Genomic DNA, 72,089 nt, shown 5'->3' with positions numbered 1-72,089 from the left:
CTCACTATCCACTACTCCACCAATCTTCGTATCATCTGCAAATTTACTGACCCACCCTTCAACTCCCTCATCCAAGTCGTTAATGAAAATCACAAACAGCAGAGGACCCAGAACTGATCCCTGCGGTACGCCACTGATAACGGCTCCAGGCTGAATATTTGCCATCCACCACCACTCTGTCTTCTATTGGTTAGCCAGTTTGTTATCCAACTGGGCAAATTTCCCACTATCCCATGCCTCCTTACTTTCTGCACAAGCCTACAATGGGGAACCTTAGCAAATGCCTTACTAAAATCCATGAACACTACATCCACTGCTTTACCTCCATCCACATGCTTGGTCACCTCCTCAAAGAAGTCAATAAGACTTGTAAGGCAAGACCTACCCCTCACAAATCCGTGCTGACTATCCCTAATCAAGCAGTGCCTTTCCAGATGCTCAGAAATCCTATTCCTCAGTACCCTTTCCATTACTTAGCAAATGTTGTCCCCTTGTTCAAGAAGGGGAGTAGAGACAACCCTGGTAATTATAGACCTGTGAGCCTTACTTCGGTTGCGGGTAAAATGTTGGAAAAGGTTATAAGAGATAGGGTTTATAATCATCTTGAAAAGGACAAGTTGATTAGCGATACTCAACACGGTTTTGTGAAGGGTAGGTCATGCCTCACAAACCTTATTGAGTTTTTTGAGAAGGTGACCAAACAGGTGGATGAGGGTAAAGCGGTTGATGTGGTGTATATGGATTTCAGTAAGGCGTTTGATAAGGTTCCCCACGGTAGGCTATTGCAGAAAATACGGAAGTATGGGATTAAAGGTGATTTAGCGGTTTGGATCAGTAATTGGCTAGCTGAAAGAAGACAGAGGGTGGTGGTTGATGGCAAATGTTCATCCTGGAGTTCAGTTACTAGTGGTGTACCGCAAGGATCTGTTTTGGGGCCACTGTTGTTTGCCAATTTTATAAATGACCTGGAAGAGGGTATAGAAGGATGGGTTAGTAAATTTGCAGATGACACGAAGGTCGGTGGAGTTGTGGATAGTGCTGAAGGATGTTACAAGATACAGAGGGACATAGATAAGCTGCAGGGCTGGGCTGAGAGGTGGCTGATGGAGTTTAATGTGGAAAAGTGTGAGGTGGTTCACTTTGGAAGGAGTAAGAGGAATGCAGAGTACTGGGCTAATGGCAAGATTCTTGGTAGTGTAGATGAACAGAGAGATCTCGGCATCCAGGTACATAAATCCCTGAAAGTTTCCACCCAGGTTAATAGGGCTGTTAGGAAGGCATATGGTGTGCTAGCCTTTATCAGTAGGGGGATTGAGTTTCGGAGCCACAAGGTCATGCTGCAGCTGTACAGAACTCTGGTGCGGCCGCTCCTGGAGTACTGCGTGCAGTTCTGGTCACCACATTATAGGAAGGACGTGGAAGCTTTGGAATAGGTTCAGAGGAGATTTACTAGGATGTTGCTTGGTATGGAGGGAAGGTCTTACGAGGAAAGGCTCAGGGAATTGAGGTTGTTTTCGTTAGAGAGGAGAAGGCTGAGAGGTGACTTAATAGAGACATATAAGATAGTCAGAGGGTTAGATAGGGTGGACAGTGAGAGTCTTTTTCCTCGGATGGTGATGACCAACACGAGGGGACATAGCTTTAAATTGAGGGGTGGTAGATATAGGACAGATGTCAGAGGCAGTTGCTTTACTCAGAGAGTAGTAGGGGTGTGGAACGCCCTGCCTGCAACAGTAGTAGTCTCGCCAACTTTAAGGGCATTTAAGTGGTCACTGGATAGTCATATGGATTAAAATGGAATAGTGTAGGTCAGATAGGCTTCAGATGGTTTCACAGGCCGGCGCAAAATCGAGGGCCGAAGGGCCTGTACTGCGCTGTAATGTTCTATGTACTTTGCCTACCACCGAAGTAAGACTAACTGGCCTGTAATTCCCAGGGTTATCCCTATTCCCTTTTTTGAACAGGGGCACAACATTCGCCACTCTCCAATCCTCTGGTACCACCCCTGTTGACAGCGAGGACGAAAAGATCATTGCCAACGGCTCTGCAATTTCATTTCTTGCTTCCCATAGAATCCTTGGATATATCCCGTCAGGCCAGGGGGACTTGTCTATCCTCAAGTTTTTCAAAACGCGCAACACATCTTCCTTCCTGACAGGTATCTCCTCGAGCTTATCAGTCTGTTTCACACTGTCCTCTCCAACAATATGGCCACTCTCGTTTGTAAATACTGAAGAAAAATACTTCTTCAAGACCTCTCCTATCTCTTCAGACTCAATACACAATCTCCTGCTACTTCCTTGATCGGACCTACCCTCGCTCTAGTCATTCTCATATTTCTCACATATGTGTAAAAGGCCTTGGGGTTTTCCTTGATCCTACCTGCCAAAGATTTTTCATGCCCTCTCTTAGCTCTCCTAATCCCTTTCTTCAGTTCCCTCCTGGCTATCTTGTATCCCTCCAGCGCCCTGTCTGAACCTTGTTTCTTCAGCCTTACATAAGTCTCCTTCTTCCTCTTAACAAGACATTCAACCTCCCTTATCAACCATGGTTCCCTCACTCGACCATCTCTTCCCTGCCTGACAGGGGCATACATATCAAAGACGCGCAGTACCTGTTCCTTCAACAAGTTCCACATTTCACTTGTGTCCTTCCCTGACAGCCTATGTTCCCAACTTCTGCACTTCTTGTCTGACAGCATTGTATTTACCCTTCCCCCAATTATAAACCTTGCCCTGTTGCACGCACCTACCCCTCTCCATAACTAAAGTGAAAGTCACAGAATTGTGGTCACTACCTCCAAAATGCTCCCCCACTAACAAATCTATCACCTGCCCTGGTTCATTACCAAGTACTAAATCCAATATGGCCTCCACTCTGGTCGGACAATTTACATACTGTGTTAGAAAAGCTTCCTGGACACACTGCACAAACACTACCCCATCCAAACTATTTGATCTAAAGAGTTCCCACTCAATGTTTGGGAAGTTGAAGTCACCCATGACGACTACCCTGTGACTTCTGCACCTTTCCAAAATCTGTTTCCCAATCTGTTCCTTCACATCTCTGCTGCTATTGGGGGGCCTATGGAAAACTCCCAACAAGGTGACTGCTCCTTTCCTATTTCTGGCTCAACCCATATTACCTCAGTAGGCAGATCCCCCTCGAACTGCCTTTCTGCAGCTGTTATACTATCTTTAATTAACAATGCCACCCCACCTCTTTTACCATCCTTCCCAATCTTGTTGAAACATCTATAACCAGGGACCTCCAACAACCATTTCTGCCCCTCTTCTATCCAAGTTTCCGTGATGGCCACCACATCATAGTCCCAAGTACCGATCCATGCCTTAAGTTCACCCACCTTATTCCTGATGCTTCTTGCATTAAAGCATACACACTTCAACCAATCTCCTTGCCTGCAAGTACTCTCCTTTGTCAGTGTTACCTTCCCCACTGCGTCACTACATGCTTTGGCGTTCTGAATATCGGCTTACTTAGTTGCTGGACTACAGATCCGGTTCCCATTCCCTTCCAAATTAGTTTAAACCCTCCCGAAGAGTACTAGAAAACCCCACCCCCCAGGATATTGGTGCCCCTCTGGTTCAGATGCAACCCGTCCTGCTTGTACAGGTCCCACCTTCCCCAGAATGCGCTCCAATTATCCAAATACCTGAAGCCCTCCCTCCTACACCATTCCTGCAGCCACGTGTTCAACTGCACTCTCTCCCTATTCCTAGCCTCGCTATCACGTGGCACCGGCAACAAACGAGAGATGACAACTCTGTCTGTCCTGGCCTTTAACTTCCAGCCTAACTCCCTTAACTTGTTTATTACCTCCACACCCTTTTTCCTACCTATGTCGTTGGTACCAATGTGCACCACGACTTCTGGCTGCTCACCCTCCCCCTTCAGGATCCTGAAGACACGATCCGAGACATCCCTTGCTCTGGCACCTGGGAGGCAACATACCTTTCGGGAGTCTCGCTCGCGACCACAGAATCTTCTATCTATTCCCCTAACCATTGAATCTCCTATTACTATTGCTTTTATATGCTTCCCCTTCCCTTCTGAGCCCCAGAGCCAGATTCAGTGCCAGAGACCTGGCCGCTGGGACCTTCCCCCGGTAGGTCATCCCCCCCCAACAGCATCCAAAACGGTATACTTGTTTTGAAGGGGAACGGCCACGAGGGATCCTTGCAGTCTGCCTGTTAGTTTTCTTTCCCCTGACTGTAACCCAGCTACTCTTGTCCAGTACCTTTGGTGTGGCTACCTCCCTGTAACTCTTCTCGATAACCCCCTCTGCCTCCCGGATGATCCGAAGTTCATCCAGCTCCAGCTCCAGTTCCTTAACACGGTCTCTGTGGAGCTGGAGTTGGGTGCACTTCCCGCAGGTAAAGTCAGCGGGGACACCAGTGGTATCCATCACCACCCACATCCTACAGGAGGAGCATGCAACTGCCCTAGCTTCCATCCCCTCTTACTTTACAGAATTAGCTGCCCCGTGGACCAACTGGACCTCCGCCCTCCGACTCTGCTTCCAGTCAGCTGTACTCTAAACTCCTGGCTCCCTTCACGCTCTTTGATAAATATAGGAAATGAAATGTAAGGAGCACCTTACTCCCTCCTCACTTAACTCCCTCAGTCACCAAACTCTCATTGTAGCACTCAAATGCCACAAGCTCAGCACTCCAGTGCAAAAACTGGATATAGCATATCACCCCCAGTCCAAAGGCATTGTCGAGAGAATTAAACACACTTCAAAAGCGACCATTTGGAAGATGGTGCAACAGGACAATACCACATGGGACACAGTCCTCCTTTTTGCTCTCATGTTCATTTGGAACACCGTTTCCAGTTCCACAGGTTTCACCCCCACACTCTCATGACCGGACAGCCCATGAAGGGTATTGAATATTTATTAGGCCTCGATCTGGCAAGCCCTACAGTAATCGCCCTCACCCACGAAAAAGCAGTCCAACAGCCCACGCGGCCAAGGCACAGAAACGGCAGACACGAGTCTGGCAACCGGGAGATGGTGATGATTCAGATACTGACTCTCATTTCGGTAATGCTTTTACAACACTGTTTGGTACAGAACCCTGAGGTGTCCGGATGATGAGAAAGAGATACTGCCTAAGTATTAAGGTGTCCAAAGTTCTGATGGAGCCTGCCCTCCCTTTTTCTTCTATTTTCTACTGTCTGGTTTTAATTCATGTCGCCCGACACAGAATTACTCTTCTGATTCGAGGGTACGATACCCAATGTCAGTTAAAAGCGCAAGTTCGTGAGAAACAGATCACTGTCCTCCCAGTCTTTATGACAAGTTTCCACATGCGTACAAACTCTTACTGTCCACCCAGGTCACCCAGGTAGGAAGTAACGGCACTAATCCTCGCCCTACCTGAGGTCCCCAAATGCATCCGGTCAGTTAAGGTCGGGTAGTGGAGTGACGGCACTGATCACCGCCCTACCCAGGGATTCCATCCATTCTTATCCCACAGCGGACCACATGCACCTCATGTTCGCGTCACTTCATACGCTCTGAAATGGTTCTCTGCATTCTGCGTTGCCTTTGGCTGCCTTAGTTTCAACTCCTCTACTCTCCCTTTGGTTGTGGTATAAAGAATGCATTTTGCCACGTTCCATACGCTCATCCCATCTTTTCTTTATCTCCCGCCACCCCCTGGTCGCTCCCCACCTGCTATTTACACATATGACACAATTGGTTGCTATACACGCTGCTGCACGCGAACTTCCTTTGAACCCTGGGATGAATCTCTATAAAACTGGCTACCCTGAAATTCGGCTGGTTAAGAGAAGCCTCAACCACCACTGGTTGCAAGTAAAGAAAGACCGGTTGAAGAAATTGTCCGACCAATCCCACATCGACCACAAGCTGTGAGAGTCTCTGTACTTTAAAAATTAGCATTTCGTGTCTCTCCAAAATGGTATTTCAAAAAAAAAAAATGAGGGAGTCACACATGGTGACAATCATAACGGGTAATTCGAGTAAGGAGAAAAAGACTAATAAAACTAGATTTTAACCAAATATAATAACAGATACTCTGCTTGCACCCCCAGGATTACCCGGAAAACAGCAAATACAGGATGAAGCAAGGACTGCTGGCATGCGTTTGGATCATCGCTAAACTTCTGCAACTGCGCGTGCAACGGACTGATTTGACAGACCCCACACCAGCCCCGAAAACTACCACACAACATACCACCACCAGCCCGGGCACTACACCACACATAAAGACAGACCTCGAATGTGCAAAAACATTGCCAAATGGAGCCCCCTTTCATACATAAAAGGGGCTTTTCTAGTAATTGCAATAATCTGCAATGCCATTCAGACACGCTGACTCCGTAAATGGCGAGCAGAAGCCTCCCCCGCTCCCCGGAATATACAGTACGATCCCACTTCTTTGGAATTCAACAAAATTGAACTCATGTAACAATCGCTGATAAAAATAAACCATGTACCTCTTTAACTTTATTAGGATTAAGAAGAAATGTGATGCTGCTGTTTTAAATTTTGTACTGTATATACGTTCTTTCGATATTCACCAGCAGCATGAGAGTAGCTTAGATAGCGTTAGCTAGAGGTCAACTGTGGGGATAAATTAAATGTAATAGTGACCTGGATTATAGTAACCATTAGAGATGAATTAATGTATGAATGTATTCATGAAATATTAGGTAAATGCCCCAATCCATAAGATAGAGTAGAGTAGAATCTTGCCTTGACCAAGGGTGACCTGTTCACCAAGGATGAACAGGGATCAATAGTGTGATCCACCACGCTTCGCGTTCAGGGTCAAAAGGACGGAATGTAGCCATCAAAGATGGCCACCTGCAAAGGACCATGGGAATTATGGCCAACCCAGGACTCAGACAGATATAGAGCCTATGTGTATCTGAAAGACAGGTAACCAGACCTGATCAAAACCCCCGCTCATTTGCATTTTAATGGCCCATTTTCCCAGGACAATAGAACTCCAATCAAGCAACCGATACAGCCACAGACTGATTGGCGCCACTCCCCTTACTCATAAAGCCCAACTGCCAAGGTCATTGACCGCTAAGGACCCGCCCAGCTACCAAGGCACCCGCCCCTTTATTGGCCAAAATGGAAGACAGTGATCAGAGCCCTGTTGAACTATTGCATCCAAGGTTAAGGACTGCCCCAAAGAGCGCGAAATCCCAGAGGGATGAAAGAGGACACAGCCATGTGTTCTGTCTCTTTTGTATCCGGCCTGTGCCAGCCCAATTGCAGCAGCATCCGCCAGCCAAGTTCAAGACTAATGATCGCTACCTGATGGATGAGCCCAGCAGAGACAGAGCCACTTTCTTCGAACCAGCCAAGTGATCCAGATAAAGGCCTTATCCATTTGCACAGTGCCGGTCGCCCTGAAGTTAAGTATAGGTTATTGTAGCTGATAGGTGCAGTTTAACTCGTAGTAGATATTGTGTTTGCATGTTGAGATAATTCCTGTGCATGTAAATAAACCATCTTTTGAACTGGTTATGTGGTCATTTGATCGATATAAAGGAAGGCTTGTGGTTCAACAACATTATTATAGAGCAACACACTTTTACCATGATACTCTCCCAGATACTCAACCATTAAGTTTCTTCCCAACTTTCTTTCAAAACCTGAATTATTGGACACAGAAATAATCTTTAATTGAGGAAGCGTGCAACAGCGTCAGAAAAGGCGACTACTATCAGTCTACATCCTTTGATGTCACCTTGACCCTGACTTTGGATCCCTGATTCCCATTTTATGAGGATGACCCTTGCAGCCACAATCAAGTTCAAGGCTCGAGAGTGTTAGGTGACCAATCGTCACCCCCAATCATTTGACCAAAATGATTCAACAAGTCTTGTAACGATACCTGATGTCGGAGGCGAATGTATTCTGTGATCAATACAGTACATTTTCTGGGGAGACCAAGCCATCCCACCAACTGAACAGCACACTGTGTTTTCCAGCTGGGTGCACTTGCTGAAAAGCACAGTTGTTATGCCAAGTTCGTAATACGTAGTGGATTGGAGAGTTTGAATCAGACTAATATAGCACAAAGGATTGAGAATAGTTGCTGGAATCCACAATAAATTAATCAAGTGAGGGCTAAGGTGGAATTTTGAAGCAGATGGACCACAAGCACCCATCTCACTCACCTGCATGCCCCACCGAATGTTTAAAAGCTAGAGGACACGGTCGACGGCCACTATCGCTCACGGTCAACAAGGAAAATTGCACAGGGAAGACAGAATCAGAGGTTCGCCAGATGGCTGAATAAATGTATATAAATTGATTACCTTCAGCGTGACTGTAAGTAGAATGGACTTTCAGCTAATGGAAGCTATCAATCCTGCAACTGCAGACTAATATTTGAGCAATAAATTGAATTTAGTAGAACAGCACGGTGGCACAGTGGATAGCACTGCTGCCTCATGTCGCCAAGGTCCCAGGTTCGATCCCGGCTCTGGGTCACTGTCTGTGTGGAGGCAACCCACACAGACATGGGTAGAATGTGCAAACTCCGCACAGACAGTGACCCAAGCGGGCATTGAACCGGGGACCCTGCCGCTGTGAAGCAACAGTGCTAACCATTTGGCGCCCGTGTCGGTGGTCCATAGAACATAGAACAGTACAGCACAGCACAGAACAGGCCCTTCGGCCCTCGATGTTGTGCCGAGCAATGATCACCCTACTCAAACCCACGTATCCACCCTATAACCGTAACCCAACAACCCCCCCCCCCCCTTAACCTTACTTTTTAGGACACTACGGGCAATTTAGCATGGCCAATCCACCTAACCCGCACATCTTTGGACTGTGGGAGGAAACCGGAGCACCCGGAGGAAACCCACGCACACACGGGGAGGACATGCAGACTCCGCACAGACAGTGACCCAGCCGGGAACTGAACCTGGGACCCTGGAGCTGTGAAGCATTTATGCTAACCACCATGCTACCGTGCTGCCTTAAGTTGAGGGCAGCCATTGAGTTTTTCTTTTTGTTGACTTTGTCGTGGTTTTCATTCAACTGAGTGGCTTGCTACGCCATTGTGGAGAGGAATTAAGAGCTGTGGAGCTGAAGTCACATGTCTACCAGACCAGGTACGAATGGCAGAAACATCAGAAGTGAACCTGCTGTGCTTTTTACGACTGCGGACAATGGAATCATGACTATCATTCAACATTTAATTCCAAATATTTATGGAATTCAATTTCCACCACTTTCCGTGATGGGATTCAAACTTGTCTCCTCAGACTATTGCCCGATGTTTGGATCACCAGGTCAGTGACAATACCATTGATTGTTAGCGTAAGGCACAGAGGAAAAGGACCAAGGTGGTAACCTGGGCAACCATGCACAATTAGTGTTAGTCAACTCTGACTCCTCCCGTCACCTTCGACGATCTTACACATGCCAATTGAAGGAAAACATTTTCAATAATTTATTCAAACTTAATGTTAAAGCAAAGTGATGTTCGCAGAGATATTTTATAGAATTTACAGTGCAGAAGGAGGCCATTCGGCCCATCGAGTCTGCACCGGCTCTTGGAAAGAGCACCCTACCCAAGGTTAACACCTCCACCCTATCCCCATAACCCAGTAACCCCATCCAATTCTAAGAACAATTTTGGACACTAAGGGCAATTTATCATGTCCAATCCACCTAACTTGCACATCTTTGGACTGTGGGAGGAAACCGGAGCACCCGGAGGAAACCCACACACACAGGGAGGATGTGCAGTCTCCGCACAGACAGTGACCCAAGCCGGAATCGAACCTGGGACCCTGGAGATCTAATAATAAAACAAACAATTTGAGGAAGAAGCTAAAAGTATGGCAATAATTTACATTAATTTAAAATTCTGTCAGTTTTTGTGCCGAGCAAAGATTTGTTTTTAAAACATAGTTTAAAATGTCACTTTCACCTGTCAAAGGTCTCTACAGCAAATTCCAAAAATGGAAACATACACGTGAAATCCAATTCGAATTTTACAAATAATTTGTACCAGAGATTAAGTGGAGCTGCTAAGGTTCAAATTATTAACAAATACATATCTTTCGAGAATGGAATTTTAAAGTTTGTTTAAAGGAGTAAAACCACAAACAAAAGAGCGAAGCTGACGTCCATCTTTAAATGCTGTCATCTTACAACCCTGAAAATTCTTGTGAGAAACATCTTACATAATACTGAGAGGATCAGCAACAAATGGAATTTAAAATGTCGGCAAAGTTGAATAAACGAGATCAAAATAATTTCTCAAATCAAGAATGTAAATGCAGTTATTTTGCGATAAATAAGTAAAGTGACGCAGTGAGTGCATTTGGGAATAGTTTGCTCCATTCTTTGGAAAAGCATCTTCAAAAGTTAACCCTTTGGTTCAGCGCTTTTCCCGCCATCGCTCACTGCTACCGGCTCCTTCACGCGACGCCGCTGACGTCACAGTTGGGCACAGCTTACAACTCCCTCCCATTGGCCGCTCCTCCCGCTGTCGCGACACTGCTCGCCACTCCTTTCGCCGCATTAATCGCCGCTCTGCTCACCGCTTCGACCCTCTATACTTGCTCCTTCCGCGGCACCGCTCAGTACTCCGCTCCAACATTCAATGTGATATCCGAACATTGGAGATAAATATAGAAAGAATATAGATTTTACACTGTGTTACTGTGTTGTTTCAATTTATTAATTAACTGAACAGGGCAGCACGGTGGCACTGTGGTAGATCTGCTGCCTCACGACGCCGAGGTCGATTTTGGCTCTGGGTCACTGTCCATGTGGACATGGTGCAGTGGTTAGCACTGCAGTCTCACGGCGCCGAGGTCCCAGGTTCGCTTTCGGCTCTGGGTCACTGTCCATGTGGACGTGGTGCAGTGGTTAGCACTGCAGTCTCACGGCGCCGGGGTCCCAGGTTCGATTTTGGCTCTGGGTCCCTGTCCATGTGGACGTGGTGCAGTGGTTAGCACTGCAGTCTCACGGCGCCGAGGTCCCAGGTTCGATTTCGGGTCTGGGTCACTGTCCGTGTCAAGTTTGCACATTTTCCTTGTTTCTGCGTGGGTTTCACCCGTACAACCCAGAGATGTGCAAAGTAGGTGGATTGAACACGCTAAATTGCCCCTTAATTAGAAAAACTGAATTGGATACTCTAAATTTCTAAAAAAAAAGTTTAACGAACATAGAACATTCTTCTTCGCATATTTTCAGCTGGTATAAAATGCATTTCAATACAGCGTTGATCCCTACGAAGTTTGTGCAAGAAAGTTGTCAAAACTAGCCTTGTGAATCAGTTCATAGGATATATTCAGGACACTTTCTTACTGCAGTGAGCTCTGTGAGCACTATGGAGGCGCAAGTTTTAGTGCGGCTAACATATAATGGAAAGGATTATGTAATGTACTCTGAATCAGGGCATACACAGCCATATAATTATACAACTTTTTAATGTGGTTTTAATACTGCAGTTTTAATGTGGAAACAACGTTACTAAAAACACAATATTATGAGTAGAAATAAACAACCGCCAAGCATAAAGGCAAGAAGGACAAAGTGAAGTGGAAAAAATCACTGAAAGGGGAGAAAATAGAGACCAAATGGCCGTAGTCGATATTTTATACATCTCAAAGAATATATATTGTATTTTGTAAAATAACTAGCCGATAAAAATGCACCATCTGTGGCGAACATATGACGCTGACGATGTTCTTGAATTGAAAGCAGAGCAGGCTAACTCTGCAAAGATTAATGGTTGGACAGAAAATTGAGAATTTCTAACAGACCTCCATATGGTAAATAAAATAACAGCTTTGACAAAGGGTCGTCTGGACTCGAAACCTTAGCTCTTTTCTCTCCCCACAGATGCTGCCAGACTGACTGAGATTTTCCAGCATTTTCTTTTTGGTTTCAGATTCCAACATCCGCAGTAATTTGCTTTTAATAAATTAAGAACGGGGTGAAATTGGAATATGAGACTAAACTAGGAATAGGAATAAAAGCGGAAACGATTCTACAGGTATCCTAAAAGGAAGAGAGTAGAGAAAGTGAAATTGATCATAGATGAAGGAACTGGCGAATATGAGCATTCAGCCATGTGTTACACAACAGATTACCATGCAAAATCAGAACTCATGATGTAGTAGTGGTATTTTTGGATGCAGAGAGCGGCTAACAAGCAGTAAGTAGTGACTTCGGATAAATGGGTCCTTCTCGGAATTGCAAACAGTTACAACTGGAGTGGCAGAAGAATCAATCCTTCAGCTTCACTGGCTCACAAGATGTCAGAATGACATGGATGCTGTGAGCTAATGTGTTGCTGCCAAAGTTGCTGACCATACCGAAATCAAGAGGAAAGGTCTGTATCCGGAGACTGACCTTGATAAGTGAAGGGAATGTGCAAAAATAATGTTAAGTTGATTTAGATGGGAATTTTGAGACCGTTCACAATATTGGGAAGAATAATAACAGACATATGATTAAATTCATATGGATTGCAGAACACAAAGGTACAGAGAGATGCAGGAACAGGAATTCATTTTGATGCAAATTAAATGCTGACCTTTAGTGCAATGGAGTGGTGTATAAAAGCAGCAACATATAACTGTGCAGAAGATTGGAGAGGCAACACCAAACATGCTGTGTAGAGCTTTAGTCTCCTTCATTGGTAAAATACGTCTCCTGGAGCAATTCCGTGAAGGCTCACTACCTATATTCATAGAACATAGAACATTTTTGATTTGCAGATTTGGAGGGTGGGCTGGACTCCGCCCCAGAGAAGATGAAACGAGTGTTTAGGGCCTTTGATAAGAGGTTGTACAGGTCACACAGCCGGCTGAGTAATAACGAGGGATGGCAGAGTTCCTGGAAGGGGGGGGGGGGGGGTGGGTGGAGTTGGAGCTTCCAAGGTGGGGTGGAATTGCAGGAGGAGCTGGTGTTCCCCCCTGGGCTTGAAGGACATTCAGATACTGCTGAAGAACATGCAAGCAGGGCAGGCACTGAGGCCGGATGGGTTCTTGGTGGAATTTTAGAAGAGGTTTTCAAATCAGTTGGCTCGGTTGTTGCTGTGCATGTTTAGGGGCTTTTTGCAGCGGTCTTTCTCCCAGAGACGTTGGGGCAGGAGTTGTCGCTGCTTCTGAAAAAGGAAAACGAGCACACATATCTCGCCAGATCTCCCTGTTAAATGCACTTGCCAAGTTGAACCGGGAGGAGTGGCCCTGCCTTTTCGCAGCGATGGAGAAGGCGTTGAACCGGATAGAACATAGAACATAGAACAGTACAGCACAGAACAGGCCCTTCGGCCCTCAATGTTGTGCCGAGCCATGATCACCCTACTCAAACCCACGTATCCACCCTATACCCGTAACCCAACAACCCCCCCCCCCTTAACCTTACTTTTATTAGGACACTACGGGCAATTTAGCATGGCCAATCCACCTAACCCGCACATCTTTGGACTGTGGGAGGAAACCGGAGCACCCGGAGGAAACCCACGCACACAGGGGGAGGACGTGCAGACTTCACACAGGATGGAGTGGCCCTGCCTTTTCGCAGCGATGGAGAAGGCGTTGAACCGGGTGGAGTGGCCCTGCCTTTTCGCAGCGATGGAGAAGTTTGCTTTTGGTGCTGGGTTTGTGCCGTGGGTGCAGTTGCTGCATGACAGTGTTTGTCAGTTAGAACATAGAACATACAGTGCAGAAGGAGGCCATTCGGTCCATCGAGTCTGCACGACCCACTTAAGCCCTTACTTCCACCCTATCCCCGTAACCCAATAACCACTCCTAGCTTTTTAGACACTAAGCAATTTATCACGGCCAATCCACCTAACCTGCACGTCTTTGGACTGTGGGAGGAAACCGGAACACCCGGAGGAAACCCACGCAGACATGGGGAGAACGTGCAGACTCCACACAGACAGTGACCCAAGCCAGGAATCGAACCTGGGATCATGGCGCTGTGAAGCCACAGTGCTAGCCACTTGTGCTACCCTGCTGTCTTTGTAGTGTTTGAACCAAAACCATGAGTGTCGGGCACTTTTGTTGACATCGGTTTACAATGCAGGGGTGTCTCATGTCTCCCTTAATGTTTGCATTGACACTTGAGCCATTAGTCATGGTAACAGCGTCACTTCTGTTGCCGCCGACAAGGTACTCAATGAATCCAGTAGTGGCATCCATGCTAAAATATGGAGACATCTCCACCAGCATTTTAAGTTGGGCAGTTTTAAGGCAGGTTCCCATTTGCACTAACCACGTGTTGAAGCTTACCTGGTCAGAGGCCACTTTTGGTGTATGTCGAGAGGGCGGGATGGAGGGAGCGGGGATTCTTTCATTCCCGAGGCGGATTGCCTGTCTGGAGGAGTTGAAGCAGAAATTTGGGCTGTTGGGCTCGGACATGTTCAGGTGCCTCCAGATGAAGAGCTTTGTTGAGAGTTTATTTTTACGGATTTTCCAGTGGTGCCACCATCATCCTTATTGGAGAAGATTCTCTACTGTTCAGGGTCGGAGGAGGGTACCTCCAGCAGTATGAGGGGGCCCTGGGAAGTGTGAATATCGGTGGAAGGATTAGGAAGCCAAATGGATGGAGGTGGTTGATCCAATACTGGAGGAGGAGGTGTGGAGTGCGGGGTTGCAAAGGGCGAATGCTACATTGTCTTGTGTGAGACTGAGCCTTATCCATCTAAAGGTGGTGTTTCGAGTGCTCCTCACTAAGGTTAGGATGATTCATGTTTTTGAGGGGGCCTCGGTGTAGCGCAGAGATTTGAAGGAATTTTTGCACATTGTGAAGGTCGAACATAGAGGAGTTTGACTAAAGGGTTCTACCCGAGATGGTGACCGCTTTTATTGTACTTCAGGCAATTGGTCATTGGTAGCTCTCAGAGGTGGGGGGGGGGGGGGGGGGGGGGTGGAGTAAGTAACGGTAGTTTCTTTTCATTTTTGTTTTTGTTGTTTAAAGGGTTGGAAGGCGGTGATGGGGATGTGTCAAGTGCTTTTTGTTTGTATGTTTTGTAATTTTGCATGAAATGTTAAAAAAATTAAGTAAAACATTTCCCCCGAAAAATGTGATTTGAGGTAGAGCCAAGAGGCATCGTGGGCAGGCTGCGAAGTGGAATTTCATTACCATAAGGTCAGCCAGGGTTTTGTTGAATGGTAAAATATACTGAATGGGCCGAAAGGTTTCAGTCCCGGGTCTGATCTCGATGGCGTTATGATCTTGGAATCATGAACTGGAAAGGGTTTCCTCTCATCTGATGGTAAGTCAAGGGGCCTGGACGCCATGGCAAAGCACATCTCAAGGTAAGGCAAGGAGCCAGGACGCCAGTGCAAAGCACTTCTGATGGCAAGGCAAGGAGCCAGGGAGCCAAAGCAAAGCACGTCTGATGGTTAGGCAAGGAGCCAGGGAGCCAAGGGAAAGCACATCTGAAGGGAAGGCAAGGAGCCAGGGCGCCAAGGCAAAGATTGCTAAAGAAGCACTGTGACCTCCAATGTAAGTATGGCGGTACCACCACTACCAAGGAAACATGGCCATCTCTAGTGTAGATGTTACAGAACCATTACTCCTGATGGAGTATGGTCACTTCCAGTATAGCTGTTACAGAACCATTACTCCTGATGGAGTATGGTCACCTCCAGTATAGCTGTTACAGAACCATTACTCCTGATGGAGTATGGTCACCTCCAGTACAGCTGTTACAGAACCATTACTCCTGATGGAGTATGGTCACCTCCAGTATAGCTGTTACAGAACCATTACTCCTGATGGAGTATGGTCACCTCCAGTATAGCTGTTACAGAACCATTACTCCTGATGGAGTATGGTCACCTCCAGTATAGCTGTTACAGAATCATTACTCCTGATGAAACATGACCACCTTCAGTGTAGATGTTACAGAAAAAATACTACTGATGAAACACGGTCACATCTCGTGCAACGAGGAGACAACGAATATAGTGGAAAATGGGAGCATCAACTGTCAGTGTCGGGATGCCATTAGTACCAGATGAAGAAAATCAAAACTAAAACAGTCAAAATACTGTGGATGATGGAATCTGAAAGAACAGAGGATGCTGGGAGAGTCTGCAGGTCTGCCAGCATTCATCGGGAGAGATTTACAATTAACGTTTCGATTCCTTTGACTGACAGAACTGAAAGGAGGTAGAATGGATACAATTCAACAAACTGTAGCAATTTTAGAAATAACGGACAAATGGTCAGATGTGAGAGGGGAGGGCGTGCTTTGCATTTAATTAATCCATGTATGAAATATAAAAAAGGAAAGGGGTTTTAAGAGAGAAGAGATAGATCAAAATCTAAAGATGCCAAATGCAACGTTGAGTCCCGAGGGTTGAAATGTGGCCAACTGGAAGATGCGATGCTGCTCCTCCAGCTTCACTGGAGCAATTCAACAGGCCAAGGGTGGACAGGTGGGCACGAGAGCAAGGTGCAGAGATAAATGGCAATCAACAGGAAATTTGGGGCGTGTTGCGGACTGAGTAAAGCTGCTGCTCAAAGTGGTCACCCAGTCTGCTTTTGGCCTCCCCTCTATACAGGAGGCTGCATTGGGAGGAATGAAATTGCTACTAAAGTGAAACGCTACTAAACATGAACGCATCATTTGGGTCGTTAACATAGAACATAGAACACTACAGCGCAGTACGGGCCCTTCGGCCCTCGATGTTGCGCCGACATGTGAAACCATCTGAAGCCTATCTGACCTACACTATTCCATTTTAATCCATATGTCTATCCAGTGACCACTTAAATGCCCTTAAAGTTGGCGAGTCTACTACTGTTGCAGGCAGGGCGTTCCACACCCCAACTACTCTCTGAGTAAAGAAACTGCCTCTGACATCTGGCTGCATTGATTCCTGGAAGCAGGGACCCTTTTAGCCACACATCTGGCTCAGTCCCAGCCTTTTGAGGCCTTGTTCATACATTCTCAAAGCAGGTCTCGTAAACGCACATCCCTTCAAATTCTCCTCACTGGTACTGCAGGACTTCAAAATCCAAGTTGTTTACCTTCTTTGGATGTTATTTTCCCAACTGCCATCTATCAGGTGGGTACGTCCATCAATCAAATGTCATCTCCTGATGGCCTAACCATAGTTGACTAGCCCCTGTAAGGCCATTCAATATCCTGGCTTGTAGTCCAAGAGTAATTGAATGCAGTAAGAAAAAGGACTTCTGAAGAAATACATTTAAATGTATTTATTTCAGTAGTGTCTTAGAAAGGGACAAAAGTGATCCTGACCAAACACCAGATATGGGGAAAAAGGCTTTGTGAAGCATATTACTGCTGATTATTGTTGATTAATTAATCAAACCATATTCACAGCTAGGTTCGGATAAATATCTACAAAGTAAGATTAAGTACAAAATGACTTTAAACATTCAACATTGGCTTAAATTCAAGAACGAGCAAAGCAGACATAAAAATTGCAAATATTCGTATCAGCTGATGCCAAATTAAGACCCATGGGTTCTATAACCACCGTCAACTTAATGGGATTCATTAGTTGATACCTTCTTTAATTTTATGTTATCTTTGTGACACTAATTTTCCAATCGTATTCCATAATTCTTCACAATTCTAAGTGTGGATTCTTGCCCTCTGTTTTGCTACAAACTGTGTGGGTCATTCCAATTACAATTCCTCCACCTTGAAGGTCAGTGATTCCAGTAAATTAGTTACATATTATACATCATCCTAGAAACCAATACAGATTCCTTTGCCCTTTACAGTGATACTCTTCCAGGCATTCAACTATCAAATTTCTTCCCACCTTTCTTTCAAAACCTCAATTATTGGACACACAAAAATATTCTTTAATTGAGGAAAGGTGCAACAGCATCAGAAACTGTCGACTAATTCCATCTTTATATCCCGTGTGGGCCTGATGTTTTAAAATTGCCAATTGCTTCGGTGTCTGAATTGCGCGTAAAAGATTGTCTACTAATTCTGCATTTTTAATAGTTGAGCCTGATGATGTTAGAAATCCGCTGAATATCCCAAATCTGTCCATAATCATGGGCCACCCCAAAGGCATAAATATTTACTGTCTTGCCAGTGGCTAATATACCGGCTCGTACAAGGGCAACAATTCAGCTTGCTGTGCTGAAAAATTATCTGGAAGGGTGGCTGCCTCTATGGCTTCATGGGATGACACAATAGCATAGCCAGTGTAGCATTTTCCTTTCTGATTTCTGAGCGCTGACCCAACTACAAAATATGTTAACTCTGGGTTGGTCAGGGGTACCTCACCGAGGTGTGCGGGTGGCTTAGTTACTAGGTGGGTAACAGTCTCACAACAGTGAGATGTGCCATCTTCACTGTTGGGTAGTAGGGTAGCAGGGTTGTATATCGCTTAATATGTCTAATTGAATGCTGAAATAAGCAATAGGTCTCTGTCTGCCTCCATGATCCTGGCTGAGCACAGATTGGGCGAACCTGGATTTGCCTGTTTTAATGCTAAGGCCCTAATGTAGTTGAATAGCCCCATCGCTTGCCTGACCCCTTTAAATATCCGGGGTTTGGGAGTTAGTGAGATGGCTTTCTTTCTATCTGCTGGTAGCCGCATAGCAGTGAAAACTCTGGCATTTAGCACTATCCTTTCTCTTTCTCTCTGTCTCTCCGACTCTCTCTCTGCCTGTCCCTCTCTGTCTTTTGGTCTCCAACATTGCAAAAACAGTTTTAAGTTTCGAGGCGTTTTAACTGCTGCCCTGTATCCGGATCTGATCTATGGAATGCTGTCGTCTGCTTGAATGCTATTATTCCTTGCTGGTTATTCCTCACATTTCTAAACTAATTTATTTAGATCGACCTATTTTGTTACTTTGGACCGCAAATTTTGCTACTAGAGCTACGTTTATTTTGCTAGTTAGACTGACGAGAATTTATAATGAAATCTATATCCAATCACAGCCGTACACTCCCAATTTAAATTCCACGCCAAATACTTTCTGTGTTACCGGCATTTTTCTTTCATACGTCCTGAATCTTCCTAATATAAGCGCCTACTCTGTTCCTTCTGTTGAGCATATAATGGTAGCGTTCATTTTGCACAAGAGATCTCAACCACATAGATTGACTGGGGCCTCTTTAGATAATACGAATGTCTGTTCCTCACTATGGCCGTTAACCTCTACGGGTAGTGGGGCTGAAAGTGGTAGGAGTTGTGGTGTGCCTGACACACCGATAACTGTTGTTTGAGCAATCCTTTCCCACTGAATGTTCATTGCTTAGCCTGGAAAAAGTGGGCCCGGTAGCTACCAAAAAAAGGAATTTCCTCACTATTCACCTTAATCATTAACGTCGGCTGATCATATGGATCTATAGACACCAGGGGCAGTTGTCGTGGTCAATCCTGGTGACCCTCCCTGCCCCAGTGATCCTGGACCGAATAGTTGGATTGCGGGTGGCCTGGTATGTGTCCACCCCTCCCACGGCCTCTTCCATTGAGCTGTTTCCAATTCTGTTGATAATGGGGTTTTAGTTGGGAACAGTCCTTAGCCCAATGGCCTAATTGTCCACAGTTATGACAACCTCATGGCTTGTCTGCGGGGATTCCCTGGCCCAGTGACCTAGTTGCCCACAGGTGTGACAGCCCTCTTTGTCTGTCTGTGTCCCAAGTGGTCCCCTGTCACCTCCGAATCCTCTCCTAGTGAGGATCCTTTGTTTAAATCTCCCTCGACCCCTTTGTGGTTGGTGATGTGGGTTTTGGGGAAACTGGTTGTATTCTGCATTTAGGCTCTCTCGATGGGTTTTAAAACCTTGGAATTTGATTTCAAAATCTTTGAACCAGCCTTTTAGCCAAGCCTTAATGAGTATTTCTCCATCTAACATGCTAGGTTCACGGCAGAGAACAATGGTTTTAAGTTGGTCCAGTGCTTTCTCTGACTCAGTGTCAGGGTTTCCCATTTCCTCAACCATGAGCCTCAACTCTGCATTTGTCCATGGTCTATGCGCGTGGGCATTGGTTGGCCGTCTGGGCCACCGGGAAAATATTGTAAAGGCCTTTTGTTCATACTGTGTACCCAACCTCGTGGTGCTGGATGGTAATGGTTCCTGCCTGCCTTCTGCTCCGTTTGGCGGGCTTGTCAGTAAGCTAGCATTGTCTGATAGGAGAGGGGGTGGGGGCGGTAACACTGGGAGGCTTCCCCAACGACGAGGAGTTGGAGCAGTGGCGGCACGTATGGTGGTGGGACTTCTAACCACATTTGCTGCATTTCTTGCTCATCGCTACTTGATCATTGCAGTGCAGTGGCTCGGCGCTCAGCTACCTGTCCTGGAAATTTGTGTCCCTGTTTGTCCTTATTTGGCATTGCCTTATTGCATGGCTTCTACACTCTTTTCTCTGCGTCTTTCTGCCTCTCTCTTCCAATCCCCAAATGCTGACCAACTTACCTTTTTGTTTCCTTTACGCCCTGGGTCCCTACCCATCAGGCATTCTTCTAGGTGACCCGTCGTGGGAATGGCCTAGTCCCCCCTTTTTGTCCATTTTACCCAATTTTTTAAATGGCCTACAGATGACTGGCCACAATTCTGGAGCATGAAACAGGCTGGTGTGCCCTTTGGTGCTTTCCTTGCTCCGGTTCCCATTCTTTCAACCTGGGGTGATAGTTTAAACTCGAGTATTGCTTATCCCTTAGTCCAGGCTGCTTCAGTTTACAGAAGTAACAGCAGTTCTTAAACATACATACAACTTACAATTAGCTAAAGCATAAGTATTTGTATGATAAATTCTCGAGTCCTTACTTATAAAACTCTAACTTATCTAAACTTATGGCCGAATCCTTCTTGGTTGGCCCCGACAACCCTCAGTACAAATATTTCTAACTTTGAATGTGTTTCCAACACATGCTGTAGGACGCAAGGTTGTCCGCGGCACAGCCTTTTACCATTTAAATGTTTCTGTCATGTCCTCGGTGTATATGCTGTTACACTTTTTAACTGTGGAGATACTTTCAAGACCTGTGTTTTCATAAAACCCCGCTCTCTTGTTTTTAATCTTCAAGAGAAAATGTTTTAAAACAAATAACCAGGTCCTGGGGTACAAAGCCTTACTGATCGCAATATCTGGGCCAGCGGGAGCAGAATGTTCTTGACCTAGGCAACCGCTGGGAAAATCCTGAAGTATAAAATCATACTTGTGGCCACTTAGGTTCTTCCCCTCAGCCATCCACCAAGTACTTACCATCGTCTGCTCCTACTGGGGTCAGAATAAGCAATCTCAGTGGAACCTCCAAATTACTGTCAAAATCTTTAACATCTGAGTAAGACTTTTAGACTGAAAGAAGCGTAACAAATAACAGTACAGTTAAGATTAAGCAATTTTACTTGCAACAAGGAGATAGGCTGCTGGAATCAGGGGTCGCAGCAGGCACACTCTGAGGAACAAAAGGGACGTAAAGATATTTATACACAATAAGAAACCATTCTCCCCCCTCAGGTGATACATTGATAATTGCTGAGTCTTTCAGTTGGCTTACAAAGAGACAAAGGTACAATTCCGATACAAAGGGGGGGGGGGGGATCAGATGACGTCAATGTCTACTGCAGTAATTCTACAGAGATGTATATTGATTAGCAATACAAAGGCCGTGCTAATCAACTGACGTCACTGGCTCCGATGGAACTGTTTATACAATGGTGTGTCTGTCACCATACAAACTGAATTGATCTTGTCAGGAGATTGATTAAACTCAAGACAATGTAATCAATTTACAAGGGGCCATCTGTCTGCTAACTGAATCAATAAGGTACAGAAAGCAATTTAAAATGAGACTCTTTAAGACTTTATGTCATGTATCCCATGATGCTTCAGACGGTCAAGTTTAGGTTTCCACAAGGTGCAACTGCATCTTCCTCACTTGCATCCAGCAACACATGGGGCTAGTGATTACCCTGAGGGTTCAATAGCTTTAACTGGTTTACATGGTACAACCAGTTTTACCAGAGTCTAACAAGAGTTTGTATACAAATGGATTTGTTTTGTCCAGTTTATTTTGGGGACAAAAGTGTTCTAGGGTAGTGAATTCGGAGTAAGACAGTATTCCCTATCTCACACTCCACAGGCTCTATTCTCATCAAAATTTGCTTCACTTTCCTTCATTCTTGGTTCCACATCAACTGCATCGATCATATGGGCAGCTGGATAACAACTTGTGGACCCTTACGTTATACCTGGTTTCTCAAGTGCTATCAAGATGATATATGGCCCAAACACTCAAGTGCCCTCAATGTTAGGTCATGTGCAGAGGGGAGCTCAGCAGAGGCAGGGAGGCTATCAGTGTTTGCGGGAGAAAACACTGAAGAATTCTTCAACCGAAACGTTGTCATAATAATAATAATAATGATCGCTTATTGTCATCCCACTAAGTATTTGTGCTACCCTGGTCAAGAATTAAATTGAAAAAGTAATTCCAAAGCTTAAAAACAAGACTTCTGGAGCAGATGGAACCTCAGCCAACATTCTGAAATGCAGTGGACATACATTGTTGGCACAGCTGCACAACTTTATATTCTTCAACAGGGAAGAGGAATTCATGTAGGGATCTCAGCGACGCTATGTTCATGACAATAATCAAGAAGAGAAACAAGTTTTCCTGAGATAACTACTGGGGAACCCACCACAGGGACAACAATTACAAGGATCCTTTCTCTTGATGGCCAAAGTGCTCTTTCCAGAGTTGCCATGCCATTTCCACCTATCAAGAAGCACCACAGACAAGATCTTCACTTCACGGTGAATCCAATGAAAATTTCAGGAACAGCACCGCCCTCTATTCTTTATCCTGCTCATAAAAGCCAGAACTCAACAAAATATCAACAGCTTTTGATCCCAGGTTCCAGCTTAATTTTAAATGTTTAAAGACACACACTATACACAATTACAGGGTCTGCATCTTACTAGGAGAAAAGTTATTCAAAAGGGACACTTATTGCAGAGTCAGATTCGTCACTGGAAGGTTTTTTTTATTCGTTCATGGGATGTGGGTGTCGCTGGCTGGGCCAGCATTTATTGCCGATCCCCTAGGACATTTAAGAATCAACCACATTGCTGTGGGTTTGGAGACACATTTAGACCAGATCAGGGGAGTCACATGTACAAAGAACAAAGAAAAGTACAGCACAGGAACAGGCCCTTCGGCCCTCCAAGCCTGCGCCGACCATGCTGCCCATCTAAACTAAAATCTGCACTTCCGGGGTCTATTCCCATCCTATTCATGTATTTGTCAAGATGCCCCTTATACGTCCAGACCAGGTATGAATGGCAGATTTCCTTCCTTAAAGGACATTCATGAACCAGATGGATTTTTACAACAATCGACAATGATTTCATGGTCGTCGTTAGGCTTTTAATTCCAGATTTTTTATTGAATTCAAATTCCACCAACTGCCCTGGTGGGATTCGAACTCAGGTCCCCCGAGCATTATCCTGGGCCTCTGCATTACTAGTCCAGTGACAGTGCCACGCCACTGCCTTCAGGAGTACTGTGTGTAATTGTCAATGTCCCACTGCAGTCCAGACTGATCCCCACCATGGCTCCTTCATGTCTGTACATTTTCCATTGGGGAACATTCATCCCCCCCAGTGCCCCATTGGGGAACATTCAGCCCCGGATCTCCTGCAGCAGCGCGGTGGGGCCGGGAGGCGGAGTCTGGTGGGGCTGGGAGGCGGAGTCTGGTGGGGCCGGGAGGCGGAGTCTGGTGACCCTGTTGCTGGGCCTCTGACATCACAATGGGAGATGACACTCACTCAGCTCCAGCTGGAAACTAGGAAACGGCCAATAGGATTTCAGCCTGGAGCCCGGCCGGTTAAAGGGGAGGGACAGGGAATCAGAGAAAAACGTTCACAGAATAAGAGCGGGGATGTTCAAATCGCAACATTTTTTTTCATTTTCAGTTTAGATTCACGTCTGTACTCCAGCTCCAGAACATTATCTCTGGTTGGAGAATTGTTCAAACATTGCACATCAAGTCTGGGTCGACTTTGCTTCAACGACTCCACGAGTTTCTATCCATGTGAACTGAATTTATTCTGCAAAAGACTGAAAATAATTCAAAGATTAGACAGGGAATTAATAGATTAAATAACAAGTGTAAAAATATTTCCATAATAATTAAAGACAAATGTTACCTGTATCAGTGACTGATTCCTATTTATATTTCATTTATTACATTAAATATTAACACAAACACTCACTCGATCTGTTTCGGATACATCCAGTTCTTTATGAGAAATTCAAAAGTGGGATAAGAGTCATCTGTGAAGGAGTTGGATTCCAGGGTTAGAACTTTCAATGACTTGTTTGCCATTAAAGCAGAAGCGAGATCCTTGGTACAAGAATCTGTAAGACTGTTATTATCCAGCCTGAGAATCAGAGAGAGAAAAATAGAGTTAACAAGAATCTTTATACATTTCCAGTGTTTATTAAAAAACGCTATAAAAAATAAAAATGACTTTCGGTGGCGGCGATGTGCTGAACTTTAATTTAGGCCCTTTTAATGCGTAAATCGATACCAAACTAACAAAAACAAAACCACCCTCACCCCAAACCACCAGCATCCAGAGGAATGTCTTCGAACCAGCCACAGAGCCAGAAAATAGTAATAATAGTTGGGAGAGGAGGACAAAGACCTGAGCAATGGCGGACCGGCAGAATTGCCAAATCAAACGCTGGCCAAACCAACGACGGAGCAGTGGATGCAACTTATTTCAATTGAGCTCAAAAACACAGGGTGCGGGATTCTCTGAGCCCTCGCCAGGTCGGAGAATCCCTGGGGGGGGGGGGGGGGGGGGCGCTCGAATCCCGCCACGCCGCTCCGACGCCGGGACGCAATTCTCTGAGGCCCCGCTGCATGTAGAATCGTGGCAAGTGGTTGTAGCGGGAACTCTCTGGTGGCTCAGCGATTCTCCGGCCTGGATGGGCCGAAGTCCCGCAAGCGTGACCGGATGTCACGCTGCCGCTGCTCTAATCTACTATACAAAAGCGTCTACCAGTCATGGCCCGGCTGTGGCTGCGGGCGGTATGGAGGGAGGCCCCCCCCGAGTGGGGGGAGTGGTGCTTCCACACATACGCTGATGGGGGTTGGGGTTGGTGAAGGAGCGGTTGGGGTGACAAAGGGTGTGGACGGCCACGGCACGCCATGGCACAGCCGATCTAACGGCCCAACGCCATGACGGCGGACTCACTGATGGCCACCCATCCCGTTCCCTGTCGCGGCTGAGGCGTCCCGGCCGTCCTCCCGTGTGCCACACCCACCCCCCCTCCAACCCAGCTGGCGGCACCCACCAGCAGATAGGTCCAGGGCAGTACACACGGCAGCCCCCGGTGAGGGCAGTGCCACCAGACGGTGGTCCTGGCAGTGGGGACAGGTGTCAGGGCACCAAGGGGGTGGGGGTGAGGCACGTGCTGGCAACCGGACCGGACACGTAGCCCATGGCACCTGGTTGTGGAAGGGGAGTATGCCAATGATGAAACCCTGTCTGCATCCACCTGCAGATCGTATAATGTTTAGCCATCTTCCAGCGTTGTTGGCCACCGTGGTGGGGGACGCTGCCCTGCATGAGGCCCAGTGGGAGCTGGAGCAGGGAGGTAGTGGAGCCTGGTAGTGGAGCGGGCCACAGTGGGGCATGTGCAAGCTGCCAAAGCCGCAGGGCCACACGCCCGAGAGCCGCAGGAGGAGCACCACGACATGGGGGAGCCACAGCCCGATGATACCGAGGAGGAGGCTGTGCCACGGCCACGGAGGCATCCGATGAGGCCTCGTGTTTACCGGCGCCGCATGTCCTTTGAGGACCTCCCGGACAGGGCGTGCAGGAGGAGATTCTGGATGAGACGGGAGACCGTCGCCACATCTGCCACCTTATGGCACACCTGGCACCACGTAGGACTGGGGGTGGACATGCCCTCCCGGTGGGCGACAAGGTGACGATCGCCCTCAACCTCTTTGCGACGGGGTCGTTCCAGTCGCTGACTGGGGACCTGTCTGGCATCTCCCAGCCATTGGTACACAGGTGCATCCGGGCCATCACTGAGGCGCTGTACGACATCGCGGACGGGTACATACAATTCCCTGTGGACAGCGCCCACCAGGATGCCAGCACAGACCGCCACTGTTGCTCAGTGTGGTGATCCACTGTTTAATTGTGTGTGTGCCTGTATTAGGGGATGTACAGCAGTACCTGTACTACAGGTTCACCGGTAGCCCCTGCCGGCTAGCTCCGTCCATAAGGAGCCATATAAATATGTATGAATTCTCCTGAGCAACCATTCTACCAGCTGCAGTCGGAGAATAAACATCTAACTGTAATAAAGCCTCTCTTGTACCCATTTGTGTCTTTAGTACAATTGATAGCGCATCACTCAGATACCCATGGCCCAGGGGGCGATCTATGGAGTGCACATCGCCATGCGGCCTACATCGGATGAAAGGGCCACGTGCATGAACAGGAAGGGTACGTACTCAATGAACGTGCAGGTGGTCTGTGACCACAGGTTGACATTCATGCACGTCTGCGCTAGGTACACAGGCAGTGTGCATGACTCTTTCATATATTGGCCCAATTGTTCATCCCTGACATGTTCGAGGGACCCCCCCCCCCCCAGACGGCTGTGGGGCTGGTTGCTGGGTGACAGCGGTTATCCGTTGTGGTCGTGGCTGATGACGTCTATACGGAGGCCACAGACCATCGCGGAGCACCGCTACAATGATGCCCATAGTGCGACCAGGCGTGTGGTCGAGAGGTGCTTTGGGCTGCTCAAGATGCGCTTCAGGTGCCTGGACCGCTTTGGAGGGGCCCTCCAGTACCCGTCGGTGAGCGTCGGCCGCATCATTGTGGTCTGCTGTGTCCTACACAACATAGCCCAGCAGAGGGGTGATGTGCTGGAGGAGGAGGAGGGGGAGGGTCAGGACGAAGGGCACTCCTCTCCAGATGAGAGGGATGGCGAGAGGGGGGCCGATGCACAGGACATGGAGGATGGACGGCAACAGGATGCTGCCCGATGCCGCCGGCTGGGCCGGCAAGCACGGGAGGCGCTGATAGCCGCACGTTTCAGCAACCATGGTGGGTGGCAGGATTGATGGGCATGGGCACAGACAGCAGAGGTCGGCAGCTCGCCCTCCACCGACCACCCTCATCCCCCCACCATCCCTTCATGACACATTCACCTGTGGTACAGCGGGATGGGGGGTCACACGGTTGATGGTGTAAATGGGTCTGGTACAAGGCACGGAGGATGATGACAGCCCGCTCTGCCATGGGCTCTGAGCTCTACATTCTTCGACCATGTCTGACTCATGGCCACATCAAGAGCCTCCAGCTGTGGACCCTGCATGCAGCCTAGACACTGCGTCTCATGTCCCTGTCGTATAGATAGGTGCGGGTTGGCGTGGGAGAACCGTGGCGGGGGGGGTACACTTCACACTCACAGGATCTCAACATTCCGTCGCATCACCCCTCACCCACACTGGCATTCAGACCCGCCCCACCACCTCACACATCGGACAGAGGCAGCTTAGGTGTGAAAGGTGTTCAATATGGACGTCCTGTACATGTGCCCTAGCCCATTTGACAATTCTGTGCCTTACTCAGTGTGTACATTTCTGCCCCGTTTCCCCAGACGATACAGCAGAACTGGAGGCGGACTCCTGTGACCCCTGCCCTGTGACAAGGGTCCCCTTCGGCAGCCATTTCCCGAGGCGGCCCGCCTGGATGGGCCAGGCTGCACCTCGGGCGATTGGGATGGCGGCGAGCGGGGAGCAGTTTGGGGAGGGGAATCCGAGGTGCCGCGGAGTTCTGGGACCTCCCATGCAGAGAGACCCGGAACGGGCCGCATCACCTCCTCCTCCCTCGGGGTGCCCGGTGAGCCCCGGGCCTCTCCATGGGACGGGGGTGCGAGCGGATCCAGCACCCGGGGCACCCCCGTCACCTGGCGCTGCCAGTCCTGGAGGCCCACGCTGGTATCGACCAGGGTCTGAACGTTTGAAGCCATGAAGCTCTGGGAGTTGGCCATCCCTGTCTGGCTCTGTAAAACGCTGTCCATCACCCGGCCAATGGCGCCGATGCTCTCAGCGAAGGCCTGCTGAGACCGCGCCAGGTTGTTGAGCTCCTCTGTGATGTTCAGCTGGCTCTGGCTCATGGCTGCCTGTGATAGGGCAGCCCTGTCCTGGGCCGTGTGCACAGATAGCCCCAGGCCCTGCAAACTCAGTCCCATGCTCGACACCGTCGCCACCATTGCCTCCACCGCGGACGCCATCCGTGCGGTGTTGGCCTGTGTGGCACTGCTGACCGGCACCATTTCCTGCCCCTGGACGCGGATGTACTCCTCCACCTGCGTCTGCAGGTGCTGGAAACCGGCTGTCACCCTCTTCTCACATCCCTGGGTCCCTGACTGCATCGTGTCTATGGGTGGGTGAGGGAATTCCAGGAATCGGGACCTGTCTGGGCCGCCCTCCGACCGTCCAGCCCCTCGGCTGCTCCTACCTCCACCTGCTGTACCGGAGCGGCTGTGTGGTGCGCACCAGTTAGTGTCCCAGAAGCCTCATCACTAAAATGGCCAACTGAGGTGAGAGTCTCTGCGATGGCGGGGGTGGGGGGGGGGGGGGGGGTGGAGGAGATAGCTGTGACGTAACCTCAGAGTCTTCACTGGACCTGTAGTCGGGGATGCCCTGGGGTGCGGTGTCCTGTCTGTCCGTCCCCTCCATGTTGGTGTTGTGTTCTGTTCTTTCATGTCTGTCTGTCCCTTGTGCTGTGTCCTGTGTAGGCGCGTTGTGTGTGTCTGTCCCCTGTGTGCTGTGTCCTGTGTAGGCGCGTTGTGTCTGTCTGTCCCTTGTGATGTGTCCTGTGTAGGTGCGTTGTGTCTGTCTGTCCCCTGTGTGCTGTGTCCTGTGTAGGCGCGTTGTATCTGTCTGTCCCCTGTGTGCTGTGTCCTGTGTAGGCGCGTTGTGTCTGTCTGTCCCTTGTGCTGTGTCCTGTGTAGGCGCGTTGTGTCTCTCTGTCCCGTGTGCTGTGTCCTGTGTAGGCGCGTTGTGTCTGTCGGTCCCCTGTGTGCTGTGTCCTGTGTAGGCGCGTTGTGTCTGTCTGTCCCGTGTGTGCTGTGTCCTGTGTAGGCGCGTTGTGTCTGTCTGTCCCCTGTGTGCTGTGTCCTGTGTAGGCGCGTTGTGTCTGTCTGTCCCCTGTGTGCTGCTGTCCTGGATATTGGCCTCGTCGCTGGACTGGGCCAGAGGGCTGTTGTTGGAGCTGCCCTCCTGTTGCTGCTGGAGTCCCTGTTGGCTACCGACCCAGGCGCTTGCCGGGGGCGGTGTAAGCCTGATGGGTCCGGTTGATCTGTGTCGGCAGCCCGCCCTGGCGCTTGGCGTGGGCGGTGTCTGTTAGGTGGGCCCGGTTGATCGTTGTGTGGCCCTGCTACACCATCATGGTTCGGCAGGTGGGCGGGGGTGTGGGTCAAGGTAAGGGCCGAGGGGGGAGGGCCGAGAGGGGAGAGGGCCGAGGGGAGAGCACCGAGGGGAGAATGCGGAGGGGAGAGCGCCGAGGGGGAAGAGCTGAGGGGAAATATCTTAGAGGACAGTGCCGAGGGGAGAGTGCTGAGGGGAAAGGGGCCAGGCAGGAGGGGGGGGATCTGACTTGTTGGCGCGCCCCCAATCTCGGCATTGGCAATCTCCCGCTCCTCGGGTGTACCAGCTATGTCCAGTGCCCTCTGCTCGTACACGGTGAGGGGCCGCAATTCAGCTTCACCCCCTCTGGTTTGGGCCAGCTCTCGATGGTTATGGGTGCTCTTCACACAAATAACAGCATTGTTAGGTGGTCTGATGCATGCAGCCCAGCATTTGGGTGTATGTTGGCATGGGTGCACAGGGCACATGACCAACGTGGCTTGCATGGGGCGCTGCTTGACGTGGCGCCATCTTGCTGCGCTGGCGGTCTGCGTGCTCGCTTCGCTTTATGTGCGCCACGGCGATTGCGTAGCTCGCGTCTCTGACACTGCTCTGAGGCCGCGCCCGCACGCTTCCCACTGCACCCGTGCTAGCCTCATGTGGACCGGAGAATTGGGCCCTGAAACGACCGTTGACGCCGGCGTGCAACACTCCCGTTTTGACGCCGGCGTCAACACTTAGCCCCATTAATGGAGAATCCCGCCCACAGACTTTATAAAGGAGGACCTCATGTCGGCCATGAGATTGGCCATAGGAACTGCTCTGGCCCCATCAAGGAGGCATTATCATAGAAGTTACAATGCAGGAGGCGGCCATTCAGCCCATCGGTTTACACCAGCCCCTAGACAGAGCACCCTACTTAACCCCAGGCCTCCACCCGATCCCAATAACCCAGTAACCCCACCTAACCTTTTGACAAAAAGGGGAAATTTAGCACGGCCAGTCCACCTAACCTGCACTTCTTTAGACTGTAGGAGGAAACCCACCCAGACATGGGGAGAAAGCGCAAATCAAATATGAGGAACAAATGGACCTCTGGATCCACATTCAGAAATCATTAAAAGTAACAACAAAGCAAAGTAGCTCACAAAGCCATTAAAAATACATGGATGTTAGGTTATGACAGGATTTGTGCTCCATTTCCAACAACAAGCCTGTCACTCCCTCTGCGTGTCTGTGTGACAGGGTAAATGGGAGGATCTCCAGGGACAGGCTGCTTGCTACTTTCCCAATTCAGTGCTCAAGCACACACTTGGATTCCCATTTAGTAGAACTCAGACTACTAATTTTAAAAGGAACACATATTGAGCAGTCGACATCCATCTCATCAGTAGGAATTCTGTGTTGGTCAGGGTGAGAGCTGTCCATTGCAGGGGTAAGGAACACCCAGTATCCGCATCAAGCAGACACGGATCTGAAATTCTCAACAGTCTCCACATGGAGTGGGAAGAAATTGGGTGGGATTCTCCGATGCCAGGATTGAATAGGTGGTTTCTATGACCTTGAAAGTGGTGCTGGTCCCGGAGCAATTCAGATCCATTAACGGGCTTGTACCAGCACCACGTGAAACTATTGCAATTCCAATGGAAAGCAGCATCCGATTCGCTGGGGTCGCGATTGGAACTCGTGAGGCTGACAAGCGGCAGCTGCACATAGGCACTCCGTTCCCCACACACATTCATTCTAGCCAAGAAGATGGCACCTCAAAGAGCTGCACCTCGTTTTTCAGACACGGAGCTCAAGGCCTTGGAGTGTGTCGTGGAGGAGAGGTGGGCACCCTGTTACCTGGTGAGGGAAGGATGCTGCCGCTCGCCGCCATACACTGGGCCTGGGCGCAGGTGGCAATGGACGTGAGCACCACGTGCCCCACTGCCAGGACCGGCCAGCAGTGTCAGAAAAAGCTGCATGACCTCCTCTGGGCGGCCAGGGTGAGTGACCAGCACTGTACCCCTAGCACCAACCCCCATCCCACACACCCGTAACCCTCACTCACACTCAGGGCGACCGAATCCCACCCGCCGGCAGTCTGATTCCACCCCACCCAGGACCACATGCCAACACCTATACCGCCCGCCATATCCAGGTACCCTGCACACACATGCCACGAGCTTCACATCCCCTGTGCTGCCCGGGTCCGACTACCTCACACTGTGCATTTTCTGTCCTTCCTCTGTCTGAAGAGGTGGTGCACAACCGCAGAGAGAGAGAGAGAGAGAGAGTAGACTGGAGGGGGCCTGCCCAACCTTCAGCCCCTCATTGTCACAGTGCGGTGAAATGCACTGGTCGGTGGGCGGAGGTCGACATCGGGAAACCTTGAGCCCTCGCTGAGTTGCGGTGTCCCTGTGGCACACGTGGCATAAAAGCACCTAAACACCACCCCACCCTAGCACCCCACGGCCTAAACACCACCCCACCCTAGCACTCCACGGCCTAAACACCACCCCACCCTAGCACCCCTCGGCCTAAACACCACCCCACCCCTGCACCCCACCACCTCTACACCACCCCTCCACAACTCCCACCCCAGAACCCCTCCACTTCCACACTAACCCTCCAGCATCACCACCCCACCACCTCCACACAATCCCTCCATCACCCCACCCCTCTACCACCACCCCCCTCTACCACCACCCCCAACCGCGATCCAACCATGAGTCATGTCTTGTGTCTTGCCGGATCGCCTGCCAATGAGGCGGGCATTTCTATTGTTTCCCCCGTCCATGGCCACAAACATAGGACACATCGAGCAAAGAGGCGGAACCGGACAGCGATGCCAGCCCCCAAAGGGCAGCCCACACCAGTCCGGGGACGACACCGACTTCCCATCACAGCTGCCTCCAGCACCCTCCACCAGCCGAGAGACACTCACCTCAGTGGAGCATTATAGTGAAGAGGCTCCTGGAGCACTACTCGGTGTGCACCACACACACATATTGCGGTACAGCAGGAGGCGGTAGGAATCCCTACACGGGCGGATGGTCTGAGGGCAGTCTGACTCCTGGTAGTAGCTGCCGTCCAGACCGGTCTTGGGCTTCTGGAAAGGGCAGTCCCATCGATGCTGGAGATGCAGACACAGAGCCAGGGACTACATGAGGGGATTTCAGTAATCATTTAGCGCCTCCAGGTGCAATTGGAGGAGTCCAACTGCCTGCAAGGGCAGGTGGTGCAGACCATGTGTGCTACCCAGACCAACACTGAACGGTTGGTGTCTGCGGTGTAGGCCTTGGGATTAAGGTATCAACCGCGGCTCAAGGTGTCCAAAGCCTGGGACACTCTGTATGGGCAGTGGCCGAGGCATATGACAGGGCAGCCCTGTCACAGGCAGCTATGTACCTGGGCACCTAGACATTGCAGTGACGCTCCAGAGCTTTGACCAGACATAAAGGGTGTTGACGGCATTGCACGGGCGCTGGCTGACCTGAGCCAGTCACAGGTGGATGTGGCACAGTCACAGAGGGAGATGGCTCAGTCCCTGTGCCCCATGGCCACGAGCATCGAGATCCTGGTTGACATGAGAGTGGGCCTCCAGGACTGGAAGAGCCAGATGGTGGGGGAGCCCCTGGAGCTTGCTCCACCACACCCCTGTCCCAAGGTGTAGCCTGTGGGCCATTGGCCAACCCAAGGGAGGAGGTGATGGGCCTGTGCTGGGGATCGCGCATGGGAGGTGCCAAAACACTGCAGCACCCCCCCCCCCCCTCTTGTCCCTGGCACATCCGATGGGCAGCGGGCAGAACCTGGTGGCACCACACCACCCGGGACACCCAAGAGACTGTCAGGTCTGCACAGGCTCAGTCGCTCCATAGGACGGTCACCAAAGGGAAGCCAGGTCAAAGAGCAGGCATCGCAGCAGGCGGCCTCCACCTCTGCTGTGCTGCCTGGGGAACCAGCTAGATGTGGGGAGGTGGGAGAACCCATAAGGCCGATGTCAGTGAGATGCGCAGCAAGATGGCCTGGCCCTGGGGGGACACCCCAACTCCACAGCCTATCTCCTGGTCACCCTCCGCTACTCCCTCTAGCCCTGGCAGGCGCCAACCCACACCCCCACACACATCCCCCCCCCCCCACTCCATTTAGCTTTGGCAGTCGAACCCCCCCCCCCCCCATATATTCCCCCCCTACTCCATCTAGCTTTGACAGCCACCCCCTCCCCCCACTCCCACCCCTCCTCCTGTTTGGGGGCACAGAGGGAGAATTCATAATGTCTAATTCACCGACACCGTGCCGCCCCATACAATGCACATCAACCAGGATATTGGAGCCAACCAGGCCAAACACTGGGTAGAGTTTAATGGGGCCAAAGCAGCTTTATTTAAAAACAAGATGCGGTTTTGCATGCTGTCCCCAGCGAGACAACGGGTAACGTATGGTAACACAGAGCACTATTCTAACACGCCGGTGGACGCGAACGGGTTCATCCAGGAAAACGGGTTCATCCAGGAAAACGGGCTGGGAGGACAGCAATGACGGACAAATAAGAACTCTTAAACGGGACTTTTCTTTTTCTGGGCTGAACGTGTACACAACCTGGGGGCCAGAAAGCAGAGGTACATGGAAAAGAGAAATGGGGAAGAGACAAAACGGGCTGAGGACAGAGGGAGCTGCTTCCAGTGGCGGCCACCATGCTGGCTAGTATGCTAGAGTGAGGAAGTAAAAAGAGGGGGTGGGGCACGGCACAGCTCCCAAAAGGGAGGGAGTGCCTGGCAGAAGAGGGGGAATAAGGTGGGGGGAGGCAATAGGGGTGCAAGGGATGAAAAGAAGGGACGGAAAGGGTAGATGGGCTCGGGGTTCGGGGGGGTGAATTAAGTGGGGGAAGGTGGAACGCTGGTCACAACAAGTTGCACTTGGTGGGGGGGGCTGGAACAAAGAGGAAAATGGCAGCCATCTTGGATATCCCTCAAAGAGAAACCCCAGTGTGCAGGGGCGTGGTAAGTGTGGCTGATCCTGCCCGGAGAGGGGGGGGGGGGGGGGGGGGCAGAAACCCCAAACAGAATAGTCAGCCGGAACTTGAGGGGTCACAATTGCCCGATCAAAAGATCCTGAGTCTTCGCCCACCTGAAAAGTCTGAGGGTCGACATAGTTTTCGTCCTGGAGACATACCTGAGGGAGAAGGACCGACTTGAGAGTAAGGTGGAGCTGGATTGGACAGACGTACCAAGCTTGATTCGGTACGAGGAAGGTGGGTGACGGGGGGCATACTGTTCAGCAAAATGATGAACCTTACAGCGACAAACACAGTGACGGACTCAGGGGGATGGTACGTAATGGTTAGCAGCATCCTAGAAGGGGCACCGGTGCTGCTTTTAAATATATACGACCCTAACTGGGATGACGCAGGCTTTCTTAAAAAACACCATGGCGGAAATCGCCGACCTAGACTCCCACTGATTCATCAATGGGAAGTAGGGGGAGACTTCATCTGCGTACAGGACCCAATGACAGACAAACCCAGCCCCCTCCCTGTGCAGCTGGATCCTCGACTTCCTCACTAACAGACTGCAATCTGTCAGGATAGGCAATAGCACCTCCTCCTCAACACCGAGGCCCTGCAAGAATGCGTGCTCAGTCCTCTACTCTACTCCCTATACACACACGACTGTGTGGCAAGATTTAACCGCAACTCAATATATAAGTTTACGGATGATATGACTGTGGTGGGTCATATCTCAAACAACGACGAATCAGACTACAGATGGCAGATAAATCACTTGGTTGCATGGTGTACAAAAAACAACCTCTCTCTAAATGTCGGAAAACCAAGGAACTGATCATCGACTTCAGGAAGCGTTGCACTACACACACTTCCGTCTACATCAATGGCTCTGACGTGGAGATGGTCGATAGCTATAAATTCCTGGAGGTCACCATCACCAACAGTCTGTCCTGGTCCACTCACATTGATGCAACAGTCAAGAAAGCCCAACAACGTCACTACTTCTTACAGAAGCTAAATAAATTCGACATGTCTGCATCGACTCTCTCAAACTTCTACGGATGTGCCACAGAGAGCATCCTATCCGGCTGTATCACAGCTTGGTATGGCAACTGCTCAGCCCATGATCGCAAGAAACTGCAGAGTGTGGTGAACTCAGCCCAACGCATCACACAAGCTTGCCACCCTCACATTGATTCTGTCTACACCTCCCGCTGCCTCAGGAAGGCAGACAGCATCATCAGAGACCCCTCCCACCCAGGCATTGCCTTCGTCCAGACCCTTCCATCAGGCAGAAGGTACAGAAGTCTGAAGACCCATACATCCAGACATAGGAACAGCTTCCTCCCCACAGCTACTAGATTCCTCAAGGACTCTCCCGCGGACTGATCTGTTCCCTGTAAGAACACTATTCACAACGCCCTATGCTGCTCTTGCTCATGTATTTGCTTTGTTTGGCCCTTGTTCCGCACTGTAACCAATCACTGTTTGTCGATGTATCATTTATTCTTTTTTTGTCTACTATGTACGTACTGTGTACGTTTCCTTGGCCGCAGAAAAAGACTTTTCACTGTACTTCGGTACATGTGACAATGAAGCGAATCAAATCAAACCAAATCAGGGAAATAATTGGCAATGGTTAAGGAACTGAACACCTCATGGAGTAGATGGAGGGGTGGGGGGTAGAGCCCTGGATGTTCAACCATCTGAGAGAGAAGGACTTCTCTTATTCCAGGTCCACAAAGTCCTAAATTGGTAATTTGATGCTTCCAGGAGGTAATAGGGGTGGCATACTCAGCAATAGTAATCTCCAATCAAGCACCACACGACATCGACACAAGGTTGGAGATGGGCCGGGCTCAGATCCTCTCCATGGAGGCTGGACACAGCCATCTGCGTTAACGAGGTGTTCTGCAAAAGAATATCACACGCCATTGACGGATATGCAACTTGCAACCAAAATGGAAGGCCTCACCCTCTACGTTTTGGGAGGCACTGAAGGCGGTGGGTGATAAGGGGGAGACAGTAGTAGAGTATAGGGCACTCAGGGACAGGAAGGAAAGGGTGGCGAGGCAACGGCTGATCGACTCTATATTGCATGTGGATCAGCGGTACTCCACCGCTCCGTGGAAATACTGGCGGAGAGGGAAAAGCTACAAATAGAATTTGACCTGCTTTCCACTGGGAAAGCTGTAAAGCAGCTCTGCCAGACATGGTGGACCTTTTATGAACATGGAGACAAGGCCAGCCGCCTGCTGACTCACACGCTGAGAAAGCAATCAGCCACGAGGGAGATAGCGCAAGTGAGGGAAGGGATGGCACACCAGCCACGATGCCAGACAAAACTAATGAGGCCATCGCAACATTCTACTGAGAGTTGCATGGTGGCACAGTGGTTAGCACTGCTGCTTCACAGCTCCAGGGACCCGGGTTCAATTCCAGCCTCAGGTAACTATGTGGAGTTTGCACTTTTTCCCCATGTCTGCGTGGATTACCTCAGGGTGCTCCGGTTTCCTCCCACAGTCCAAAGATGTGCAGGTTAGGTGGATTGGCCATGCTGCATTGCCCCTTAGATTCCAAAAAAGGTTAGGGGGGCTTAATGGGTTACGGGGATAGGGTGGAAGCGTAGGGTGCTCTTTCCAAAGGCTGGTGCAGACCTGATAGGCCGCATGGCCTCCTTCTGCACTGTAAGTTCTATGATTCTATGAGTTGTACATCTCCGAACCCCCGGAGGCAGACTCGAAGATTAAGCTGTATCTGGATCTGCTGGACATACTATTGATGGGGGAGGAAAGGAGGCAGGGACTGGAAGCACCAGAAGAACTGGGGGAAGTCATGGACAGCATTAACTCCATGCAGTCAGAGAAGGCACCGGGTCCAGGTAGATTTCCGGTGGAACTCTATAAAAGGTTTGTGGCAGCACTGACCCCGCACCTGCAGGATATGTTCAATGACTCGCTGCCAAGGAGGGTACTGCCGCCCACACTGGCACAAGCCTCAATATCGCTGTCCCCGAAAAAAGACAAAGACCCAATGGACTGCAGCTCATACTGACCTATCTCACTCCTAACACGGACTGGCAAATGTCCTGGCGAGGCGACTGGAGGTTGTTGTGGAGGTTCATTCGGGCTTGGTCAAGGGCAGGCAACTAACGACGAACATCAGGCGCCTACCTAATATGGTCATGACCCCACCCGGGGAGGAGATACCAGAATTGATCATCTCCCTAGATGCATATAAGGCCTTCAACAGAGTCGAATGGAGGCACCACATGGAGCAACAGGAACGGTACAGATAAATGCCACCATTCGGAGTACTCCGGCTGTACAGAGGCACGAAGCAGGGATTCCCATTGTCCCGCTGGTATTCCGGCAATCGAGTCATTGGCTATCAATCTCAGATCAGCGCAGGATAGAGAGGCATCCAGAGGGGACACAAGGAGCAGAGTATCACCCTATGTGGAGTGACCTGATCCTCTACAGCGCAAAACTCCTAGCCAGCATGGGAGGAATAATGAAGCTGCTAAGGGCAGAGCCTCAAGCAAAATACAGCTAAAGGTAGTGCACAAGGCGCACTTGACCAGAACGCGTATGAGTGGGTTCTTCCCAGAGGTGGAGGACAAATGTGAATGGTGCCAGGGAGGCCTAGCTAACCACACCCACATGTTCTGGCCTTGCACCAGACTTGTCAGGTTATGGACCGCCTTTTTTATAACATGTAGGAGGGACATGGGGAACTTAACCCTTCCGAACCTCAATACACGAGCCACATGTAAATAGTCAAACAGTACGGTTGTTGTAACCGACCACTGGGGGCCCAATGTAAACAGGCCTCGTAGCTGCATATATGTTTCCTATGTATTCATAACTGATTGCCCGGTTTCCCCTCCTTTCGTTTTATTTTTCAGTTTATACTTTGTACTCTGTTGTCTTTGTTTTGTGCAATATAGTCACAATTAAATGCAAAAACTAATAAAAAATATATTTTTTAGAATAATGCAGTGTCAGGCATCGAGTTATTCAAAACACAATCTCACACACTCTGGCACTTACTCCAATTCCTGTTTTTTTCAGTCTTGGTTCCTCAGAGCCGTAGACAATAGTTTCACTCCTGAATCTCCCAGTTTGTTATCCCTCAGTCTGAAAACAAATAGGCAGGGAGTGAGAAACAGACATTGGAGCTGAAATAATTACCTTAAGGAAATAGTTCACCAGATTTTCCTGTCAGTGATAGTAAATCTCACTCTGTCCATTATGTATAATGTCCGTATGAAGCTTTTAAATATCACCCCCATCTGATCACATTTCCTGATTATCAGAATTACCCTCCTGAAGCTCAGTCAGCAGAAACTAATTTTACTTCTGTTGCTCCTTATATCCTGAATTTTTTGAGAATATGGTAAATTTCTTGGAATGATTTTTTCTGAAACAATAAAGAATCAAAACCTTTTAAGTTATTCTCTGTGCAATATATTAATCTTTACAATGAACCTGGGTGTGTAATATTGCGAAACTGTGCTAAATGCTGCTGTAAAATTTGTTGTTTAAATGTTTGTTGTCGCAGAGCGTGAACACAAGTAAACTCATCATGTTTTGCTAAAATGCTTTGCATTCACCATTGAATTGGAAACATTTCTTCACAGGTTTATAGCTTTGACCCAAAGGCACTGCTGAGATTTGAGGATCTCCTGTTTACTAGACAGGTGCTTTAACCATCTAAGCCACAGCACCAACCTTGATTGAGAGTTTGCAAGTTTAGAACAGATTTCAATTATTTTAATTAAACACCAGTATTGTTGATTTCTTATGCTGACTTTTAGAGTGCAAATTAAAATATTCATCCGCAATGGGATTTGAAACTGTAAAAATTGCAGTTATTTCTGAAAGTTATTAATTTATAGCAGTCCTGTAGGGAAGAAGTAAACAAACAGGAAATATTTTACGAATTTTGAAGTGATTAAACATGACTTGAAAACTATAGTGGTATAAGGCAGGACAAGACCAGGAGAGAGTTATTACATTAACCGAAAATCTAGCAAAACTTCTTGATGGCTGTTGCAATTTGGCAAAAACAGCATTGTCACGATTCTTTCACTTTTCATAAATCATCCTGCATTTTTTATTCTTTTTTCCTTCTGTTCTTTGGGGAGCAAGCGCATTGAGACAAAATGAAAGCTGTGATAGGTACTTGAACCCTGGGCCCTCAGATTAAAATTTGATGCTCTACCGACTGAGCTACCATGGCCCATTCAGCGAAGATCCTCATTGCTCACTTCAAACTCTCATATTGTACCTTTTGAATTTTCTTCATTGTTAATTCAGCCTCTCCTGCTCATTTTCCTCACAAGCAGGGCGGCAGCCTTCCTTTGGCTTCCTTTCTCAAATTCTTCAGCTTGTACTTGCTTTTTACCAGTGACTTGTGATGTGACAACTGTTATTACCCAGGGACCTGCACTGGTACTTTGAGACATTGAAGATTACATTTAGTTTGATAAGAGATGAGTGGGAAGCTACAGAGACACAGATTCTATTTTTAGAGATAGACTAAAGGGTGTCATCTGATGTTTGTTGTGGCAGAGCGTGAACGCAAGTAAACTCATCTTGTAAAGGAGCAAATTATGCAAATTGCAAAGTTTCAGGGTGTAAAAGTGTGTCTTCACCACATCTTCATGGAAAACGCCCCATCAGTTATCCCGCCCGATTCGTTCTTACTAACATACAGCAATATAAATCGTTTAATATAAAAGCAAATTATTGTGGATGCGAAATCTGAAAAAAAAAACAGGAAATGATGGAAAATATCAGTGGGTCTGGCAGCATCTGTGAAGAGAGAACCGAGCTAATGTTTCGAGGCTGGGTCACTCTTCATCAGAGTAAAGCATTTAATCATTCAATCGTTGCTCACAGATATCGCTGAGAAAGAGTCAAAATGTTCCTTCTGGAATTCCTCAGGTAAATCCTGTCATGCATTCAAAGGAAAATACTGCGGAAGCTGCGACTCTGCGTGAGAAGGTAAAAATGATAGGATTGAGGCTCAGAAAATGAGAGGATATCTTTGGAGCCTGACACAGTGTTAGTGTTTCAAATCCCTGTGATCTTTCCTCAGTGCTGAAGCGAGGAGTACATGCAATGGAGTAGGTGAGGAAAATGGAAGTTGCATGAAATATGGGAGCTATGGAAGGTTGACAAAAATCAAGGTTATGCAAACTAGAATCTCAGTGCCACAGATATTTTGCCAACGTATTCTGCATTTACCATTGAATTGGGAATATTTCTTCACAGGGTCCTAGCTTTGACCCAAAGGCACTGCTGAGATTTGAATTCAGGATCTCTTGTTTACTAGACAGGCACTTTAACCATTTAAGCCACAGCTCCAAACTTGATTGTGGGCTTGCAAGTTTAGAACAGATTTCAATTATTTTGATTAAACACCAGTATTTTTCATTTCTTATGCTGACTTTGAGAGTGCAAATTAAAATATTCATCTGCAATGGGCTTTTGAAAGTGTAAAAATTGCAGTAATTTCTGAAAGTTATTAATTTATAGCAGTCCTGCAGGGAAGAAGTAAACAAACAGGAAGTATTTTACGAATTTTGAAGTGATTAAACATGACCAGAAAACTATAGTGGTATAATGCAGGACAAGACCAGGGGCGAGTTTTTACATTAACCGAAAATCTAGTAAAACTTCTTGATGGCTGTTGCAATTTGGCAAACACAACATTGTCACAATTCTTCCACTTTTCATAAATCATCCTGCATTTTTTATTCTTTTTTCCTACTGTTCATTGGTGAGCAAGCGCCTTGAGACAAAATGAAAGCCCTGACAGGGACTTAAACCCTGGGCCCTCAGATTAAAAGTCTGATGCTCTACCGACTGAGCTACCAGGGCACATTCTTAAACATTCCTCATTGCTCACTTCAAACTCTCATATTGTACCTTTTGAATTTTCTTATTTGGTAAATCAGCCTCTCCTGCTCATTTTCCTCACAAGCAGAGCGGCAGCCTTCCTTTGGCTTCCTTTCTCAAATTCTTCAGTATTGTACTTGCTTTTTAAAAGTGACTTGTGATGTGACTACTGTTGTTACCCAGCGACCTGCACTGGTACATCGAGACATTGAAGATTACATTTTGATTGGTGAGAGATGAGTGGGAAGCAACAGAGACACAAATTTTATTTTTAGAGATAGAATAAAGGGTGTCATCTGATGTTTGTTGTGGGAGAGCGTGAACGCAAGAAAACTCATCTAGTAAAGGAGCAAATTATGCAAATTGCAGTTTCAGGGTGCAAAAGTGTGTCTGCACCACATCTTCATGGAAAACGCCCCATCATTTATCCCGTCCGATTCGTTCTTGCTAACATACAGCAATATAAATCGTTCAATATAAAAGCAAATTACTGTGGATGCGAAATCTGAAAAAAAAAACAGGAAATGATGGAAAATATCAGTGGGTCTGGCAGCATCTGTGAAGAGAGAACCGAGCTAATGTTTCGAGGCTGGGTCACTCTTCATCAGAGTAAAGCATTTAATCATTCAATATAATATTACGATATTGACAAAAAGAAAGTCTATGGGGCTGTAGAACTCTAGAAGGATTCGATCAGTCTTTTGAAGGTCCTTGACATCCTGGCCGAGCGCCGTAGTGGAGGAGTTGTCGTCGGATCGGCTGATGGTCCTGCTGATGCCCTGGAGTCCGGGAGCGATATACTTCGAGTAGTCTCCGTCACCTGAGCTGGCCGCGGAGACGCCATGGATGAGGGATGGGGAAGCTGAGTGGGGTGCTGGGGTGAAAAAGGGGAGGGGGGGTCTGTGGTGGGGGGGGCCGCAAGCCGGCTGGTGCCAGGTCCCAGAGGGAGACCATGTCCTGCCGACTGTCGGGGTATTCCACATACGCCTACTGCGGGTTAGCGTGGAGTAACTGGATATGCTCCACCAACGGGTCGGACTTGTGCACCCGCACATGCTTCCGGAGCAAGATGGGCCCGGGGGTGACCATCCACGTCGGGAGAGGGGATCCGGAGGACGACTTCCTGGGGAAAACAAGAAGACGCTCATGAGGTGTCTGATTAGTTGCAGTACAGAGGAGTGAGCGGATAGGGTGCAGTGCATCGGGGAGCACCTCTTGCCATCGGGAAATAGGGAGATTTCTAGACCAGAGGGCCAGTAGTATGGTCTTCCAGATGGTACCATTCTCCCGCTCGACCTGTCCATTACCCCGGGGGTTATAGCTGGTCGTCCTGCTAGAGGCGATGCCCCTGTCGAGCAGGAATTGACGCAGCTCATCGCTCATAAATGAGGACCCCCGATCACTGTGAATGTACGCGGGGTAGCCGAACAGTGAGAAGATGGAGAGTGGGGCCTTAATGACGGTCGATGTGGTCATGTCGGGACAGGGAATGGCGAAGGGGAAGCGGGAGTGTTCGTCGATAATCGCCAGGAAGTAAATGTTGCGGTTGTTAGAGGGAAGGGGCCCCTTGAAGTCAATGCTAAGACGTTCGAAGGGGCGGGATGCTTTGATCAGATGTGCGCGCTCGGGGCGGTAGAAGTGCGGTTTGCACTCGGCGCAGATGTGGCAGTCACGGGTTACTGATCTGACTTCCTCGATGGAGTAGGGCAGGTTGCGGGCCTTAATGAAATGGTGTAGGCGGAGGCAGTCTGTCTGCGCGCTGGAGCAGGTACCGCGGGACAGGGCATCAAGAGGCTCATTGAGCTTCCCAGGACGATACAAGATATCATAGTTGTACATGGACAACTCGATCCGCCACCGTAAAATCTTGTCATTTTTGATCTTGCCCCTTTGTGCATTATCAAACATGAAGGCTACTGACCGTTGGTCTGTGAGGAGGGTAAACCTCCTGCCGGCCAAATAGTGCCTCCAATATCGCACCGCTTCGACTATGGCCTGGGCTTCCTTTTCCACAGAGGGGTGGCGGAGTTCGGAAGCCTGGAGAGTTCTGGAGAAGAAGGCCACGGGTCTGCCCGCTTGGTTCAGGGTGGCCGCCAGAGCTACTTCTGATGCGTCGCTCTCGACCTGGAAAGGGAGGGCCTCGTCGATGGCGCGCATCGTGGCCTTTGCGATGTCCGCTTTGATGCGGCTAAAGGCCTGGCAGGCCTCCGTCGACGGCGGGAAGGTCGTGGTTTGCATGAGGGGACGGGCCCTGTCAGCGTAATTGGGAACCCATTGGGCGTAGTATGCGAAGAACCCCAGGCAGCGTTTGAGGGATTTGGGGGTATTGGGGAGAGGGAGTTCCATCAGGGGGCGCATGCGTTCGGGGTCGGGGCCCATCACTCCGTTACGCACTACGTAGCCGAGGATGGCTAGGCGGTCGGTGCTGAACACGCATTTATCCTTATTGTACGTGAGGTTAAGGAGTTTTGCGGTTTGGAGGAATTTCTGGAGGTTGGCGTCATGGTCCTGCTGGTCGTGGCCGCAGATGGTGACATTATCAAGATACGGGAAGGTAGCCTGTAATCCGTACTTGTCGACCATTCGGTCCATCTCCCGTTGGAAGACCAAGACCCCATTTGTGACACCAAACGGAACCCTAAGGAAGTGGTAGAGGCGCCCGTCAGCCTCGAACGCGGTGTACAGTCGGTCACTTGCACGGATGGGGAGCTGGTGGTAAGCGGACTTCAGGTCCACAGTTGAGAAGACCTTGTATGTCGCGATCTCGTTTACCATGGTAGAAATACGGGGAAGAGGATACGCGTCCAGTTGCGTAAACCGATTGATGGTTTGGCTGTAATCGATGACCATCCGGTTTTTCTCCCCCGTCCGGACCACCAGCACTTGGGCTCGCCAGGGACTGTTGCTGGCCTCGATAACCCCTTCCGTCAGCAACCTCTGGACCTCGGACCTGATGAAGGATCGGTCCTGGGCGCTGTACCGTCTGCTCCGTGTGGCGACGGGTTTGCAATCGGGGGTGAGGTTAGCAAACAGGGAGGGAGGGTCCACTTTGAGGGACGCGAGGCTGCAGACAGTGAGGGGGGGTATAGGGCCGCCGAATTGAAAGGTCAAGCTCTGCAGGTTGCACTGGAAGTCCAGTCCTCGGAGCGCCGGTGCGCAAAGGTCAGGGAGGACAAGGAATTTATAATTTGTAAAAACCTTCCCTTGGACTGTGAGGTCCGCGGTGCAGCACCCGGTGATGTGGACGGAGTGCGAACCTGAGGCTAAACCGATTTTGCGTGTTACGGGATGGACAGGGAGCGCGCAGCGTCTTATCGTGTCAGGGTGAACAAAGATTTCCGTGCTCCCGGAGTCCAGCAGGCAGTCCGTCTCATGGCCGTTGAGGTGGATCAGCGTAGTCGTTTTGGCGAGTGTGCGTGGATGAGACTGGTCGAGTTGAACGGCCGTGAGCCGTGGAGAAAATCCGTCGTCGCCGTCCGAGTCGATGCTGGAGGGACCTTGCGTGGCAGATCTGGAAGCCGGTGGCCAGGATCCACCTGTGAGGTCTGTTCCCCAAGATGGCGGCGCCCAGTATCCGCACGTGGGGTCGGGGCTCCAAGATGGCGGCGCCCAGGACCCGCACGTGGGGTCGGCACCCCAAGATGGCGGTGCCCAGGAAGCCCTCGTGGCCGCTGGTGGCGGAGCTAGCGTTGCCGGCGCTGTGAGCTGATGAGATGAGGCGCGCAGGCCGGCTCCAGGAGGCGAGCCGGGTGTAGCAGCTGTGGGGACGCGCAGGCCGGCTCCAGGAGGCGAGCCGGGTGTAGCAGCTGTGGGTACGCGCAGGCCGGCTCCAGGAGGCGAGCCGGGTGTAGCAGCTGTGGGGACGCGCAGGCCGGCTCCAGGACGCCGGTTAGGTGCATCAGCTGTGGGGATGCGCAGGCCGGCTCCAGGAGGCCGGTTAGGTGCATCAGCTGTGGGGATGCGCAGGCCGGCTCCAGGACGCCGGTTAGGTGCATCAGCTGTGGGGACGCTCAGGCCGGCTCCAGGACGCCGGTTAGGTGCAGCAGCTGCGGCAGGAGGTAAGGCGCGCAGGCCGGGTGCGGGGGGCCGGGTGTAGCAGCTGTGGGGACGCGCAGGCCGGCTCCAGGACGCCGGTTAGGTGCATCAGCTGTGGGGATGCGCAGGCCGGCTCCAGGAGGCCGGTTAGGTGCATCAGCTGTGGGGATGCGCAGGCCGGCTCCAGGACGCCGGTTAGGTGCATCAGCTGTGGGGACGCTCAGGCCGGCTCCAGGACGCCGGTTAGGTGCAGCAGCTGCGGCAGGAGGTAAGGCGCGCAGGCCGGGTGCGGGGGGGCCGGGGGCGGGGGGAGCAGAGTCGCGCTGCGGGCAGGCAGGGACCGGGAGGGCCCGGAGAGGCGAGCCGGTCGGGCGCCGGGGCCCGGGGGCGGGGGGGAGAAACGTGCGGGGCAGGCTGGCAGAAGCCTGGAGGGGCCGGGGAGGAGAGAGAGAGGCACACAGGCCGTTTGCAGAGGCCTGGGGGAGGGGGGGGGGGGAAGAGTGCTGTGCAGCTTCCAGAAGCGCTGCAGCCAGCGTTTTGGCCTGGCAGACCGTGGAGTAGTAGCCCTTCTTCCCGCAGCTCTTACAGAGGGCGGAGCGGGCTGGGCAGCGCGAGCGAGGGTGTTTAGCGTACCCGCAAAAGTGGCAGCGGGGCCCCGCGGATTTATCGGGGCGCCCCGTGGCACAAGCCTGAGGGAGGCCGGGAGCGGCGGGTGGCTGGTGGGAAGCGTGCCAGGAGGCGGCCTGGCCAGGGTCATAGGTGCGAGCGCTTAGATCTGCGACCTCCAGGGAGGCGGAGAGAGTCAGCGTCTCCGTTAAACTGAGTTCGTCTCTTTCCAGCATCCGCTGGCGGATCATGGGAGACAGCATCCCAGCCACGTAAGCGTCTCTGATGAGTAGCTCCATGTGCTCCGTAGCGGACACCGCTACACAGGCGCAACCTCTCCCCAGGGCATAGAGGGCCCGGGCGTATTGGTCTAGAGACTCACCGGGGACCTGCTTTCTGGTGGCCAGCAGATGTCGAGCGAATACCCTGTTGATCGGTTTGATGAATTGTCCTTTTAGCTTTTGTATAGCGTCATCAAAATCCGTTTCCTCTTTGATTATGGCGTAAGCGTCAATACCCACGCTGGAGTGGAGGACGTGCAGCTTCTGTGCCCCGGTGGGGGGGGGGGGGGGGGTGGTTGTAGATGCTAGGAACCCTTCGAGGCAAGTCAGCCAGAGTTGGAAAAGTTCTGCAGAGTTCGGAATTTGCGGGCTGATGCGGAGGCATTCGGGCTTGATGCGGAACTCCATCTTCAAAGTCGTAGTTAATTAAATTGATGTACCATCAATTGCACGCGAGGCGAGTGATTTACCAAAGTCTGGCTTTAATTAACTAGAACACAGCTCTGCGATCGTCTACAGTGGAAAGGGACGATCGTCAGGCGTTTGAGCATTTATACCTCATTAATAGAGGCGTGGTTAACTCAGAGATTGGCCGAGAGGCACATGACCGACCAGGGCCAATGGTAAGCCGACGTTCTGGCCCAATGGCAGACGAGTATGCAGATCATATCATCACATAGAGGTTCGCCAGGGATCCATCTGGTCCCAGCGCCTTCCCCACCTGCATGGAGTTGATGCTCTCCATGATCTCCCAGGCCTAATGGTGCTTCCATCCCCCTCCGTCTATCGCCCCAATGGCTGGAGTGTCCAGTCTGTTCAGGAACTACTTCATCTCTGAGTTGGGGGCACGGAGGTGTACAACCCCTGATAGAAGGCCTCGAATGTTTTGCTGACCTTTTTTGATTTGGCTACCAGTGCACCTCTGCTATCCTTCACCTGTGCTCTTTCCCTCATTGCTGCCTTCTTTCACAGCTGGTGAATCAGCAGCTGGCTGGCTTTGTCTCCATGTTCATACAGTGTCCTCCGTGTCCGGCAGAGTTGGTGCACTGCTTTATAGCAGGTTAAAGTCCATTTGTAGCTTTTCCCTCGACCAGAAGCTCTATGGTCAGGGCCTTGGATGACCTTCTGTCAACCTCCAGAGTGGAGTTGATCAGTTGCTGCCTAGCTGCCCTCTCTTCCCTGTCCGTACGTGCCTTATAGATGATAATTTCTCATCTCTTTACAACCTTTTGGCACCTCCTAGAGAGTGGAAAGTGAGATCTCCCCATTTACGGTTGCTAGTAATATACTTGTCTAGGGCCTGTGATGCTCTCTGGCAGAAGGCCTTGTCGGCCATGAGGGTAGTGTCCAACCTCCACGTGGGGCATTGGGCATGATCCGTATCCAACCTCATATCCATGTAATGTGGAGCATGGTCACAGATTACAATTATGGAGTATTCTGCCCTTAGTATAGGCAGCACGGTAGCATGGTGGTTAGCATACATGCTTCACTGCTCCAGGGTCCCAGGTTCGATTCCCGGCTGGGTCACTGTCTGTGCGGAGTCTGCACGTCCTCCCCGTGTGTGCGTGGGTTTCCTCCGGGTGCTCCGGTTTCCTCCCACAATCCAAAGATGTGCGGGTTAGGTGGATTGGCCATGCTAAATTGCCCGTAGTGTCCTAAAAAGTAAGGTTGGGGTTGGAGGGTTGTTGGGTTACGGGTATAGGGTGGATACGTGGGTTTGAGTAGGGTGATCATTGCTCGGCACAACATCGAGGGCCGAAGGGCCTGTTCTGTGCTGTACTGTTCTATGTTCTATGTAGTATCTCTGGAAGCACTGATTTCGCCCCTACAAATAAGTCAGTATGGGTATAGACCTTGTGTACTTGTGAGAAAAAAGAAAATTCCTTCTCACCTGGGTGAATGAACAATCATGGGTCCACTGCCCCCAACTGTTTCATAAATTTTCCCAGTTCTAGCCATGCCTGCCATTTTCCCCATTCTGGTGTTTGACATGTCCTTCAGTGGGTTCTGTAGACAGTTAAAGTACAGCCCCCCACCCGCCCCCACCACGATCAGTCAGTCCGTATCTATGTCAGGGATTTCCGTCTTGATCTTCTTTTCAAACTCCATGTCATTCCAACACACACATTGACAAGGACTACTGGTACACCGTTTACGACACCACTGACTATGACGTACCATCCCCCTTGGTCCATATCCATCTTTATGTACATCGTCCTTTTACTGATTGGAAAAGCTAACCCCCTGGCTCTCAGCCCGTTTCATGAATGGTACGTCTGTCCCACCCATCCCTTCCTTACTCACAGTCGGTCCATCTCCCTGAGGGGCAGCTCTTGGAAGAAGACTGTCAGCTTTCATACTTTTCAGGTGGGCAAAGACTCTGGATCTTTTCACTGAGCCATTAAGTCCCCTGACGTATCAGGTTGCTGTTCTGATGGGGTTTTTTGTACACCCACCCTCCCATCCTGAGGGATCAACCATACTTACCTTGTGGATGCACCTCTGCACTCCGGGTTTCCCTTAGTTAGGAGGACATCCAAAATGGCCATCGCTACTATACTCACCATGAGGCTGGGCCCTTGTGCTCTGGGATTTCTCTTTGTCCAGGAGCCATCCAACATGGCCACCAACTTTGTTGGTGTACAGAATGTGGGTGAGCCCCTGCACTCCGGGATTTCCCTTTGCTCAGGGACCTCCAAAGTGGCTACTTGCGGTGTCATCTTGTTCCACGATTAGGAGAGTGACCTGCTGAAGCCAATCTGGAGTCATTTCCCTCCTGTCATTCTGTTTCCCCCCCCGCCCCCCGCTGCCACCCACCCCTTCCCTGTCCCTCGTACTCCCCCTCTGTTTACCCCTCAGCTCCCCCCCCCCTCCCCTTGGTGTTGTGTCCCCCTCCCTCTCTCCCACCAATGCTTTCTCCTCAGTGGGAGATACGCTGTGGTCCCCCTCTCACTCACGTTGCCTGCTACTAGCTTTCCTGCTAGTGTCGTGGTCCCCGTCATGGTATTGGTCTGACCCCTTACTACACTCACTCCACTAGTGTCCCCACTATGACCTCCTCACCATCTCCAGGACTCTGCTGTACTCAGCCCCTTATTTCTACAAACTGGTTCCCTGTTCATGACGAAGCGACGCAGTCCCACACAAAATTGTCCATTGGTTTTCCTCTGCCTCCTCCATGCGTTCCTCATCACTGTCTGTCTTGCTATCTGTCTAGACTGCTCTAGATATGTCCTGATATGTTATCCAGAGCCTGGCTGGATACAGAATCCCAAATTCAATTTTTTTTTTGTATAGGGCCGATTTTGCCAGATTAAATTCTGCCCTGCGCAATGCCAAGTCCTCCCCAATGTCCTGGTAGACTTGGTTTTATGCCCCTCCCAGTTGCAAGCCTTTGTCTGTCTGGCCCAGTGAACGATTCTTTTCCGGTCCTGTACCTTGGCAATGATCGCTCTCGGCTGCTCCCGCGCCTTGGGTTTTGACTGGAGTTATCTGTGAGCCCTGTCGATCTCCGACGGCTTGGAGAAGCTGTCTCTCCCCACTCGGCTGCTCAGCATTTTGGGCCACATAATCGGTTGGCTCCCTGTCTTCAATTCCCTCGATGTGGAGATGCCGGCATTGGACTGGGGTGGGCGCAGTAAGAAGTCTTACAACACCAGGTTAAATCCAACAGGTTTGTTTCAACCCGAGGAAGGAGCAATGCTCCTAAAGCTCGTGTTTGAAACAAACCTGTTGGACTTTAACCTGGTGTTGTAAGACTTCTTGCTGTTCAATTCCCTCTGGCAGACCCACTATTCTGATGTTCTGCCGCCTTGACCGATTTTCTTTGTCCACCACCTTTCCTTTCACTAGCAACTTCTTAACTTCAGACTCCAGGCCAATGATTCAGTCCCCCTTGTCCATTGATGCTTTTTCCAGCTTCTCCATCGTGCTCCCCTGGGCCTCCAATGTCTTTCCCAAACTGTCGAGAGCAACCATCATGGTGGCCAGCGTCTCTGCCACTACGACCTTAACTGCCGCCTTTACTTTGGCCTTAATGTCACCTCTCCTCTCCTTCAGTCCCCTGGTGAAGAACGTCTTCCATCCATCGGCCTCCCTCTCTTGGGGGCGGCCGGGGATCTCTCACCTCAGGGGACTGCTAACCTGCTTATTCACCGCTTATGTCCATTGCCGCAGTTCTTGGGGTCCCTGTGGCCTCTTGAGCTGCTGCTTCCTCACATTCTTCCTATATATCTTGTCATTGAGGGGAGGGGATGGTTTTGTTCGATTTTGTGGGCTGAATTCAGTCAAAAATGCCTATTCTGTCTTACGGAGGAGAACAACCTGATGTGCGACTACTCAGCACATTCCCGTCATCGGAAGTCATCACCTATTCACTTGTAACGGAAGCTGGCTGAGAGTGACCCAAGATGAAAGCTCACCTTACCGAGGCCAGAATAAGTCAATTCATTGAGGGGCTTGAGGATTGGTGCGAGCGCTGTTCAAGAGGGCCTGCAAACCACACACACATGTTTTAGTCCTGTCCCAAGTTTGTGCGTCTCTTTTTTCAGCACCATATTGGGAATCCTGAATATTGAGCTGGAGCCCTGCCCTTTAGTGGCTATATTTGTGGAATTGAAGCTGCCGGAACTGCAGACGGGTACATGGGCAATGCTGGTTTCCTCCCGAGTTGGCGACTGATGATGCCACCTAGTGCCTTGTCTTGGCAAAGTGACTTAATTACGTTTTTGCACCTGGAGATGGTGAAATATACCTTAAGGGGGTTCTACCATAGATGGCAACTGGACATATTGTATTTTCAGGGATTGGTAAAGTGGCTGTTGGGGTGGGGCTGGCCGGTGGATTAAATTGGTTATTGTTTCATTGTTTGGTTTAGTGGCGTTATTTGTAATTTGTGTACTTTTGTGTTTTTTTAATGTAAAATGAGAAAAGTTTAATTAAAATATTTGTAAAAAAGAGTTAACCGCTTTGTTATGGTGTCTGAGTCAGATGGTAAAACCAAGAAAAATGATGAATTTCCTTCACCAAATAACATTAGTGAACAACAGTTTTTCTTTGGCAATGGGCAAAGGATCCATTGTCACTGTTATCCAAACTACATTTCCCCCCTCCGCCCAGCATTGTGGCATTGTGAACCCTGCCCGCACAGCCTTAGACTCGTGTCAAGATGGCTAGCTTGGTATTACACGTGTGCCACCACCTTCTCTCCATTTAGAAAGTTTCCAATCTCCGATAAGAATAACTCTTTCTGACGCTTGGTGTCAAGATTTATTTCGAAACTATCCTGTGAAACACCTTGAGATAAAATACACCATCAAAGTCACATGGGGGAAGAACAGCCATTAGGTTTAGGAACAAGAGATGGACATTCAGTCCCTTAATTATGTTACACAGTAAATGCAAGTTATTGTTGCTATAGAAATGCATCCGCCCTGCTAATTACTAAAGACTAAACAAGCCTCATGAATTGTGGTTCGAGAAGACTGTCTTTGCTCAAGATCACTGACTTGTCTTCACTCTGCAAATCTGGTCACTAACCTTGGAGTCAATGGGAAACACACACACGGTTCAGGCCTTTTACACATGGTCACAACGCAGGATTATCGGGGAAAAAGTTTACAGCTAAACGCAGGGAGTTCTCACTCACTGCCTTATGCCATCCGCAAAACACAGGGCAAGAATAGCCCGAGGACCTGGGAAGAGGAGAATGACATTCCAACCTTAATTAAACACAGACAAAATAAGAAACTATTCAGCACGTTAATGCTGTTACAGGATTCCTAGCCTCTGGGCAGCAGGGCGGCGCAATGGTTATCACGGCTGCCTCATGGCACCGAATACCCAGGTTTGATTCCAACTGCGGGTCACTGTCCATGTAGAGTGTGCACATTCTCCCAGTGTCTGTGTGGGTCTCACCCTTACCACCCAAAACATGTGCAGGGTTGGTGGGTGGGCCACGCTAAATTGACACTTAATTGGAAACAAACTAAAAAAGAGAAAAAAGAATACCAAGGCTCTGACCAGCTTTTGTACCTCTGTATTCATATGGCTAGTCCAGTTCAATTTCTGGGCAATGGTAACCCCCAGGATGTTGATAGTGGGTGATTCCCTGATGTTAATGCCACCAAATGTCAAGGGTCGATCGTTTGATTTTCTCCTGGTATATTTTGTTCCGTGTAACACCAGTTGTAATATGTAAGCTTTCCTCTCTTCTCTACAGTCCTTTCTTTCTGAAAATTGAAAGGATATCTACCGAGAATAAACGGACTAATTTGAACATTATTAATTCAATGGTTGCTGAACGATGTAATTAGAGATTGTCTTGTGTTTGAAAAATGCCTCAGATTTAGTCAGCATTTGCCAATTTCTAGCATTCAGTGTAGAATTCACTCTGTACCTTTCAACTACTGACATATACAGCGTTAATTTGTCAGATTTTCGACCTTCTATGAGTATTGAGCTCATTGTTCACCCAGGTCTCTGGCATTATTTGTATGTGATTGATTCTTTACTTTTATTTCATTTGCATTAATCATAGCAAGTCAGCATTTCCACCTCTAATAATGCAGATAGAAACGCGAGGACATGTGTTTTAATCAGATAACCCGTTTGCCATCTGAGAATATCTGCATGAAATAAAAGCAGAAATAGCTGAAAATACTCAGCAAGTCAGGCAGCATCTGTGGAGTGTGGAACAGAGTTAACATTTTAAGTTGCTTCATCGGAAAAATGTAATCTGCTGCCTGTGCCCATGGAGCTGATGAATTGACTGTGTCTCTGTGAGGGATAATGTAGCTAATGTGTGTGAGAAGGAGCCGAATCCATTGTCCCTTGTATCCCGGGGGGAGGGTGGAAAGAAGAGAAAAAAAGGGAAAGTCTGTGGTGGGCTGGAAGGCAAGAGAGAATGAATAACAAAACTGATAACAATGATGCAAAGCCAGATGGAGAGGTAATCGGATCAGACATTGCATTTGTGACTCTTCTGCCCCTTGCACGACACGCTGAGTCTAAGGATGCAACAAAATTATGAATGAAATGAAAATCGCTTATTGTCACGAGTAGGCTTCAGATGAAGTTACTGTGAAAAGCCCCTAGTCGCCACATTCCGGCGCCTGTTCGGGGAGGCTGTTCCGGGAATCAAACCGTGCTGCTGGCCTGCTTGATCTGCTTTCAAAGCCAGCGATTTCGCCCTGTGCTAAACAGCCAACACCATCACTCCCCTCACCGCCCCAAACAATTTAGGCCCTCAGTTCCCTCAATATCTTTTGGGTCACACTCATCCGGCCATCGACAGAGTACAAATAAGTTACAAGTGTTTCAGTTCCAAATATGTGCGATGAAACATTCCATTCTGGAATTGCTTCATCACTGACACGTTTAACAGTGAGGAGTCTCACAACACCAGGTTAAAGTCCAACAGGTTTGTTTCAAACACGAGCTTTCGGAGCACTGCTCCTTCCTTTCACCTGAGGAAGGAGCAGTGCTCTGAAAGCTACTGTTTGAAACAAACCTGTTGGACTTTAACCTGGTGTTGTAAGACTTCTTACTGTGCTCACCCCAGTCCAACGCCCCCATCTCCACATCACGTTTAACAGTGAATGCGGAATGTCTTCATTTAGCTGCAACCATCAGCCAGTGGATTGTGGAACTCCATAGTCAATGGACATATTGAATGCCAAAATTGGATGCTGGCAGAAATCTGGTACTTTACCTGAACCAGTTTAAGTTGCTCCAAAGAGCGAGAATTTCACTACGAGCTGGAATATGGGTTAAAAGAAATTTGAATGTTTCACCTGGAGATCAATATTTTATCTCCTTCATTATTGATAAACCGCAGAATCAGAGTGCATGGAAAATTCAACATCTTTTTCAACTCTTCTCTGAATTTCCTTTGTGTCAATGCATAAATACACGTGTTTTGACAGGAACTCAAAAACTTCAACATAGTCCCGGTTTCTGTGGCGATATATCCAGGGTTTGAGTGGTCACCTCTGTAAGAATTGATGTTGACCAGTCTAGACGTTATTACACCAATGACAGACGGCAACCACAACAGTAAAAAGGTGCCCGACACAGTGAAGAGTAAGATGATGGATTTCCTCCGATTCCCTATTTCTGGATCAGACTTGTTCTCAGTTTTGTGAGACCGAAGTTTCCTTCTGGCTCTGTTTGCCACTGTAATGCGTCTGATAGTCAAACAATTAAACAAAGCAATGAAAGAAAAAGGAAACCACAATAGCCACGCAGTGTGTAACCAGAAAAATGCAACAACAAAGGGTGAGGAAAATAAAGTTACACTTGACTGGCAGCCCCACTGCACCTTGTTAATTATCTGCTGACGTTCAAATGCAAAGAAGAATGGGATATTCTTGAAGAAGATCAGAACAGGGAACATTGCTATAACCACAGCTACTCTTCTCTCGGTGCAATACTTTGCTTTATACTTCTGGAAGCAGATAACTGCAAATCGGTCAAAGGTAAAGAAGACAGTGAACCCAATGGACAAATCGAGCGCAACAGCTGTCATGTACATAATGGACTTACACACTGGGGTGCGATGGAGAAAGGAGAGTGTGAAATTATAACTGAAAATATGATACAACATTACATTAATAATCATGACCAGTAGATCTGCCGTTGCCATGGCCAACATTATTAAAGAGATACATTTGGAAAGGCCACATTTTCCTCTGCAAAGAATCCCAATAGTCACCAAATTCGCTGGAAAAAAAAGAAAAGATTGCTAGGATCCGAGCGACTGATTCACATAGAGATAGAATTAGTTTATCCAACAGGCTATAAGGAAAAGAAGATAGATTGAACTGGTTAAAAAAGAAGAAAGTTCCAATGGCTTACCAGGGACACCAATAGCTGCCAGAATTGGATAGTAAATCTCTTTTATCAACAGAATAACAGGTTTCCCCATCTTCTGATAATGGATAACGTAGATGCTTAAAAGCTTCAAGTGACTTACTGCCGAGTCATTGGAAGCACCAGTTCATTTATACACTCATCAATCCCCAAGGCAGTCAATCAGGTGAAGTCATCATTATCATTACTTACCGTCATTGAACAAATAGACATAGCTCAATTATTATTTATTAGTTTGTTCCACTAGATTAAGCAAATTTCAATTGGACATTTCAAACACCATGAACAATCAGGAGTTGTTTTTTATTTAGCTTCTTGTGTTAGATTAAGAGAAACAGCATTTTTATTGAACAATTTAAATGGCATGAAGAATTTGCATTTTATTTCATAGAGGAAGTTAACCTCCATTGTGAAGTTAACTGGAATTGGAAATCTCCAGGTATTCCTACAGGGCGATTGAAGTTGTCTTCTTTTCCACTGAACGTCCCTCCCTGATCTTAAGCCACTCCTGTTCCCTCCAGGTCAGACAGCAAATAAAATGTTGCCATTGCGAAGGACACACTTCAGCAGAATTAGAGATAATTGTAATAGACTAATAGTACCCTAACAGCTCTAGTCGGGATGTCCATCGTCCTATGGTGCTAGTGCTGCACAACACTGACAGTACATTGGAACATGTTCTTCCAGGATTCCAGATTCTCCTCTATATATGGCAGTAGTAACGGTATCCCTCTGGTAACAGGGAGTGTTCCACAGCCTTGAAGCGATAATGATCCTATAGAACGTGTGTTCTATGAACTAACATTAGTTGTAATTGTACAGCAACCTCTACTACAGCTCCTCACAGTCCATTCCTGGTTGGTACTGAATCCCATTAGCCTGTTTCCCCACCTCCGCCACATCTCTGATGATGCAACCTTCTGATCTGTTGGCTATATTCCTTCACCGAGGTTTCCCCCCACCTGTGATTAACAGGACGGTCAATGGGGTTTAACCCATCTCCCACTTGTCTACCTTCACCCCTTCCTGTCCCTCCCAGAACAATGACAGGGTCTCCTCTATCATCACTTTTCACCGTACCAGCTTCCACCTTCAGGTTGATTATCCTCCACCATTTGCCAGCTCCAGCATGATCCAAACACGGAAAATATCTTCCCCATCACCACCCCCACAGTAAATATTCCACAGGAACAGTTGCATTCGTGACACCCTGCTCCACATCTCCATCAAAACCAATTCCCATCCCCTTCCCACTCACCCTCCTTTGCAAACACAACACCTCCCCCTTTACCCCCTCATTGTTAACGCCCCAAATGATGCTTTCATGTTTAGTAGCGTTTCACTTGCAATTTCATTCCTCCCAATGCAGCCTCCTGTATAGAGGGGAGGCCAAAAGCAGACTGGGTGACCACTTTGAGCAGCAGCTTTACTCAGTCCGCAACACGCCCCAAATTTCCTGTTGATTGCCATTTATCTCTGCACCTTGCTCTCGTGCCCACCTGTCCACCCTTGGCCTGTTGAATTGCTCCAGTGAAGCTGGAGGAGCAGCATCGCATCTTCCGGTTGGGCACATTTCAACCCTCGGGACTCAACGTTGCATTCGGCATCTTTAGTTTTTGATCTATCTCTTCTCTCTCAAAACCCCTTTCCTTTTTTATATTTCATAAATGGATTAATTAAATGCAAAGCACGCCCTCCCATCTCACATCTGACCATGTGTCCGTTATTTCTAAAATTGCTACAGTTTATTGAATTGTATCCATTCTTCCTCCTTTCAGTTCTGTCAGTCAAAGGAATCGAAACGTTCATTGTAAATCTCTCCTGATGGATGCTGGCAGACCTGCAGACTCTCCCAGCATCCTCTGTTCTGTCAGATTCCAGCATCCACAGTATTTTGACTGTTTTAGTTTTGATCCTCTTCATCTGGTACTAATGGCATCCCGACACTGACAGTTGATGCTCCCATTTTCCCCTGTATTAGTTGGTTCTTAGTTGCACGAGATGTGACCCTATTTAATCATAGTACTTTTTGTGTAACATTGACACTGAAGGTGGTCATGTTTTATCAGGAGTAATGGTTCTGTAACAGCTATACTGGAGGTGACCATACTCCATCAGAAGTAATGGTTCTGTAACAGCTATACTGGAGGTGACCATACTCCATCAGGAGTAATGGTTCTGTAACAGCTATTCTGGAGGTGACCATACTCCATCAGGAGTAATGGTTCTGTAACAGCTATACTGGAAGTGACCATACTCCATCAGGAGTAATGGTTCTGTAACATCTACACTAGAGATGGCCATGTTTCCTTGGTAGTGGTGGTACCGCCATACTTACATTGGAGGTCACGGTGCTTCTTTAGCAATCTTTGCCTTGGCGCCCTGGCTCCTTGCCTTCCCTTCAGATGTGCTTTCCCTTGGCTCCCTGGCTCCTTGCCTAACCATCAGACGTGCTTTGCTTTGGCTCCCTGGCTCCTTGCCTTGCCATCAGAAGTGCTTTGCACTGGCGTCCTGGCTCCTTGCCTTACCTTGAGATGTGCTTTGCCATGGCGTCCAGGCCCCTTGCCTTACCATCAGATGAGAGGAAACCCTTTCCAATTCATGATTCCAAGATCATAACGCCATCGAGAACAGACCCGGGACTGAAACCTTTCTGCCCATTCAGTATATTTTACCATTCAACAAAACCCTGGCTGACCTTATGGTAATGAAATTCCACTACGCAGCCCGCCCACGATGCCTCTTGGCTCCAATGCATATCACATTTTTCGGGGGAAATGTTTTACTTAATTTTTTTTAACATGTCATACAAAATTACAAAACATACAAACAAAAACCCCTTGACACATCCCCACCACCGCCTTCCAATCCTTGAAACAACAAAAACAAAAATGAAAAGATACCTCCTTACTTACTCCCCCCCCCAACAACTCTGAGAGCTACCAGTGACCAATTGTCTGAAATACAATAAAACCCTTTAATCGAACCCCTCAAGGTATGTTCGACCTTCACAATGTGCAAAAATTCCTTCAAATCTCTGCGCTACACCGAGGCCCCCTCAAAAACATGATTCATCCTAACCTTAGTGAGGTGCACTCGAAACACCACCTTTAGATGGATAAGGCTCAGTCTCACACACGGCAATGTAGCATTCGCCCTTTGCAACCCTTCACTCCACACCTCTTCCTCCAGTATTGGAGGAACCACCTCCATCCATTTGACTTCCTAATCCTTCCACCAATATTCACACTTCCCAGGGCCCGCTCATACTGCTGGAGGTACCCTCCTCCGACCCCGAACAGTAGAGAATCTTCTCCAATAAGGATAATGGTGGCACCACTGGAAAATCCGTAAAAATAAACTCTCAAAAAAGCACTTCATCTGGAGGCACCTAAACATGTCCGAGCCCAACAGCCCAAATTTCTGCTTCAACTCCTCCAGACAGGCAATCTGCCTCGGGAATGAAAGAATCCCCGCTCCCTCCATCCTGCCCTCTCGACATACACCAAAAGTGGCCTCTGACCAGGTAAGCTTCAACACGTGGTTAGTGCAAATGGGAACCTGCCTTAAAACTGCCCAACTTAAAATGCTAGTGGAGATGTCTCCATATTTTAGCATGGATGCCACTACTGGATTCATTGAGTACCTTGTCGGCGGCAACAGAAGTGACGCTGTTACCATGACTAATGGCTCAAGTGTCAATGCAAACATTAAGGGAGAAATGAGACACCCCTGCATTGTGAACCGATGTCAACAAAAGTGCCCGGCACTCATGGTTTTGGTTCAAACACTACAAAGACAGCAGGGTAGCACAAGTGGCTAGCACTGTTGCTTCACAGTGCCATGATCCCTGGTTCTATTCCCGGCTTGGGTCATTATCTGTGCGGAGTCTGCACGTTCTCCCCATGTCTGCGTGGGTTTCCTCCGGGTGCTCCGGTTTCCTCCCACAGTCCAAAGACGTGCAGGTTAGGTGGATTGGCCATGCCAAATTGCTCTTAGTGTCTAAAAGGCTAGGGTTATTGGGTTACGGGGATAGGGTGGAAGTAAGGGCTTAAGTGGGTCAGTGCAGAATCGATGGACCGAATGGCCTCCTTCTGCACCGTATGTTCTATGTTCTAACTGACAAACACTGTCATGCAGCAACTGCACCCACGGCACAAACCCAGCACCAAAAGCAAACTTCTCCATCGCTGCAAAAAGGCAGGGCCACTCCACCCGGTTCAACGCCTTCTCTACGTCCAATGATACCAGTATCTCTGGTACCAGCCCGGCTGCAGAGGTGCGCCCACATTTAGCAACCGACACTCCGTCTATGACAATTTCCGTCCCTTCACAAACCCCATCTGACCTTCCGCTACTATCCCGGAAGGCATTACTTCAACCGTAATGCCAACACATTGGCCAATAACTTGGCAAGTGTATTTAACAGGGAGAACTAGCGAGATATGTGTGCTCGTTATCCTTTTTCAGAAGCAGCGACAACGCCTGCCCCAACGCCTCTGGGAGAACGCACCGCTGCAAAAAGCCCCTAAACATGCACAGCAACAACGGAGCCTACTGATTTGAAAACCTCTTCTAAAATTCCACCACGAACCCATCCGGCCTCAGTGCCTGCCCTGCTTGCATGCTCTTCAGCAGTATCTGAATGTCCTTCAAGCCCGGGGGGAACACCAGCTCCTCCTGCAATTCCACCCCACTTTGGAAGCTCCAACTCCACCCCTCCCCCCCATTCCAGGAACTCTGCCATCCCTCGTTATTACTCCGGCGGCTGTGTGACCTGTACAACCTCTTATCAAAGGCCCTAAACACTCCTTTCATCTTCTCTGGGGCGGAGTCCAGCCACCCTCCAAATCTGCAAATCAAAAATGTTCTATGTCCTATGAATATAGGTAGTGAGCCTTCAGGGAATTGCTCCAGGAGACGTATTTTACCAATGAAGGAGACTAAAGCTCTACACAGCATGTTTGGTGTTGCTTCTCCAATCTTCTGCACAGTTATATGTTGCTGCTTTTATACACCACTCCATTGCACTAAAGGTCAGCATTTAATTTGCATCCAAATGAATTCCTGTTCCTGCATCTCTCTGTACCTTTGTGTTCTGCAGTCCATATGAATTTAATAATATGTCTGTTATTATTCTTCCCAATGTTGTGAACGGTCTCAAAATTCCCATCTAAATCAACTTAACATTATTTTTGCACATTCGCTTCACTTATCAAGGTCAGTCTCCGGATAGACCTTTCCTCTTGATTTCGGTATGGCCAGCAACTTTGGCAGCAACACATTAGCTCACATCATCCATGTCATTCTGACATCTTGTGAGCCAGTGAAGCTGAAGGATTGATTCTTCTGCCACTCCAGTTGTAACTGTTTGCAATCCCGAGAAGGACACATTTATCCGAAGTCATGGCTTACTGCTTGTTAGCCGCTCTCTGCATCCAAAAATACCACTACTACATCATGAGTTCTGATTTTGCATGGTAATCATGGACGAAATTCTCTGACCCCCCAGCAGGTCGGAGAATCGCCTGGGGCTGCCGAAAATCCCACCCCCGCCGTGGCAGAGATTCTCCGCCACCCGGGAAGTGGCGGGGGCGGGAATCACGCCACTCCGATCAGCGAGGCCCCTGCGGCGATTCCCCGGCCCGCGATGGGCCGAAGTCCTGCCGCTGGGAGGCCTCTCCCGCCGCCAAGGTTTGAACTACCTCTGGTGGCAGCGGGATCGGTGGCGCGAGCGGGCCCCCGGGGTCATGGGGGGGGGGGGGGGCGCAGGGCGATCGGACCCCAGGGGGTGCCACCACGGTGGCCAGGCCCGCGATCGGGGACCCCCGATCAGGGAACGAGCGAGTGCCCTGTGGGCACTCTTTCTCCACCGCCGCCGCCATGGCAGAAGCGGGGGCGGGACCAGCTTGCATGCACCGGTGGTGACGCCTGCGGACCGCCGGCGCATGCGCAAACCGGCGAAAGCCTTTTGGCCAGCCCCGCTGCAGGGCCTGAAAGGCCGCTGGCGCTGGTTTTTGCGCCAGTCGGCGTGGTGCCAACCGTTCCGGCGCGGGGTTAGCCCCAAAGGTGCAGAGAATACCGCACCTTTGGGGGGGCCTGACCCCAGAGTGGTTGGCACCACTCCCCTACGCCGGGACCCCCCATCCCGCCGGGTAGGGGAGAATCCCGCCCACTATTCTCGACTCATGATCAATCCTCTTCATCATGATGTCTAATTGCATATTGTGTGCAGACTCTTTCTTTCGTTCAGTGAGAGTAAGCTCGTGTTCTTGGTTTCCTGTCATCTTAATTCTGGTTTCCACTCTCACTCTCTCCTGGGTATCCTGCGCTGATCCAATGAAACTCAGTCCAACTTCGAGCGACAAGGGCTCATCTTTCGATTTGGCTTTTTACAATATCGAGAATCAACATCCAATTTTTACAATTTACATCACAATCACAGCTTCTGATTTGTTTTGTCTGATTTTGTCGAATAACTGTTGGCGGTGATTCTGCATTTCCTCAGTGTCACCTCCTCCAGACCACCCGCAGCATGGTAGCACAGTGGTTAGCACTGTTGCTTCACAGCTCCAGGGTGCCAGCTTCGATCCTCGGCTTGGGTCGCTGTCTGTGCGGAGGTTGCACGTTCACCCCATGTTTGCGTGGGCTTCCTCCTGGTGATCCCGGTTGCTCCCACAGTCCAAAGATGTGCAGGTTACGTGGGTTGGCTATGCTAAATTGCCCTTGCTGTCCAAAAATATTACGTGGGGTTACTGGGTTACAGGGATGGGGTGGAGGCTTAAGATGGGTGCTCTTTCCAAGGGCCGGGTGCTCTTTCCAAGGGCCGGGTGCTCTTTCCAAGGGCCAGGTGCTCTTTCCAAGGGGCAGGTGCTCTTTCCAAGGGAAGCCGCAGACTCGATAGGCCAAATGGCCTCGCTTTGCACTGTAGATTCTATGATCTTTCACTTCTATCTCTCTCCCGTTGACATTACGTCCACCGTCCCCCATCATCCCTTTTCCCAATCTCTCTCTTTCTCCCATTCCCCCCTTTTGTTGCCTCTGGACTTTGGTCAACTCCAGTGACATCTCCCACTTTCCCATTCCTGATCAAATCTCCCCTCCTTCAACCGTCAACCCAGCTTTGTTTCTCAGCCAAAGTCGCCGACCAACAGTTTTGATATTTTTCTGTTGAATTCTGTACAAATCATTGCCCTGATCAGACTAACCTGACTGCTGCCTCGAAAAGGGATGATTGGCGCTTCCCCGCAGCTGTACGGCTCCTCGTGCGCCGGCCGTTAAACCGCCTGTCAGCAGCCGGGCATCTCGGGCGCGACAATGGGCACAAACTGGCACTGCGCATGCGAGCATGGAACCGAAAGGGGCGGGGCTCTTACTGCGCAGTCGCCCATGTGACCCAAATAGGCGGCGCTATAATTGCGCATGCGCACTGGTCGCCGCCACACGAGAGCGGTATAATTTTGAAATAATTCCCATTTGACAGTGACGGTGAGACAGGGAGACCGACAACATTCATTCTCACAGTCTGAATTTGGATCATTCTGAGAATTACTAGGTAGAATGTATGTCATTATTGTTACTGTTTTGAAGCAGCTACTATATTTGCAATTAAACCATATTTTGGAGGAAGATTACGAATTTCAATTTTTTTTAGCCGAAATCAAACCCGGGGAAGATGGAGCCAGTGAGATCAGACAGTGTGTAACCCGGGGAGGATGGAGTCAGTGAGATCAGACAGTGTGTAATCCGGGGAGGATGGAGTCAGTGAGATCAGACAGTGTGTAACCCGGGGAGGATGGAGCCAGTGAGATCAGACAGTGTGTAACCCGGGGAGGATGGAGCCAGTGAGATCAGACAGTGTGTAACCCGGGAAGGATGGAGCCAGTGAGATCAGACAGTGTGTAACCCGGGGAGGATGGGGCCAGTGAGATCAGACAGTGTGTAACCCGGGGAGGATGGGGCCAGTGAGATCAGACAGTGTGTAACCCGGGGAAGATGGAGCCAGTGAGATCAGACAGTGTATAACCCGGGGAGGATGGGGCCAGTGAGATCAGACAGTGTGTAACCCGGGGGAGGATGGAGCCAGTGAGATCAGACAGCGTGTAACCCGGGGAGGATGGAGCCAGTGAGATCAGACAGCGTGTAACCCGGGGAGGATGGAGCCAGTGAGATCAGAGAGTGTGTAACCCGGGGAGGATGGAGCCAGTGAGATCAGGCAGTGTGTAACCCAGGGAGGATGGAGCCAGAGATCAGACAGTGGGTAACCCGGGGAGAATGGAGCCAGTGAGATCAGACAGTGTGTAACCCGGGGAGGATGGAGTCAGTGAGATCAGACAGTGTGTAACCCGGGTAGGATGGAGTCAGTGAGGTCAGTGTGTAACCCAGGGAGGATGGAGCCAGTGAGATCAGACTGTGTGTAACCCGGGGAGGATGGAGCCAGTGAGATCAGACAGTGTGTAACCCGGGGAGGATGGAGCCAGTGAGATCAGACAGTGTGTAACCCGGGGAGGATGGAGTCAGTGGGATCAGACAGTGTGTAACCCGGGGAGGATGGAGCCAGTGAGATCGGATAGTGTGTATCCCAGGGAGCAGCGGTGGACCTTCAATGAAACACACAGCGGTGGCGGCACAGTGTAGCAGGATTAGCTGTGCTGCCTCACAGCGCCATGAACTCGGGTTCAACCCGGGCCTCGGGTCACTGTCCGTGTGGAGTTTGCACATTCTCCCCATTCCCCGTGTCTGCATGGGTCTCAACACCACAAACCCAAAGGCTGGGGAGATCGGCCACACTCAATTGCCCCTTATTTGCAATAAAATAATTGTGTACCCTAAATTTAGAGGAAAAAAAGAAACACAGAGCCTTGCAGCGTGGGCCCCCGGCCATTATGTGTATGTTGGAAGGGTGGGGGCTGGAGAGAGAGAGAGATGTGGGGCACACTGAGAAGCTAATGTGAGGGAAGACCATGAGAATACCCTAACCTTATTGTCAGTCTGAAATGTATGAATGTCTACGTTATCCATACTCAGTTAGTGATCTTCCACAGCCCTCTCCGGGGGGGGGGGGGGGGACAATTTCAAAGATTAACAGTCTTCTGTGTGAAGAAATTCCGACTCTCCTTGTTCCAAAGTGCCATTGATTATATTGTGAAATTGTGCCCCTCGACTCAACAAACTTGGGAAACATCTTACCTGCATCTACCCTGTCGTTTGATCTAAGGACTTTTTTGGTTTCATTGCTGTTACCTCCGATTCTTCGAAACTCGAGAGAATAGAGGCCGAGGTTGTCCAATCTGTCTCCCTAAAACAGTGATCTCCGGAATAAGTTTGCTGAACCGTTATTACACTCCCTCTCTGATGGCTTTACAAGGTGCATGGTTAGAATCTAAAATGAACGGCCTGAAAATGTGGCGAAGCCATATTCAATCAGAATTAAATTGAAAAAGCAACAATTCACAAAACAGCGATGAGGAGGTTGGAAAGTGAGTTGAGCTGAGTTGGTTTTGCAGGGAGCCGACATTGACAAATGGACAGAATGGCCAACAGCAGAGTTACAAACATGATGTCATTTGTTTCCATTCAAATAATAATTGAAATGAATTGGGCCAGGTAAATAGAACAGCCACATTTCCGAATACAGAGTGTCTGAAAAGAGACTCTGATGTTAGGGATTTAATTACAGAATAGTCAATAAGAATGAATGCCACCTCTGAAACAGTATACATTCTCCAGGGGACTGCGTGGATCTCACCCTCAAAACACAAAGATGCAGGGATAGGCCAGAATACACTTCTCCTTAATTGAAAACAATTTGGGTACATTAACTTAATATTTATATGAATTTTAAATTTATATGAAAATGTCGTAAACTGTGTGTTAAACGTTTCAGAAAAAAAACAATTTGAATAATTTTGCAATGTCAGTATCTCCATGCAGATCCTGGAGTGTATAAAGTTAGAGCAAAGGGAATATATCACCCAGACTTTAATACAAAACACAGTCGACTGCTCAAAGGGACAGATTCAATTGGCGCAAAAATGCATCGACCAATTCAATGGGTCAGAAAAATATTTTATACGATTCTTGCAATTGTTGGTGTGCCTGGTAAGTCCCACAGACACATGTTGTTAAGTAAGCCCGTGTATGCGGTGTTTCTGCTATTATTCTGTGGATGAATTCTTATTATGGTAACTTTGGTCGAATTATTACAGTTATACACTCACACTTCAATAATATGAATGCAATAAAATTTGGGAATTCTCCGTGTGGTTATATTCTGCTGCATCTACTGCTCCAGGTTACAATTGTTGCATTCAGTGTAATGTTATGTCCCGTTGAATCAAATAGCGAAGCAGGAAACCAATGAGAAGAACATCGTAGCTATGAGAAGAAGGCATTAGTAGGTTCCCTGTCGCTGTAGAATTCTACTGAATGAGGTGACTAAATGTAGCGGATCACCAAACCACAGTGCCTATGTCTTATTCTGTATCAGTGTTTGTCAATCTAAAATTTCACCCAGATTACTAACTTGGACTCAGCACATGAAAACAATGATATGCGTTTCATTGGATATCTGACATTGTACAATTGTATTCAGTGTTTGACACCGTCTTGCACTTACTCCAAGTAGAGTTAATTACAGCACTTTCTGGTCCTGATCAATGTCGTTCCGAAAGGTAGTGTTGAGCGCATTGGGTTATGTGCAGTCTTTTTATAAATAATCAATCAGAATATCACAAACATACACTGATAACAATAATTAATTAAAACTCAAGTTACAGGTTTCACAGCAGGGTATTACGTCCGGAAATGTTTTCAATGTGTCTTCAGGATCGATCCGAGCTCCTCTGACCTCCATTCCATTCTCACACAAGTAAAAACTTTGCTTCTTCTGAAATGTTTTTCATCCCAACTACCCCAATCAGTAGCATATCCACATTCTCACCACTTTCGGAGTAAAACATTCTCTCTTGATCAATTTTGCGGATTTATGTGGATTTTAGCCTCATATTTCTGTAATTCAGAATTGGACACATGCACAGAGTCTCAGGTAACCTCTCCATATTTCCATTCTCAAACCTCTTTGGAATTGTAAAGACCACCATTAGCTCTCACATCAGTCTTCTCTATGCAAGGCGCATATTTCCCGTTTATTCTCGCCTCATCGTTCTGTTATTTTGTTCATACAGACGATGTGTACGTGTATCACTTTCTCAACAATTTGTATTGTGATGGGAAGCACGTTGAGTGGATTTAATTGCAGGTCCATAAAAATAATTCAGTCTGTCTTGTTGTGAACCAGCAGCAATGAACTCCGGTGCTTGGAAAACATTTACATTTACAGCGATAAGTTTGCAGGCGTACTTCTTTCGAAGTGTAATAACTAATGCATCTGTTACCACGTACAACTGTCACTCTCAATGATCCGAGATGAATGTCATCTCTCTGTCTGATGAACTGCCACTGATCTGGGGGTTGGTGTCCGAGTCGAGGGAGGGATTTAAAGGTGAATTTGAATGCCAACTGAAATCATGGTTGAGATTTGTTAACCTCTGTCATTGAGAACTCACCATTATTGAATATCAAATTCCAGGCTTTGTATACTCAGAAAATGATTTTTTTGTCATGAAACTTGCTTGCCTTTCCATACAGTTAATGGAGTCGCAATCGTGATCCTGTCCCATGGAAATATTGGCCTCTCCACCTGCACCACTCGATACTTGGTGGCAATGGCGATGGCGGATCTACTGGTCATTATCACTGAGGTTATTTTCAACCGCATCAACAGTTATTATTTTCCAGTAAGTCTCCTCAGAATCACCCCTGTGTGCAGTGTTATCCATGTCCTGAACCGTGCGGCCATAGACTGTTCTGTTTGGTTTACCGTCGCATTCACTTTTGATCGATTTGTCGCCATTTGCTGGCTGAAGCTGAAATCGAAATATTGCAGCAAGAGAACAGCGGCGGTGATACTGGCATCAACAGGCATTTTGCTCTGTTTAAAAAATATTCCCATCTATTTCAGATTTAAACCCAAGTTTATCGTCTACAATGTACCAATCTACTGTTCTAACAAACCAAGCTATTTTACTGACCCGAGATGGATTGCTTTTCGCAAGTTTGAGAAGATACTAACCCCATTGATGCCATTCGGGTTAATTCTGTTGCTTAATGCTTTGACAGTCAATCACATTTTAGTGACCAGTCGAGTCCGTAAAACACTGAGGGGTCAGAGCAAGGCAGAGCATCACAGTGACCCAGAGATGGAGAACAGAAAGAAGTCTATTGTTTTACTCTTCAGCATATCCGGCAGCTTCATACTCCTGTGGTTGGTGTACATTTTATATATTTTTAGTGCAGCAAGCGGATGAGATGACGATGATTTTTATACCTTTGAGAACATCGCTTATATGCTGCGGAATTTAAGTTGCTGCACAAACACATTTATTTATGTGACAACTCAGTCCAAATTCAGAGAGTATTTGAAGATGGCGGTGAAATATCCGTTTGCATCAATTATTTAATTAATTAATAAAGACAAAAATGGAAAGCAGCTCAAAGATCCAGAGTTGTAGAGCAAGAGGTGACTGCTGAAGGACTAAAAGAAAAGGTCAGTAGGATTAAAAACATCAAAGTGTGTTCAGGGTAAGAGGAACAGAGTGACAGAGGATGAGTAGAAGATTAGCAGCAGGTATGTCAAACACCGAGCAGCAGTGAGTCCGGAGGAAGTCAGACACTCTGGGGACCTGAAATAAAGGAGCCGAAGTGATCTGACACAGTGTTGAGCAGTGGTCCAAACACAAGGGAAGATTTCAGGTCACTCTGCAGCAGACTCACAGACAGCAGAGGGCAGAGGGACGATGGCGACAGATGACATGTGGATTCCCGGTTATAAGGTAACAGGAGTATCCTGGGAGGCGAGGAAGCAGAAACAAAGGATGAGAGATGATCTTTGGGATAGTGCACATAATGGGGCCAGGAGGATAATCAGAAAACTCCCCAAACGGACAGGTGGTAAAACAGCGAACACGGTCTCCCCAACTCCTCCTCTAGATCCATTCCCATCTCCTGATACCTTCTTAACATACAAGAAAAATCGTTCGTACAAAGACAGAAGTGTGAAACTGAATAAAGCTTGCTTGGGCAAAATACTACTTTAATTTTTTGTCTCCGTCCTTCTGCCCACCCGTCTGTCCGTCCATCTCTTCATCCTTCCGCCCTCCCTCTTTCTGCCCATTCCACCATCCGTCTGTCCCTCCGTCCATTTCTCCCCCCCCCCCCCCCTCTCTCCCTCCCTCTGCCTGTCCCTCCCAGTCATGCAGGACATCGATGAGACCACCTCTGGGCTGGATGGCATTGGTCTCATTATCTGAGGAACGATGCAAATGCATCAGAAACAGTTTGGAGACATTTCACTGGCAGAATAAAAGGACTGGGCGAACTGTTTGATTAGGAAAACTGGGCGAAGTTAGGTTTGCATCAGTAGAGTTTAAAAGACTGAAGGAGGACTTGATGGAATATTTTAAGATCCTGAGGGGTATTTACTGGGTGGATTTGGAAAGTATGTTTCCTCTTGTGGGAGAATCTGGAACTAGAGGCCAATGTTTAAAATAAGTGAGTCGGACTGTTCTATCCTTCCAGTGAATCATGGATCAACTGGTTTGAACCTGACCCTACATTCTTGCCATTCCCCTTGAAAATCAAGGATGTATCCAGCTCAGCCTTAAAAATACTCAAAGACCACCTCTATTGCCTTTCGAGGATGAGAGTTGAAAGACTCAAATCCAAATGAGCTACACCTTAGATTTAAACAGTAACCCGAGATCCACATTCTCTGACAAGAGGAAACATCCATTCTCTATATCCACACTGTCAACAAACCTCTGGATCTTAAAAATATTTGATCAAGGCGGCTCTTACTCTTCTGAACTCTAATCGGTAGAAACCTAACAACTCAAAGCTTTCCTCATCAGACACCCACTCATTCCTGTTATGTCCAGTAAAGCTTCCCTGAACTGCATCTAATGAATTTTCATTTTTCCTGAAATACGGAGCCATATACCGTGCACTCCAAAGTCAGTCTCACCGATGCCTTCCGCAAGTGGAGTATAACATCCTGGCTTTTGGAAACAACTGCCTCCCAACAGGCAATCGCATTCTGTTATATTCCTCATAACGTCCTGTACACATATACTAATCTTTTGTGATTCATGCACTAGGACACCCAGCTCCCTCCGCATCTCAGTGTTCTGCAATCTCTGACCAATTAGATGATTAGCTTAATTTTTATTTGTCTTCAAAAATGGAAAACTGTTTTTCTTCCACACTGCCAGATCTTTGCCCCCTCAATTTACCAAACCATGACTGTCTGCAGCCTCTTATGTCCTCTTCTGAAATTACTACCTTACCTACATTTCTGTGGTTAGCTAACTTCACAAAAGTACCTTCAGTCCGTTCATCCAAGTCCGTTAAAAGAAACTCTAAAAATTACCATGATGTGGAGATGCCGGCGTTGGACTGGGGTGAGCACAGTAAGAAGTCTTACAACACCAGGTTAAAGTCCAACAGGTTTGTTTCAAACACGAGCTTTCGGAGCACGGCTCCTTCTTCAGGTGAATGGAAAGGCTTGTTCCAGAAATGTTTATATAGACACAGTCAGAGATGCCCCAGGAATGCGAGCACCTGCAGGCAATCAAATCATCAAAGATGCAGAGAGAGAGGTAACTCCAGGTTAAAGAGGTGTGAATTGTCCCAAGCCAGTTCAGTCGGTAGGCCTCTGCAAGTCCAGGCTTGTTGGTGGGGGCCGAATGTAATGCGACATGAATCCCAGATCCCGGTTGAGTCCGCATTCATGCGTGCGGAACTTAGCTATAAGTGTCTTTGAGGAGGTCGGTGCGGTGAGAAACTCAGCACCCATGGACCAGTTGAACCAGGAACATTCCTCGTCACAATGGATGTCTCGGCACTCTACACCAGCATCCCCCATGACGACTGGCATTGCTGCAACAGCCTCAGTCCTCAACACCGACAACTGCCAATCTCCAGACGCAATTCTGCAACTCATCCGTTTCATTCTAGACCACAACGTCTTCACCTTTGACAACAAATTCTTCATCCAGACGCACGGAACAGCCATGGGGACCAAATTTGCACCTCAATATGCCAACATCTTCATGCACAAGTTTGAACAGGACTTCCTCACCACACAGGACTTTCAACCGATGCTATACACCAGATACATCGATGACATTTTTTTTCCTTTGGACCCACGGCGAGACATCACTGAAACGACTACACGATGACATCAATAAGTTCCATCCCACCATCAAACTCACCATGGATTACTCTCCAAATTCAGTTCCATTCTTGGACACACTCGTCTCCATCAAGGACGGTCACCTCAGCACCTCGCTTTACCGCAAGCCCACAGATAATCTCACGATGCTCCACTACTCCAGCTTTCACCCGACAACACATTAAAGAAGCATCACCTCTGGAACAAAGGACCTCCGTATACACAGGATCTGCTCAGGACAAGGGAGAGCGCAACAGACACCTACAGATCTGAAAGATGCCCTCGTACGAACGGGATATGCGCTCGACTCATTGATCGACAGTTCCACCGTGCCACACAGCAAAAATCCCCATATCAGCGGCAGAACCTGGTCCGCAGTCCAAGTGGGAGGTGAGAGATCCGGGGCTGGGAGTGATCGGCAATGAGAGGTAATGGTTTCCCTCAGCCTTTGTTGTTGGCTGCGCACCATCCCCATGCCTCCCCCCTGGAATACAGTTCCAAATACGCTGTGCGTAAATCCTCCCTATCTCTTTCACGTTCCGGAGTCCTACAGAAATGAATGGCGTTGGAAGGTCTTCCAGACCATATAATACTAACAAGTTGTATTAGCTCCTCTAGGCCCCACAGCCCTGCCTACCTCCGCAACACCGTCCAGCACCTATAATCCTACATTTATTTGCCATCTCCTCCTGATGCTATCACACTCCATTCCTTTGTAACCGACTGCATTCCCGACAATTTCCTCGTCTCAGCAAACTGCTGGATCCCTAAATATCCTATCTTATTTTTAGCGTCGTCCCAACCACTTCTATCTCTGTGATATCTTCCAACTCATCCAACTCTCCCTGTATCTGTAAACTCGTCAAGGCCCTACCACTCTCCCTGAATCTGCATAACCTCCTGCAACACCTTCAAATCTTCCTTTATCTGTAGGCCTCCTCTAGCCTCTCCACTCTTTCTGTATCTTTCTAACCTCCGCTGCTCACCACAACTCTCACACTCTCTGTACCCTTCCGAGTCCTGACAACCATCCAGGATATATGTGCATCGCCATTATGCCTCCCCATATCTTCATCACTAATCGCTCCACCATTGGAGGGCATTCCTGCAGCAGTTTGACAGACAAGCCCTGGGATTCCATCTGCAACAACCTCAACCTCTTCCTTGCTGTCATATAGTGAGCATCATAACATCCTTCTCTCCACCATAACACGTCCTTACAATCGGTATAAAGATTATACTGTTTATAAATTTCCTGAGGAGTCTTAAAATGTTTTACTGCAAGAAATTAGTCCAATCAATATTCGCTGTTTTAAACTGAAACCGTCTGTACCTCTTATCTCTCTCTCTCTTCCTGTCTCCCATTCTCTCTGACACTTGTGTATCTCTCTGACGCGTTCATTCTCCCGCTATCATTATCCCACTATCTCTTTCTCACCTGTCCATTTTGTGTCTCACATTCCACATGATTCTTTCCATCTGTTTTCCATGCAGCCACATTTCCACTCGTCTTACCTTCAGGTTTCACCGCCTGCTTTTTAAAACACATTTTCTCTCTTTCTCTTTCTCGTATATCTTTCTTTTCTCTGATTCTTCACCTCTGTCCGTCTGCCCATATCTCGATTCTCTTTCTCTAGTTCTCTGTTCTGTTTTCTCCCCCTTCATTTCTCTCCTCCCCTCCCTGTTTACTCCCTCTCTTTCTCT

General features: G+C 48.6%; 1 long non-coding RNA gene and 1 other non-coding gene across 2 annotated transcripts; both read right to left on the bottom strand.

Annotated features, from left to right (window-relative positions):
• Window positions 1-23,454: 23,454 nt before the first annotated feature.
• Window positions 23,455-62,362, bottom strand: LOC119966864. The gene is made up of 4 exons (XR_005460866.1): window positions 62,302-62,362; window positions 38,442-38,528; window positions 24,226-24,393; window positions 23,455-24,070 (listed from the first exon to the last, which is right to left on the bottom strand). It is a non-coding gene; the product is annotated as an uncharacterized LOC119966864 (long non-coding RNA).
• trnak-uuu lies at window positions 41,207-41,279 on the bottom strand. The gene has a single exon. It is a non-coding gene; the product is annotated as a tRNA-Lys (tRNA).
• Window positions 62,363-72,089: the final 9,727 nt, after the last annotated feature.

The sequence above is a fragment of the Scyliorhinus canicula genome, chromosome 6 (genome assembly GCF_902713615.1).
Source record: "Scyliorhinus canicula chromosome 6, sScyCan1.1, whole genome shotgun sequence".
Taxonomy (NCBI): domain Eukaryota; kingdom Metazoa; phylum Chordata; class Chondrichthyes; order Carcharhiniformes; family Scyliorhinidae; genus Scyliorhinus; species Scyliorhinus canicula.
The sequence above is the reverse complement of the archived record's forward strand: the minus strand, read 5'-3'. Positions and strand labels throughout refer to the sequence as shown.